The sequence below is a fragment of the Amphiura filiformis genome, chromosome 13 (genome assembly GCF_039555335.1).
Source record: "Amphiura filiformis chromosome 13, Afil_fr2py, whole genome shotgun sequence".
Taxonomy (NCBI): domain Eukaryota; kingdom Metazoa; phylum Echinodermata; class Ophiuroidea; order Amphilepidida; family Amphiuridae; genus Amphiura; species Amphiura filiformis.
The window spans coordinates 60,090,877-60,151,824 of NC_092640.1; the positions used below are offsets into that span (position 1 = coordinate 60,090,877).

Consider the following 60,948-nt stretch of genomic DNA (forward strand, 5'->3'; position numbering starts at 1 on the left):
ATATCTGATGACAAAATACACAACTTTTAAAACACGCCACAAACATATTTTGGGGGCAAATAACAGCATACTAAATGCATTATTCAGTATACACCTCTTGTAAAGTGGAATGCGTATGTGGAAAATTGTAAGTTTAAGCATAACAAATGCTAAGGAAACAAACAGGTATGCCTATTAATATTAATCAAAATCAAGAACAATATCAAACAAATCCTCCAACTCGCACATTAAGTTGATTCAGCAATTCCTCCTACTCGCACATTAAGGTTACACAAAGAGACGTATAAAAAACGTATAAAAGACGTATAAAGTTGTTCTCTAAAACAGAGTTTTCTCAGTAATCAAATATCGCAGCGAGTGAAATGTTGGTGCATTGGATGTAGCTTAACATTTTTGTGTGTGTTATATACAAATTATTAGAATAAATTTTAAAATCCTTCGTTTAAAGCATTTTTACCCACCATGTTCACAAGATCAAAAACACGTTCCATGAGGTTTTTTTTCAAATGTGCGCTCCGTATAAATCCACACCGAGCGATTGTTTTCTTCTTTTTCGTATTGTATTACAAATCGATCAAAGAAATAATGTTGCCATGGGGAAGAACCAAATACAGTACCGATTAAATTTTAAAAGCCCGTTTTGGGGAAAAATTTTGGAGAATTTGCTTGAGAAAAAGCTGGTTTGTGAAATTATCGATATCTTGCTTACGAGACGTTAATTTAGACATCTGAATACCTACATTATTTCTCAACATTCTGCCAATTGCTATTCCATTTGATTTTCACTCCAAATTGAAGCTAGTTTTGCAAAAAACGAGGTTTTCCTCCATCAGTTCGTTCAAAATTTCAGCGCCGACATGCATGCGTGTTTATTCTAAGAGCCATAATGCGGACGCGATTGTAATCATATGTAATTGCATCCAATTATAGTTATATCATCCGCTTTGAGAACAGTCAATTTGTGTAAGTTGATCTGTGGTCTAGTGGATAGAGCGCTGGACTGGGAATCTAATATGAACTATTTTTGTGGGTTCGAGTCTCCGTGTGGCTGAATTTTCTTTTTTTTTTCTCTTTTCTCATTTTTACTTCCTTTCTTTCCTCTTTTCTTTCTCCCTTTCTTTTATCATTTTTTTTTTTTCATTTCATTCATTTCTTTCTTTCTTTCTTTTTCGTTCATTTTCTTTCTCTCTCTTTCTTTCTCTTTTTCTCTATTTCTTTATTCTTTCTTGCTCCTTTCTTTTTAGTTTCATTTGATTGATTCGCTGAGTGCAGTGAATCGTGATTGATTGTTTTTCACTTTGTAGGCCTGCTAAGTCTGTCTTGTTGATTTTCATCCCAAATTCGATACAAATAATCGCTTTTTGATATTGTTGTTGTTGCCTACCCTTACATTGTAATCAGGGGAATAGCAGCATTGATTTCATCAAAGATATCAAGGCTATAAATTCAAAATCAACACATTTTCCAGGGCGTAGCTTGACGAAGTGCCCCCAATCAATTTTAAAATTTATAAAATCCTTGTGAAAATTGCCGAAAATGGCTTGTGCCACCCCCCCCGGCATCCGAGCTCCGGGCACGAGCTAAGCCAAGTTTCATAGCCTTTTCATGTCTTGACCGTGGATCGATATTCTATTGTAAGTAGGTCTACGTCCCGGTACGCTTGTTCATTTTCTGCATGGCTGTTTCTGTTATGAACTTACGCCCCTCTGAAATCAAGCGCATGAAAAACTCTCGGCTAACCTTAAGTTGATTCAGGCCTGATGATTATAGGCTTACAGTAAAATTATTTGAAGAGAATATAAATGCTAGTTGCGCTAAACAAGAAACGTTTCGTGTTTGGCTGATCCTTGCAGGATGAAGATCATATTGATTTATGGTTTACAGAAATGCCTCCTCTCCAGACCAATGGTACGTTTATATCGATATGTTGGACGTCCAGTTCATATCGATCTGTTGGACGTTCAAAGGTCCCGTATGGCTAAGCTTCTTATAGTATCTAATCACCGCATCTGATAATACCTAACCCCAAGAGGGATTATCTTGGGTATAATGAATTATTTGAATTAATTAACTTCGATTTGCTAAAACACTAGTTCATTGGGTAAAATTCCATCACACGTCGGTAAACTACTTGAACTGGACCTGACATCAAACGATATAAGAACCCAGTTATTCGACCATGTCACTTATTACAGTACTACGGTCTTGTTGTAGCTATACAAAATGGAACCAGTTCTTTACCTGAGGATAGTGAAAAGCATCATTGGATTTTTTGGTATGATTGGTAACACTCTGGTCTGTTTGGTCATACACCAAAACCAAGAAATGCACACTCTTACCAATGCTTTGATATTCAATCAAGCTGTTATAGATTTCTTATCTTGTATCTTCATATTTCTTCATTCTAACATACCAGACTCTGGACCACCATCGTCAGGGATAGCCGGACACCTATTTTGCCAACTGTGGAACACGCCGATGGCTTTATTCGCACTACTCGTGGCTTCTACATTCAGTCTTGTTGTTCTGACATTAGAAAGATATGTGGCCATAGTTTTTTTTTTTTTTTTTTTTAAACTGTTCACTCGAACGAAGAGCGTTATTCTCATTTGCTGCATTTGGATTTTGGCTTTCTCTTATAAACTTCCGGACTCGGTACGTTTCTATGTGAAAGACAATGAATGCATGATACGGCAGATAAGTTGGATAAAAGGTGTTGGAATTATTCAATTTTCCATACAATATCTTCTGCCGATTTTGGTCATGCTATTTGCTTATGGCCATATCATCTTTGTTTTATCAAAAAATCAAAGTCACCATGATACTCCTTTGGACCAGCGGAGTACCGGCACAACGCCCGAAAACAGATCGATTAATACGCATCCAGAATCTCTTCAAGAAAGTATCAAACGAGCTCGGAGAAATGTCTTCAAGACGCTAGTCCTTGTTTTTGCAGCTTTCGTGGTGTGTTGGACACCCAACCAATTCGCCTTCCTCTTCTACAATTTAGGTTATAACATCACACTCGGCTCTATAGCTTACAGAATTACGATCTTAATGGCTCAAAGTAACTCAGCGGTTAATTTCTTTGTTTATGGATTCAAATATAAACAATTCAGACGAGGATTAAGGAAACTCTTTCGATGTCCAATATCAATAGAGCCTCAAACAGGGTCAGCGTACATCAATTCGGCAACTTAAGTTTCATAAACATTTAAGCTGCATTGCTTTAAGGGTAGACGAGGTATTGTTGGTCGAAGCAACCTAAAAATCTATTGGCATTATCTAGATCAATATATTATTGAAAATTAACACCTTGATGTTTTGCAAAAGTTCATTCTACAAATCGTATACTTTGCAAACTTGCTTAATTTATTGTAGTTAATGAGTTATGTACGTTTTACAAAAGTGTTGTTGTTTCAGCCCTCTTTACAACGCAACTCAAGAACCGCAGCACCTATAAAAGTTCGCTATGAATTGAGCAATACAGTTTTTGCCAAAGCTCACTACCATTCGTAAGATGCGGTGAACTACCAAATCACAACAGTTTAAAATAATTAATAACCTTAAGGTTGCAACGTCTGGGCTTAATGGAAGAACAGAAGATACACTGATTGAGTAACCCAGGCAAAAGAAGAAATAAAACAAAATAAATGACCGTAAAATGAAATCGTCATTACCATGGTTATAAAAACCAGTGTAGGCGTTGTCATTTGAAAGTTTTCAATGCATTTGAAAGTTTTCAACGCATTCGAAGGTTTTCAATACTTTGCTTTTTGGAGATATTGAATGGTAAAAGGCAAAAAATATTAAAGGTCTTAGGCGCCATATGTAGCGTGGCAACATTTATTATTATTATTATTATTATTATTATTATTATTATTATTATTATTATTACTGTTATTGTTATTGTTATTATTATTATTATTATTATTATTATTATTATTATTATTATTATTATTATTATTATTATTATTATTATTATTATTATTCTGGTATTAGTTGCCGATGGGTAAATGTGATGATACTTGATGTAGTTTATTTTTAGTACTAGCAAAGTAAAAGTAAACGTAAAGATGTAATAAACTTCCCGATAAAGTTAAAAGATTTTGACGTATCATTGCATTGGTGATACATGTAAAGACTCCATTGAGAATGTAAGCAGCTTCGGAGGATAAACCAAAGCGGTTTGCACTTATGTTCAAGTAGTATCTAAAATTTAATTTAAAATAGATTGCTGGCTTACAGTTACGTTTGGGGCCGTTTTCATTACCATTGTGTACTATGTAAATGGGCAATTCCTCCAAATGGCGGGGCCAAAAGGCTAATGCGGACGCACTCCATCTCAAAGTGCCACAAACCGTTTGCCTTGTCGTCTAGTCTCTCGTGGCCAAAATACTATCAGTGTATTCTAGATGCGAACGTACAGCATAGCATTAATACATTTTAACGTTATTTATTAAATATGCCCTAACAATGTATGCCAACATCGTTTGCTCCCCTGTTAAATTTCTTACCAACCTCTTGTTTTGTCTAGTAGCGGTGTGGGTGTGGTCATGTATTTCAACGACGGCAAGGATGATTCTTTTGTGTATTTCGTGATCCTAGGATACTCTTTTTGTGTCATTTGTCAGTAGATATCCACGAAAAAAGCTTATTCCCAAAATTTCAGTTGATTCCGATTTTGCATTTGCGAGTTATTACACTGCTCTATAAACAATTTGTTGTAATTTCGTTCTGGTGTACCAGAACGTAATTTAAATTTCACGATATTTTTACTACATGAATTAATCTGCAAGAAATTGTTTTTACACAAACATTATGTAGCCACGGGTTTCCAGTGGTATAAAAATCTCAACTTTTTTGGAGAAAAGTGGAAAAATGCGCTTTTTCTTGCAGATTCATTTGTTTTGCAAAAATATCGTGAAATTTGAATTTCGTTCTGGTATACCATAACGAAATTATAACAGTGGCCTATGGAGCAGTGTAATACACATAATAATGCATAACTCGCAAACGCAAACCCGGAATCAACTGAAATTTTGGGAATAGGCTGTTTTCATTGATATCTACTGAAAAAGGTCATAAAAAAGAGGATGCTAAGATCACGGAATCCTCCTTTAAGATAAAGATTATCCTAAGAACTACAAATTCTTAATACCGTTTGTTCATTTTTGTCCATTTTTATTGAAATAGAATAATAATTTCCCGTCCGTTAGGAAACTTACGCAAAATACAAATCCTGGAAATATTGACTTATGCTGATTTAAGAATTGATTAGCAGCACCAAAAGTTTGATCTTTCTAAATAATGCATGTGACATGTTAGGCTAAATCCTCCAGTCTCGAATATACGCACTGCCGTTGAACTGTGTTGTATACGAGCGAGCCGCCGCGGCGCGCCGCCATGTTTGTCCGCCATTTTGCGAGTGAGAGGCCGAGGGACTCAGGCTAGCGGCATGTACACAATAATTTCATTGAATCTTATGACAAAATGAGAACGCCGATCTTGGGATATTAGTTCTTTTCGCCTCGCTTCTGACGGCTGTCATCATCACATTCATCGACGCGGTACACGTATATTGCTGTGGTAGCGGTCATTTTGCATTTAAATGCTGCTGCTGTTTGCTGCTGTTCAGCATGCTGGTCATTTGCACGGTGTATCATGTGTTGGTGTTTGGACAGTGTGATGTGGTATTTTCAGGCTAACCTGGTCTTGAGCTGGATTCCACAGGCGAATTTTAATGTGCTCGAAGAAATGTATTGAAGACGCTAATCTTCGTTTTTGCAGCCTACGTGTTGTGTTAGACACCAAACCAATTCGTCTATCTCTTCTACAATTTCGGATTTAACATCACACTTGGCTCTCCAGCACACAGCTTTACGGTTATGGCTCAAAGTAACTCTGCTGTTAATTTTATGTTGATGGATTTAAATATAAACAATTCAGACGAGGTTTAAGGAAGCTCTTTCGATGACCAATATCAATAGAGCCTCGGCCAGGATCAGCGCATATTTATTCAGTAACTTAAAGTTATTTGGTTTAAAATTATTGGTAGAGTTTAAACGCACAACTAAAATTGTTCACTTAGGTGAGCATGCGACACGACGGCTATGTTTTTCAAACTGGAAATGGGTTATTGTTCTTGGTCGAGCTGGTAATGTGACTGATGTCATGTGACAGAACAATTCTGAACAGGTTCGTAAATGCCTTAGTGGTGTTAGAGACTGGAATCAGTTAGTCTTTTCTCGTTAGCCAAAAGGCTAGAGCAAATATTGTGCCGTCCAAAAAGGACTGCCAAGATGCAAGTCTAACGAAATCGCATTTCCTGACAGACGTAAAGAGCTGTACAAGTTTGTATAAATTGGCCTAGTTGGGCCAGCTTGGCGTAGCCCGGGGGTGGTAGTGCGAGCCGTAACCCTCTTCTATTATGGGTCATTGTCGAGTTCCTACGGGAAGATCATTTAAAACAAACAAACAAATAAACCGTGACCGGGGCTTTGTCTTTGTTGAGTGAACTGGAGGGGGTGTCTTATGTTGATGGCTTCCCTTACACCTCAGTTAAACCAGTTTATGTTGCTATCTATCTATTTCACATTGAACTCAATCTACAAAGTCATTGTTTCGACCTATTTCAAACTTCTATCCATGTTCTTAGTATGCATAAAACACTTCACTTGGTGTAGTTTGGTAACATACCCTGAACCACAATAATATATTTTGTAGTATTTTATGGTTAAGGAAGCTCTTTAAGTATCAATAGAGCCTCAAACATGGTGAGGGTTTAACAATTCAGCAACTTAAAATTCTGTTAACACATGACTAAAGATGTGTTTCTGTTAATAGTTGAAACACCATGTACCACAAAATGAAGGTCGCCATTTAATAGCTTTTAATGACCAAGACCGGCGTTTTCTTTCGAAACTTTGCAGTATTTTGCCATTGAATATTTGGCAAAATAGCGTTTACTATTATTCTGGATTGGAACTCCATTAGTAAAGCAAACTAAAGAACTCAACTATGGGGGTCTCCGGCCCTGCGGCGTTGATGTTCAACAAAAAAACAAAAAACATCAAGTAACCTTAAAGGTATAAAGGGCTGTCTCTATCAGAATTGTCATTTTAAATTGCCTTAAGGGAGGTGTAATGAGCGAACCGTGGTTTGGATTCCAGAGGGAGGGTGTCTGTAAGAGGCACAGCCATCAGAAAATGAATAACTGAGATCGCGCGCCAAATAAACTTACTGCAGAAATTGTCCAAGTCTTTAAAAAAATAGGCATAGGTGGGAATCGAACCCGGCACCTTCCGGTTCTGAATCAACGGATAGTATCACTAAGCCAACTTTCTATCTGCCCTAAAACCTGTGATATTAATTCTTGATAATGCTTAACGGAAAAAATCAATACTAATGTACGATGTCATTCAAAATCAAATAGAAATCCCACAACTTAAGTAGCAATCGATAAATCTGCTCACTCAATCATCAAATAATCAATCGAAAAATAAATAAATAAATAAATAAATAAATAAATAAATAAATAAATAAATAAATAAATAAATAAATAAATAAATAAATAAATGTGTCCGTTCTCTCGAGCCCCAAAACGTCATTAAATAAATAAATAAAATGAATAAATAAATAAATAAATAAATAAATAAATAAATAAATAAATAAATAAATAAATAATACAAAAAGAAATTATGAATAAGTTTTTCTAGGCCCTAACGTTGGAAAAATAAAGCAGCATAAGAAAAGTGACAGACACACGGTTTCGAACAAGCGACGCCAAGAACAGCAACTTAGAAACCTCAACGCCTTAGACCGCTAGGCCATAGAATCACACAGTTTCTTCGAAGTCAAAGAAATGTATTAACCTTTAACGTTACGCAATATTGTCACATGACACGGGCACATGTCTGCGGGTAAAGATACTGCATGATAGAAAGGCGCATAAATAATCGAAGGGTCTATCCCTGAAGTTAATGGTCATTGACATGTAACCAATTCTTTGTATACCAGTGATATACCAGCTACAGTCAACATGTAAAAAGAAGTATATTGTTAGGCGTAGACGCAATCATCAATGCGGGAAGTATAAAACCATAGTCGCCACTCGTGCACTTGTTTGAGTCCACGGGCATTCCAAAAACAGCCGTCAACCAGAGGTCGGTTTTGGGTTGTTACATGCAAATACAAACTAAATATATCATGAAAAAACCTAGGACTACGAGACTTATTCAGAGCCAATCTACATTCTGTTATTTACAAAAGCCGACGATCAAAGTGAAATTATAAAAGAAGCAAGACCAGATATCAACGTTAAATCACGGTAAGCCTAAAATCGCATCGAAAACGCCAAAATGCAGTCACAAAATTTATAATATTACTAAATCACCAAAACGAATTGTAACGTAGGTATGCTGAAAAGAGTTGTATTAGCAATAACAAAGTATGTGCAAAAAGATTTGTCTTTGGCATGTCGCTTTTTTGAAATATCACAAAAAATATCAAATTTTGGAAAAACGCCCCAAAATTTAAAACAAACACGAACCTTCCAAAATAAATATATATTAACACTCGGCGGCCAAGTCACTATCTGTCGCTGTGATTTGGGGTAACTCGTTGCTTCCCTTCTCCAGATACCTGTACTTCAAGGTCGCTCATACCCCACGCCTTAATGTAACGACCTCGTAATTTAATGTAATTTAATGTAATGTAATGTAATGTAATGTAATGTAATGTAATGTAATGTAATGTAATGTAATGTAATGTAATGTAATTTAATGTAGTGTAATGTAATGTAATGTAATGTAGTGTAATGTAATAAACCAAATATAGTATTCTTTGTGTCAAAACGATAGCTTAAACTGCCGTATATGATCAGTTTAAGATCATTGTAAACTGACTATATACGGCAGTTTAGTTGGGAGACCAGGTTGGATGGCTCTATCTATTGTAGCTTGAACCACAGATCCCTTTTCCAGGATCTGTGCTTGAACATAATAGATTGTATCAAACCCAATAAGGAACATTAGCATAGTAATATCGTTTTTATTTAAATAAAGTACAAGCACAGAGTTTGTTCTTGTAAACTACGTGCAACTTTCATCTGTAAAGTATTTATGTGACCATTTTAAAACGAAACTACTGACTCAAATCTGGACTTGACTAACAGTAATAATGTAAATTTTGACCTTTTTGGTCAGCAGAGAAGCGGGAAACAATTTTAAATCTTAATTTAATATAGAGTACATCTGTTACGATTTAAGTTTTCATTATAACACAGTCAGGCATTGGTAGGATGGTAGAGAACTCGAACCTAGCCCCCATCACAGGAACCAAACGTGTCTCCGTACGCAGTGTTGTGGCGATTTTATATCCCGTGCCCTTCTATTTTCATTTATTATTTAATCCAAATTATGGTGTCGTTCACCCCGAGTGAGAAATCACTCTCCCGTATCATTTCGATTAGACCATCGGAAAACGTCACAATGGTCTTTTGTTAACAGAGGTCTTGTGGAAGAGGCAAGCTGAGATTTAGTTGTAGCTTGTAGCAGTCACTCAGAGAGATAACACCTCTCTATAAAATCTCCATGTGCGTCAAGATTGGGAAAGATCCTCTTAGTCTAGAGCGAGAATAATTCTCGCTAATTATTACTTTGATAATGGAGTTTGTTATACTCCCAGTTCACTTGTTAGTTTTATTATAAAGTTACGAACGGAATGAAGAAGAGGTGGTAAGGTAATAAATAACTTAAATATCAGTAAATTGTGGTTTAGATTGTCTTGTTGTTACTTGTTGTTTAGATTGTGCTTGGCTGAGTCTGAAAGCCTAAATATGACCCTGGTCGAACCTCTAGTTCTCTGGAGAGCTTTTTATTAGCGCCCATACCAATGCCAAATAATGATGAAGAGCCAGTGAACCGAATTACCAATCTGAGGGACTAGCCGAGACGAGCGGGCCAAGACGCTTCTACCAAGCCGTGTGATTTATCCTGGTACCTACCTCGCCGCCTAAAATATTTAGCGAGTCCTATTCTCCAAAGCTCTTTATTAGAGCATCTACTTAAACAAAGTCTTTCAGGCCCAGGTGTTCAAATTATGGGCAAGGATGATTTGTTCATTTCCTTACCCAAGTCAAGTACCAAACCATCGACCCTGAGAAACTGCGAATTATGGGCAAGGATGATTTGTTCATTTCCTTACCCAAGTCAAGTACCAATCCATCGACCCTGAGAAACTACGAAGTATGGGCAAGGATGACTTGTTCATTTCCTTACTCAAGTCAAGTACCAACCCATCGACCCTGAGAAACTACGAATTATGGGCAAGGATGATTTGTTCATTTCCTTACTCAAGTCAAGTACCAACCCATCGACCCTGAGAAACTACGAATTATGGGCAAGGATGATTTGTTCATTTCCTTACCCAAGTCAAGTACCAATCCATCGACCCTGAGAAACTACGAATTATGGGCAAGGATGATTTGTTCATTTCCTTACCCAAGTCAAATACCATCCCATCGACCCTGAGAAACTACGAATTATGGGCAAGGATGATTTGTTCATTTCCTTACCCAAGTCAAGTACCAATCCATCGACCCTGAGAAACTACGAATTATGGGCAAGGATGATTTGTTCATTTCCTTACCAAAGTCAAGGAAAAGAAGATATTTTAGTTACCAACCCATTGACCCTGAGAACTATTATTGTCCACCATTGTGTAGTAGGCCTATTCTTGATATCAATTTATCAAGCATTTCCCGTGAGGAAAGTTAGACAAAATACGAATCCTGCAACTGTCGACTCGTACTGATTGGAGAATTGATTAGCAAAGCCAAAACAGGAGTACGCCTCTTAAACAATAATTTCATTCAACCATGTTAAATCACGACATTCTGCGAGATCGGCGGTCTTAAATTACTATATATATAGTTCTTTTCGCGTCGCATCTGACGGTTCCGTTTGATCATCCTTAACAGCAGCCGTGCTTTAGGCCTATACATTTTTTCTACAGCTTTGTTGACGCAACACACAATGGAGCCAGTTCTTTACCTGAGGATAGCCAAGACCATCATTGGACTCTTTGGTATGATTGGAAATACGCTGGTCTGTTTGGTCATACACCACAACCACGATATGCACACTCTTACCAATGCCTTGATATTCAATCAAGCTGTTACAGATTTCTTATCTTGTATCTTCATATTTCTTCAAGCTAATATACCAGACTCGGGACCACCATCGTCACCTATAGCAGGAAACCTTTTTTGTAAATTTTGGGATTCGCCAAATTTCCTATTTGCCCTTCTCGTAACGTCTACATTCGGTCTTGTTGTTGTAACATTAGAAAGATACGTGGCTATAGTATTCCCTTTTCACTACATTACACTGTTCACTAGGAAGAAGACTGTCATTCTTATTTGCTGTATTTGGATTTTGGCTTTCACTTATAAACTTACGGACTCGATGCGTTTTTATATGGAAGGTAACGAATGCATGACACGAAAAATACAATGGATAGTAGGTAAGGGAATTATCAGTTTTTGTGTGCAGTATTTTCTGCCAATTTTGGTCATGCTATTTGCTTATGGGCATATAATCTTTGTTCTGTCAAAAAATCAAAGTGGCCATGACACTCATTTTGACCAGCACAGCAACAGCGCAACAAACGGAAATAGATCGACCAATACGCATCCAGAAACACTGCAAGAAAGTCTTAAACGAGCTAGAAGAAATGTTTTGAAAACGCTACTCCTCGTTTTTGTGGCTTTCGTGGTGTGTTGGACACCAAACGCTTTATTTTATCTCTTCTACAATTTAGGAGTTAACATCACATTCGGCTCTACAGCACACAGAATTACGATCGTAATGGCTCAAAGCAACTCAGCTGTTAATTTCTTTGTTTATGGATTCAAATATAAGCAGTTCAGACGAGGATTAAGGAAGCTCTTTCGATGTCCGCAGATGTCAATAGAGCCAGCTCAGCCAGGATCAGCGCATATTTATTCAGTAACTTAACTTAACATTATTAAAGTTGTATCTATTTGACATTGCACTCAATCACATTTGCACTCATCATCATTTCGACTTACTTCAAAATGCTGAAATGTTCATATTTTACGTACGTACTCACCTCGAATACATGGAACACCTCGTAAAACTTTATGACACAATCACCAAAAATGGTATATTCTGCCCTACCACGACAAACAGAGCACAATTGAAATGTTTGCTTTGCCTTGCCGAAATTTCGTATTCACCTTACACCTTAATTCCAAACCTTTTCAAAATGTGTGTTTGTGTCATTAGAAGTTGAATTAACAGTCTTTGACCGCTCCCTCAAAATAAGCAGCCGTGGTTGGGCAGCGTGTGTGGTCAATAATGGTATCGAGAGCTTATTTGCAACACTGTCTCATATCAAGTTGGCCATTGGCACTGGCATTTTATGCCTGTTGGAGATACTGTTTCACTGGTCCGGGGCTGAAGTTGGGATTAGTGGACCTAAGTCTCTGTTATCTGCCTGGATTTATTCATGCATCCGTCTATTGTAGTAACTTATGCGATTAACTCGTATAATAATAATTGTGTGGGATGTGTGTTTGGGTAAACCATATAAACATTGTTTTGGTAAATGATTTGTACAGCAGGTTACAGAATAAAGCTACATAATCCCTTAATAGAAGATTTCTGTGCTAGACTAATTCTGTGTAGATTTACCCCAAATATGAAAGTTTTGAACCTATGTCCAAGTAGTGTGTGCATTTAAAATAAACATCTCAAAAAAAGTAACTACCCCCTTAAATAATAGCCATTTTTCAAAAACGGGCTATTGTATTACAAATCTGAAAATGCGTTGGAAGCAGAATTTATTTCTGCACATTTACCTCAATAAAGCACAGAAAACAATAAACACCAGGCAATTTAATGTAGTGAGGTACAGATTTGAAAGTTGCACTTACCACGTTGCTTACAACAATACAAAAACACTCAGATATCATTACACAGATTTCCTCCCATTATACTGAATACATATCAATAGAATTTACTGCAACTTTCAAATCTTAGGTTACATTGATTCAAATGTACGCAGTGACGTCAGTATTTAGTCAATTACTACAAATGAGGTGTCAAAATGTGCAGAAATAAAGTCTGCTTCCAACGCATTTTACAGATTTGTAATACAATCACCCGTTTTTGAATAAGCCTATTATTTATGGGGGTTTAGTTACTTTTTTTGAGATGTTTAGATTGCTTGCTTACAGTTATGTTTTCATTTATCACTGTTTGCTATGTAAATGGATAATCTCTCCAGATGGCGTGCTTAAAAAGCATACTCTATTCATCCATGTCTAAATGTCACAAATCGCGTGTTTTGTTATCTATATAGTCTCTCATGACCAAAATACTACTGCAGTGTATTCTAGATGCAAATGTACAGCATAACATTAATATATTTGAACGTTTTACTCTGTATTTAGTACGCCTTAATAATTATCATTTCCCGTGAGGAATGTTACACAAAATGCAAATGATCTTTTTAAATAATGAATGAATGAGCCCTCTACACAACAACTTCATTCAATCTCATGGCAATCTGAGAACGCCGATCTTAAATTATTAGTTGTCATCATCAATGACGAGCTGTCTTGCTTCAGCTGCAATACAATGGAGCCAGTTCTTTACCTGAGAATAGTCAAGACCATCATTGGACTCTTTGGTATGATTGGAAATACTCTGGTCTGTTTGGTCATACACCACAACCAAGATATGCACACTCTTACCAATGCATTGATATTTAATCAGGCTGTCACAGACTTTTTCTCTTGTATCTTCATATTTCTTCAATCCAATATACCAGACTCGGGACCACCATCGTCACGAGTAGCGGGAAATCTTTTTTGTAAATTTTGGGATTCGCCAAATTTGCTATTTGCCCTACTCGTAACGTCTACATTCGGTCTTGTTGTTGTAACATTAGAAAGATACGTGGCTATAGTATTCCCTTTCGCTACATTGCACTGTTCACTCGGAAGAAGACTATAATTCTTATTTGTTGTATTTGGGTTTTAGGTTTCGCTTATGCACTTACGGACTCGATGCGTTTTTATATGGAAGATAACGCATGCATGACACGAAAAATACAGTGGATAATAGGCAAGGGAATTATCAGTTTCTGTGTGCAATATTTTCTGCCAATTTCGGTCATGCTTTTTGCTTATGGGCATATAATCTTTGTTCTGTCCAAAAATCAAAGTGGCCATGACACTCAATTGGACCAGCACAGCAGTGGCACAACAAACGGAAACAGATCGACCAATACGCATCCAGAAACACTGCAAGAAAGTCTTAAACGAGCCCGACGAAATGTGTTGAAGACGCTACTCTTGGTTTTCGTAGCTTTCATGGTGTGTTGGACACCCAACCAATTAGCTTATCTCTTCTACAATTTGGGGTATAACATCACATACGGCTCTACAGCTTACAGAATTACGATCTTAATGGCTCAAAGTAACTCAGCTGTTAATTTCTTTGTTTATGGATTCAAATATAAGCAGTTCAGACGAGGATTAAGGAAGCTCTTTCGATGTCCGCAGATGTCAATAGAGCCAGCTCAGCCAGGATCAGCGAATATTTATTCAGTAACTTAACTTAACATTATTAAAGTTGTATCTATTTGACATTGCACTCATCATCATTTCGACTTACTTCAAAATGTTGAAATGTTCATAATCACGTTCGTACTCAACTTGAATGCATGGAACACCTCGTTTGCTGAATACTGGTAACAAACGCCGGATAAACATTATTCTGATATCCGTCCAAGTTCAAACTGCGCAAAAATTGATGACACAATCACCAAAAAATGGCATATGCTGCTCTACCACGACAAACAGAGTACAATTGAAATTTTTTGCCTTGACGAAATTTAATTTTCAACTTAGAGGACTTCAGGCAGTTGTTGTCTACCTATATAACATCTGTTACACCTTAATTCCAAACCATTTCAAAAATGTGTGTTTGTGTCATTGGAAGTTGATTTAACAGTCTTTGACCTCTCGCTCAAAATAAGCAACCGTGGTAGTGCAGCGTATGTGGTTAATACGTCGTCATGGTATCTAGAGCTTATTTGCAACACTGTCTCATGTCCATTTGACCATTGGCCTCATGTTCCAACCTAGTCTGCACTAGCAGCTTATGCCTGTTGGAGATAAGGCTATTTTTTAATGGTCTGGGGTTTAAGTTGGGATTAATGGACCCCGGTAGTGGACCTAAGTCTCTGCTATCGCCGGAAAGTACATTTGTTAAAACATTTTTGTCACCAAAATTTCATTTTCACCCTAAACGGGACAGTATTGCACAGAGCCCTTGATATGTCCGCCTGCATGAATCAATAAATTTATTATGAGCAACAAAAATAAAAGTACCGTATCTGTTATTATGAAAGTACTTTTTGCGCTCAAACGAGTGGACTTGCGCTCAAATTGGGGTCATTGCATAAATTGACCCCCCCTACCAAAGTGTGTTAATTTTTTTAAACATAATAATTATTACATTTTATGACCCCAAAGGACCTCAACACCAGTGATAACTCAATTTGGCCAAAAGTGGACTTAAATACTCTTTGCGCTCAGGAAACACCTATAACTTGAAATAGAAACACTTAATTAAAAAAAAAGCTGGTGACAGAATTGTCTAAATTTGATTACCTTTCATATGACACCTTGTTTGTTGAAATTGGGCCTATAGTATAGTGTTTCTAGAAAAATTAAAAAAAGTAAGTACTAACATTACCATTAAATATCTTCTTTGATAAGACTAATATCTTTGAAAAAAATCATTGTCATTATTAAGTAGCATTTTTGCAATAACATAAAATCAAAAAATAGATTTATGCAGTGGGTATAAAGGAGAAACAAAATCACATTTAAACAAATGATCTGTTTTCATACATTAAGTTGATTTGTGAACTTGGCAACATGCCAAAAACACTCCATGTACAAAGTCTATGGAGTTTTCTCACCATCTACACATTCTGTATTATTTTCAAGCAAATCTGTGCATGACACCACGCCGTAGCCGTAAAAACCAAAAGACAATAATTATGAAAGACAATAAGAAAACACCAATTATTATTTATCTTGGATCAAGCAGACAAACAAACCTTGACTTATATGGGATTAGCTGTGTTAAGACTCTTATCTCATGTTGCAATCTCAACACTAGCAGAAATATATTCCCAATTCTCCGTCATTTGCATCTTGAAAAATGCAAATAATGCCAGATTCGGAACTTATAGTTTTTAACTACTACATGGTGAAAGTTGTTTTAACTTACAGGCAAGTGCAGCTGAATTTTTCTAATCCTAAATTCATCGTAGCAAGGTCACCACAGACTCAATCTTACGACGTTTCAATGGGTTCGCCACAAAAAATTACGTACGTCAAAAACGCTCTTTTGGAAAAAATTAAAAAAATTCAGGTGAGTTTTTCTCACCATCTACACATTCTGTATTATTTTCAAGTAAATCTGTAAATGACACCGCGCCGTAGCCGTTAAAACCAAAAGACAATAATTGTGAAAGACAATAATAAAACAAACCTTGACTTATATGGGATTAGCTGTGTTAAGACTCTTATCTCATGTTGCAATCTCAACACTAGCAGAAATATATTCCCAATTCTCCGTCATTTGCATCTTGAAAAATGCAAATAATGCCAGATTCGGAACTTATAGTTTCTAACTACTCCCTATTCCAGGAAAATACAGCACTAATATTTTGGGATTTAAAAATATTATCAAGTTCTGCCAAATGAAACACAGCTCAATCCTAATCATTAATTTAGTCCTAACTGGAGATAAAAGAAAAAGTTCACTATTTTATTAATTTCTTGAAAAAAGAGCCAAAAACATGCATTTTCGGCATGTTTTCTGACAATCGAGTCACAAAAATCACAGAGTTGTACTAAGACTAATTTCAGTTTAAGCATTCAAAATCTTGAGTATATGCCGAAATTTTGCTCTAATTTTCACTTTTTTTGTTACTTTAATTAAATGGTTGGTTATAAGAATGAAACATGTCTTTTCCAAAAATTAGAAAGCATAAACTGAAATTAGTCTTAGTACAAGTCTTTGGGCTTGATTGTCACAGCATACGAAAAACACCCTAAAAACGCATGTTTTTGGCCCTTATTTCCAAAAATTGGCCAAATATTAAAATTTGACTTTTATTGCTAGTTAGGACTCACTAAAGGATTAGGATTTAGCTATGTTTTATTTGGCAAAACGATCCCAAAAATCCCAAAAAAAATTTAATCCCAAAAAATTTGTTCTGTATTTTTCTGGAATAGGGAGTACTACAAGGTGAAAGTTGTCTTAACTTACAGGCAAGTGCAGCTGAATTTTTCTAATCCCAAATTCATCGTAGCAAGGTCACCACAGACTCAATCTTATGACGTTTCAATGGGTTCACCACGACGCGTCGTGGAGGACAAGTACGTTAAATGACAACCTTCCGTCAAGATAAGCTCTGACTTCTTTAGCTTCGGAAACTGCTGCAGAAAAGATGATGGTGCGTCTGTCGATTTGTATCTCAGCCGTTTGCCCTTTGTATTGCGGACTGCTAATTGGTTTATTTCTCTCTCATCTACTGAAGAAATGATGGTCACATGAAAAGAGTCATTTAAGGGTGACCTTATTTCTGGAATTATAGAACATACTGCAGTTACTGTTCATTTTCCTATACATAATACACAGTACTCTCACCATTGACGCGTGACATCTACAAACAGTGTATGTTATAGGTATATGGGCATTGCCGTCACTGTGTGAAAAATAACCGGCCAATATTTAAAGTACTTTCTGAAATTCTAGAAAATATAGTTTTGTAACATGTCCTAAATTTTTAGCTAATTTAGGTGTTTGGAAATATTCGCACTTTGGTGTTTTAGTGTATGTTATAGGTATTAGGGCATTGCCTAGTTAACGTCACCGTGTGAAAAATAACCGGCCAATATTTAAAGTTCTCTCTGAAATTCTAGAAAATATAGTTTTGTAACATGTCCTAAATTTTTAGCTAATTTAGGTGTTTGAAATATGCGCACTTCGGTGTTTTAGGAAGGATATGTAAACGACAGATAACACCAAAAATAAATGATGAAATTATTTCAGTCTACAACCATTATGTTTCTCATTTTCAAGAATGCTGGTTAACAATATGCAGACTATTGTCTCATTTCAACATTGTTACCTTGCGTTTGCTTTATAATCGTTCACCCAACTGAATCTATAATACCAGCTCATTGCAATATCGCACAGGTAAAACAGACACATGTGTTGTGAGGATTTAACCAGAGAAGATCTGATTTAATATAGTTGAGCTGTTTTCAATGAGTGTTATCCTGGTTTAATAGCTTTTAATTGGGTTTAAGTCCTGCAAAGGTGGTGGTGAATTCTACTGCAGACAAAACTGCATCATGAACTTTCGGGCCTCATAACTGCTATATTGTTCCTCTAAAGTAAAAAGTATACATATTTAGAATGGCATAGACTTGATCATGTTGATGGGAGGACAAATTTGGACCAAAATGCTAATTTTTGGAGAAAATCCCCCCAAACGGTCTTTTGTTTTAAATTTTAGATAATTTTTTTAAATTAATTTTTAAAAACTAGATAAAAATATCTAGGAACCATTTATATTTTTTTTAATACACACACATCAAATGATCGTACCGCAATACGACCGATGAAGTAACACGCATTGGCGCTGGTAGTAAATTCCAATTTTCTTTGCTTGACCTCAGTTGTTCGGCTCAAAATTAAAAGGGGACATATCTGACAGTAAAAGCTAACATTTTATGGAATAGAAATATTAATCTATTTTTATGAAAATGTTACAATATGGCTTTGATTAATCTACATAAAACCGTACAAAATGGGCGACTACGTTATGTATGAAAGGTTTACGTACCCATTTGAGAAATAGATGGAACTGAAATCAAGTCCGTGTCATAATTACTGTAACCTATATTAAGTTATTGTACTTGTACTTGTATAAGTAACGTAATCTGGATATTTTGGAGGTGCTAATATCAATTGACCACACTTAGAAAAATGTACCATCAGCAACTCTCGCGAAAGGGAAAGTATTCAAATATTTTAAAAATAGTTTCCATTTGATTTTATTTTTCAATGGGAAATAGATAAAAAGGGACAAAATAATAGTGCGTACAAAATTCGAAGCTCAAATCAATTACGTACAGCTGCAAAGGTGGCTGTACGGACAGCAACCGCCGATATTGATTAAATTGTCAAATATCTTTTATCAAGTCTTTATTACTAGTCGTTTTTGGTCATATCTCTTGCAGAGTATTGTGGCACATCTATGCTTGTCACAAAAAATCTGATTTTTGATGATTTTTATATTGCCTTTAGAGTGCCTTTAAATGGTTCTATGAAGAACCCAAAATGTTCTGTAACATCAGAAAGAACCACTTTAGACACGTAAAAGGTTCACGTAAAGAGGTAGAAAGAATCATTTGTGGGAGTTGCCCATTTTGGAGAGTCAACAACTCTACAACGTACAGTAGCCCAGTTTTGCATTTAGGAGAGATCCCCGGTCTACGCTGGACAAAAAACAGAACAAAACAAAACAAAATCGCTCTCCCGATTAGATGACCAAGGCGAGGTTAATTATGTTCCCTATTTGGGACATTGAGCGATGTCTAATGCCATCTGATACCTTTTCCATGAACTTTTACACCTTTGCAACTTTCAATTCGCATAGGAATTGTCATCTCTCCCAATATTATTGGGAATTGTTATCTTTACCGTATATTGTATAATATACCCAATTGAATTACGACAGAATTTGTACCGCTTCTGAGATATTCCTCTTGATACGAAGGACAGTAAACAACTTAATCCTATTAGATAATGTATTTATTATAATAGAACCGAGTATTGTCAGTGACAGTTATATTGAATTAAAAGAGAACTACATGTACAAGTCAATATTAATTCAGTTTCTGATTTTAATTTGTGTCTTTTGTGTGACATCCAAGCCAGTGGAGCCAGGTTGATGCGCGTTTTTCAATCAAGTTGTGTGAAGCTGGGCCTGAAAAATGTTTTGGAAACCCCGATACATTAAATTTGTGGCAGTTGTAGACCCGGGTCTGTCAAGGCCGTTTCAAACCCGGGTCTGCCACGGCTATTAATGTTGTACACTTCGTCTTCGGACCTGCAGATGTTTTGCAACTTTTATTAACATGATTAAATATCAAAGACTTGATATATGACATGGTCCGATATGTAAGTTTATGCAATGTTTTCCACGTGGTTCTGCAGATGTTACGCCCCCTGCGATAATTTACGGTTCAGAGACAGACCTGGTTCCGTCACAATTCTGATCATGACAGACTCGGATCTGGCACAGACCCGCATATTTCTCGTAGCAACCTGATCACGGAGGACCTTTCAGAAGCTCCCGAATTCAAATATATCCCAACTTGGCTTTGAATTAACTAAAATGCTGATGGTGAGTAATTTGTCACAGATGAGGATAGCCGGGCTAAATAGTGGTCTGACAACCAAATAATGATAATAATAATAATAATAATAATAATAATAATAATAATAATAATAATAATAATAATAATAATAATAATAATAATAATAATAATAATAATAATAATAATAATAATAATAATAATAATAATAATAATAATAATAATAATAATAATAATAATAATAATAATAATAATAATAGTAATAATAATAATAATAATAATAATAATGGAGCGTATTTATACCGCGCAAAAATCATCAAACAGGGCGCGAAAAAAAGGGCAAAGGACACACATTGAAACACAAAATACCTTAAGATTCAGGGAAAGCAAGTTGGAAAAAATGAGTTTTAAGACTACATTTGAATTGAGCTAGAGAAGTGATATTATTGTGGATGGTGGTGGGAAGGGAATTCCAGGCTACAGGGGCAGCATAACGAAAGGAACGCAGATGATAAATTAACACGCGGGGTCCTGAGAAGTTTTTCAGATTATAAACGGAGGGAGCGCTGATGAACATAAGTACAGAGAACCGAGAAGAGGTAAGAAGGAAGGGTACCCTCAAAGTTAATATCGTTATGAATTTCGTGACGAATCGAGAATTTTGTTTTAGGTGATCTTTCATTTCCACCAAGAGTATAAATGGAAAATATTAAAAAAGAACAAAAACCAAAAAAAAAAAAAACCAAAACAAAACCCGCGATTACTGAATTTAGAAAGAGACGAATCATATACTTAGCTGTACCAAATAGGTAGATCCAGTGTAAAGTACAGCTGGAGCCTCCGAATTTTCTATATTAAATGTCCCATACATGTACTGCTATATTTTACACCAATAGGACTTCTCTATCCAGTGATACGAAAATAAGTACAAACATTTCCCACATAATGTCGCACACAGAAAAAAATGGGGTTTCTGCTTTAAAATCTCAGACACATTTGGTTTCTAAATATGACAGAAAATAGATATTTATGCCAAGTTTATAGTTCAGCAATATCTGCATTAAACCCTAAATCAACAATTAGTGCTATGGTTTATACGTATTTGAATGCGTTGGAAGCGGCAGGTTCGTTTTGCATACCTGCATACTGCATATTTCTAGAGTTTCTTAGTGGCGAGTTGTAAGGATCAAATGTTGCAAGATTGGGCATATATCGTAAACAAAATATAAACACATAGGCCCTATGATATAAACACTTTTGTTTGGCCCTAGTGTGGGCAGACATCTCAAAATTTGCAAGAGATGCTATAAATTACATTGGATGACTGTGCAATGATCGAGCTCTGTGTTATGAGTGTGAATTAATTTTCTAGGTGTCTGCATCTCAATTTGGAAACACATTCAGTCTTAAATGATTCAGTCAGCATCACCTTAACAATTAATTATTTCATTTAGCACATGGCTTGGCAAAATATTCTCCAAAACAAAATACACATTGTTTATTTCAATTATGAGTGTAGATTTGTGACATCATATCCCATAATGCCTATCTTCTATGCTTTATGTACCCCGGTACTACAGTAAGGTGGAATGTCCCAATGAATGATGGGACATAATATGAAATCCAGATTTTTGAGCTATGACTTGACACCATAAAGACATCTAAACATGCCAATATTGGAAATAGTTTGAGTTCAAAATATATAACCTGAACCCTATAACATTTGATGAAGTGGTATTGGGGGAGGGGACGGGGTATAATTTAAACTTAGTATCATAGGCCTATTATATTAATAGGGGACACAGGGTCGAGGTATGGTAATCTTATACATGGATGAGTATTCATTAACTGATGAGGTAGGGTTTTTTTTTTTCAATGTAAATTTGCATTGTTAGTAGTTTGAATCTTTTCCTAATCTTTAGGAAAGTCCTTTATTAGGAAGGTCCCTTTTCTTTTCTCTTCTCAAACATGTGATTATGAGGGATAAACCCCTTAGAAAAGACTTGGAAGTGATTCTTGTTACTTTAATATTAATAAACTTATTTAGGTCTATGAATGAAGTTTTCCTATAAGCATTCCAAATTATTTGAAAAATCTAGAAACTAAAAACAATCTGACAAATCTCAGAAATTGAGGAGGGAGTGCACGAGAACCAAAACATTGATTTTTTCGGCCCAAAATGGTGCCACAGTAAATTTACTTCCTGTTTTATAGATGAGAACAAATGATACAATTGTTTGCAATGATACATTTTAATACAAAAACGAAATGGTAGATAAACCATACACATGTGGTTTGTACAGGAAAGTGTTTGTAAGTTTGATTAATGATCATAAGTAGCCTTGGTGAGGTCCGTTGAAACTATTAAGGTGACAGTGCATCTACTACATATCTTGGGTTCTTTTTTCTCCAATTTATATTATCGAAGTTAAACCATAACACTCATTAACCTATCAAAATGAAAAATATCAAGAAATTAAACGGAAGTGCATACACACCCATCCACCCCCGGGCATCCACCCCTCTCCATAAACGCCACCACCACAAAGTTCGCACCAACATCACCAAAACATGCTCTCCAAATAATGTAGCTTTAATATACTCACCATTAAGAAACTCTAAAAATATGCAGTATGCAGGTATGCAAAACGAACCTGCCGCGTTGGAAGGCTAATGGCGTATCCCTGATCTGTTAAAGAATGCAGGTTAATCGCTGCTTCATTAAGCAATCACCAAACTGTGAGAACGAGACTACCAAGTCACACAGTGAAAAGTGCATCTGTGATCAAGATGACATAACCTGTTATTGAAAGCTCAGAAAGGTGAGTAAAAAATATCGGATTTGACAAATTAATCAAAATTTTATAAACCACCATATGACAAAACAGCAGTGTATTTGTTAAAATTGCATCGCTCGTCGCTATAGCAAGCCTGTCCTTGGGAAGCAAGTTTTCGTGAATCAGCAACACTGTCCTTGGTATGCTTGGGAGCGTTAAGCAGGTGTTCTTGAATCGGCTTACTCGCGAAGTACACAATAATACAGTATCTAAAGTAAATAACATAATAAAATAAACATAGCAGACACAGAGTTTCTACCTGGGAGGTATATATTTAAATTGTTACCAAAGTCAATTACCAATTTAGCCAAACAGATTTCACTTGACTAGGCAGAACTTGACATTTGCAAACCATCACACTTCATGATAGTATTCGATTGGCGTATCAGCTTCCGCATTTAGTTCTACGGTCTTGTTGAAGGTACACACAATGGAACCGGTTCTTTACCTGAGGATAGCCAAGACCATCATTGGACTCTTTGGTATGATTGGAAATACCCTGGTCTGTTTGGTCATACACCACAACCGCGATATGCACACTTTTACTAACGCTTTGATATTTAATCAAGCTGTTACAGATTTCTTATCTTGTATCTTCATATTTCTTCAATCTAATATACCAAACACCGGACCACCATCGTCAAAAATAGCGGGAAATGTGTTTTGTAAATTTTGGGATTCGCCGAATGCCTTATTTGCGTTACTCGTGACTTCTACATTCAGTCTTGTTGTTCTAACATTAGAAAGATACGTGGCTATAGTATTCCCATTTCACTACATTAAACTGTTTACTCTGAAGAAGACTGTAATTCTTATTTGTTGTATTTGGATTTTGGGTTTTGCGCATAAACTTACGGACTCGAGGCGTTTTTATATGGAAGATAGCGCGTGCATGATGCGACAAATACCGTGGATAAAAGGGACTGGAATTATCATTTTTTGTGTGCAATATTTTTTGCCAATTTTGGTCATGCTATTTGCTTATGGACATATAATATTTGTTCTGTCAAAAAATCAACGTGGCCGGAGCACCAGCCTAACATCCGAAAATAGACCGGTAAATACGCATCCAGAAACTTTAGAAGAAAGCCTCAAACGAGCACGACGAAATGTGTTGAAGACGCTAATCTTAGTGTTTGTAGCTTTCGTGGTGTGTTGGACACCAAACCAATTAGCTTATCTCTTCTACAATTTAGGGTATAACGTCACATACGGCTCTACAGCTTTCAGAATTACAATCTTAATGGCTCAGAGTAATTCAGCTGTTAATTTCATTGTTTATGGATTCAAATATAAACAATTTCGACGTGGATTAAGGAAGCTCTTTCGATGTCCGATGTCAATCGAGCCAGCTCAGCCAGGATCAGCGAATATTTATACAGTAACTTAAATGAACATTATTAAAGCTGTATCTAATTAACATTGAACACTGATGCATGGAACACCTCTCTTGCTGAATTGTGGTAACCTACCCCGGAAATATCATTCTGATCTAAGTTGAGACTGCGCAAAAACCCCGGGGCAAAAAGTGATTACAAAACAACTAACAATGAGGAGCAGCGTGGCACCCTGGTAAGGTCTTTGCCTTTTGTGCGAGAGGTCCCGGGTTCAATTTCTCGCAGGACCAAAAACAAAATCTCCGCTCTCCCTGTGGTTCATCTGGTAATGGCGGGACAGATGATCCATGATAAAAAACTTCGTTACAGTCGGTTCCGATCAGGGTAACGTCCGATTGTCGGCTACACTTGCCTGTCCTGTAAAAATATTCCGACCAGCTATCTACGGCGACCACCTCCATCAGGTCACCTGTGCCTGGCCGAAGTTTCGTCATAGTTATCTCCTAGATTTTAGCTGTTAATGCCTAGATATGCTCGACATAAAAAATGATCTATGATGCGCGCGCCCTAACACTACAAACATAATACTATTGAACTTTTTTGCAGGACAGGCAAGTGTTTTCACCTCAAGTGGCTTCAGGCAGTTGGTATCTACGGGTATACGGGTACGGGTATCTATATATAAAACGTAATTCCAAACACCCTCTCAAAATAATCAATCTTGGTAGGACAACGTGTACTGCTTCATCTCCATTTGGTCACTGGTCTCATCTTAACCTGTTTGAGATAAAGGTTATGTTTCACTGGTCAGTGACTTTATTGGGATTAGTGGACCTAAGTATTTGTTATCAGTGGAAGGCCCATTTTTCTTAACATTTTGGCACCAAAATCTTATTTTCGCCCCTGAACAGTGGTATATCACAGATCAAGTACAAATTTCCAAGTGTTGTGGTGTGCATCATTTTGGCTGTACCGTCGTGTGCTAAATGGCGTACATACATATCACTCTTTAACGGTGTGTAATATATTTATTGTTACTAACCTTTTTAACGGCTTGTTAAAATTTTTTTTGTTACTAACCTGCTTTTAAAAAGCGTAAAAAATATTTCGCCCCTAATGTCTAAATGAACAGTGGTGCATCACAGATCAAGTACAAATTTCCAAGTGTTGTGGAGTGCATCATTTTGGCCTGGGTTCTGTACCGTCGTGTGCTAAATGGCGTACATACATATCACTCTTTAACGGTGTGTAATATATTTATTGTTACTAACCTGCTTAAAAAAACGTCTATAATCAAGTTGAAATTGTTTTTTAAACGAGCCAAAAAGAGGACGCACTAGACAATTCACGCTACTGTGTTTGAACCATGTAACCGACGATGATGTGTCAGTGTAACACAATGTTAATCTACGAACTATGATATAATGTCAGTCTTCTTTGAAAAGAGTATACAATCATTCTGACAGTGAGTGTTGTAAAATTTTTATTTTGCCATTCAAAACTACTCTTAATTCAAAATTGAGGTGGTTTCAGTATAGAATTATCCATAACATCCTTCCAACAAACGCCTGGCTTTTTAAGATTAATTTGAAGGACATTGATGTATGTACGTTCTGTCATAAAGAAAGGGAAACCATTACACACATTTTTGCATATTGTGAAGTTGTTAATTTATTGTGGCAAACAGTTAAGGAATATTTTGATGTGATACCTGACCTTACAGCTTTTATTAAATTATATGGTATTATTGATACAGATTCGGAGGATTCTTTAATAATCAACCAAATCATTCTCATTGTGAAATATTATGTTTATAAATGTAAATGGAATGAGTCTAGATTGTCTTTTAATGCTGTTAAAAATATGATTGCTGATGTAGAAAAACTTGAGAATTATTGTGCTAAAAGAAACTGTAAAGAAGAATTTCACTTGATTAAGTGGAGCCCTATCATACATTTGATTTGATTATTGAATTCGTCGCTGGGTGGACGTGGTGGCGTGATACAGCTTTAATGGTCGTTGAAGGGACACAGTGAGGTATCGGCTTATATCTTTTTCCTGATGCGTCACTGTGTAAATTCAGCGACTGGATCGCTTTTACGTCGCTGCGTCTTTTTGGCGATGAATTATACCAGACAAGTCTTATTGTTATCTCATTAATTGATTTTTAAATTTCGGTAACGTATATTTGTAATGTATTTGTAATATCATTTCCCATGTTTTAATGTGCCATTTTGTTGCAAGAGGAAAATAAAAGCCCTGTTTGGGGCATGAGAAACAAAAAAATATAATGTATCATGATCCAGATGATGGAGCGAGCTGCATAGCAAATTTATCTTAAGCAGTGGGCTGATCTTGAATTACCAGCTCTTTTCGCGCCGCATCTGACGGTTCGGTTCGTGCTTTATTAATTTAGTTCTACAGCTTTGTTTAAGAAACACACAATGGAACCAGTTCTTTACCTGAGGATAGTCAAGACCACCATTGGACTCTTTGGTATGCTTGGAAATACCCTGCTCTGTTTGGTCATACACCACAACCACAATATTTCATATCATATTTCATATCATTTTATTTGCCAGCAAAAAGACACATATACATATAAAATATTGCACAATATCAAAATTACACATAAATATATAAATTACACATGCAAAGATATAAAAATGTAAGCCATGGAAGGTCATAAAGCAAGAAATTGAAATTGAATTGACCCATGTTGGAGAAAATAGAGAGATGGCATGCCTTAACCAGGAACAATTTAAACAAAGGACAAGAGAACCCCTGGCAGGGATAGCCAGATAGTGACAAAGTCACTTTCAAAGTGGCTAAACCTAATTGATTCCCACAAGAACACAGACAATCAGCACAGGGGAACAGGGCAAAGGATGAATCTACCTACATTCTCCAACATAAGATAATTCGTGATAATACAATGTAAGCACAACCTTTAGATAAAAAATAAGCCTAAGCCCAACTAAAAACTATTTTGAATTCCAGCTAATTGTTTTGAAATGTTTTTTGAGATTGTCCAGGAAATTAAATATACTAAACAAAAATTGGTCTTTGAGAGATGGAGGAAGTTGATCAAAATAAACTGGAAAACGATTGAAGACAGTGTATTTAAAACTATCGGTTCTAGCATAAGAATGGGAGAACTTAAGAGAATTACTATGACGAGTATTGATGGAAATATACTCCAAAGGATCAATATCATGCTTGCAGTAAAAACACTTGGCAATAAAAAGAAATAGCAAGATAATTGTATCTATTGCACACAGACATCAGACCTAGTTTTTCAAGGCGTACACCATATTAAAGCTTTCCCCTTGGTGCTGGAATACAGGCACGTGCCAGACGTCCCTGTATTTTTTCCAAGGATTTTAAGTGTCCACTTTGATGTGGAAGCCAGGCTGGGATACCATATTCAAGAATTGGACGGCAGAGGGAGGTATATAATTTGACCAAAATATCTGGATCATTGCAGCGGACCAGTCGCCTAATAAATCCCAAAAGACGCGAGGTTCTTGAAGTGACTGATTTAACATGGTCCCCCCATTTCAGATTTGAAGAAATCATAATGCCGAGATATTTATAACTATGAACTACACCTAAGGGTTTGTTAAGTAAGGTGTACTGTGGAGTGGATCTATTAACACCAACTCTCCTGGACAATCTCATAACCTTGCACTTGTCTGGATTTAAAGACATTTTGTTAATATTGCACCAGTTAACGATACTGTCAAGATCATTTTGGACAGTGTTGATGTCATCTTCCGCCTGGATGGGTCTGTACAGGAGCGTGTCATCAGCATATTGGGGGAGCGATGAGCTAACAAAATTTGGCAAGTCCAAAACAAAGAGATTAAACAACAAAGGCCCCAGGACAGAACCCTGAGGGACCCCGGACTCAACAGAAACCCAATTTGACGATGCCCCTCGGAATTTAACACACTGTGCCAGTGCCAGAGAGGACCACAAATACCATAACGATGAAGCTTGGCTAAGAGCAAATGAGCACTCTTACCAATGCTTTGATATTCAATCAATCTGTTACAGATTTCCTATCTTGTATCTTCATATTTCTTCAATCTAATATACCAGACTCAGGACCACCATCGTCACCGATAGTGGGAAACCTTTTTTGTCAATTTTGGGATTCAGACGCATTTTTGCCCTACTTGTGGCTTCTACATTCAGTCTTGTTGTTCTGACATTAGAGCGATACATGGCTATAATATTCCCTTTCCACTACATTACACTATTCACACGGAAGAAGACTGTAATTTTTGTTTGTTGTATTTGGGTTTTAGCTTTCGCTTATGCACTTACGGACTCGATGCGTTTTTATATGGAAGATAACGCATGCATGACACGAAAAATACAGTGGATAATAGGCAAGGGAATTATCAGTTTTTGTGTGCAATATTGTATGCCAATTTCGGTCATGCTATTTGCATATGGGCATAATAATATAATGTTTGTTCTGTCAAAAAAACAAAGTGGCATTGACACTCCTTTGGACCAGCGGAGTAGCAACGCAAGAAACATAAACAGATCGACCAATACGCATCCAGAAACACTGCAAGAAAGTCTTAAACGTGCTAGAAGAAATGTTTTGAAAACGCTACTCCTCGTTTTTGTGGCTTTTGTTGTGTGTTGGACACCAAACCAATTCTTCTTTCTCTTCTATAATTTAGGATTTAACCTCACACTCGGCTCGCCAGCTAATACAGTTACGGTCATAATGGCTCAAAGCAATTCAGCTGTTAATTTCTTTGTTTATGGCTTCAAATATAAGCAATTCAGACGAGGCATAAGAAAGCTCTTTCGATGTCCGATGTCAATAGAGCATCTCAACTAAATTATACATAACTAATTTTGTACTGCATGAAGAAATGAAGAGCTTTGTTTCAAAACCCCTTACATCCACTTGCTCAATTTGGAGAAAACAAAAAAAAAACATCAAAATAATCACTGATATAAGGTGTTTTTCAACAAAAGCAGTTTTTGGCAGGATGCTCATCCTACCCAAGCATCCCGCCAAGAACTGGTTTTGTTGCAAACGCCCATATATCAGTGATTTTTTGATGATTTGTTGATGTGTTCTCAAAAAGGGCAAGTGGATGTAAGGGGTTTTGAAACAAAGCTCTTCAAATATAATATAATATATATAATCTTGACTGTTCTTGACGTATTTTCGTTTATAATTTACTGCTCACTATTAGAAGTGATGTAATTAATCGGACTGACTACCATAGCAATAGATGAATACAATTTTGAATATATTTCCCTGCACTACAACGTTCACGCGGTACCAATGCATTGAACCATAGATGTCAAAGAACAGTGATAAAGACCTGGATCGTAATTCTATAGATTAGTATCTTTGAAAAGAGTGGTATTGTATTCAATCTATGATTGCAGACAGACACAGGTGATGATTGCAACCTGCTTGTAGTGCAGGCCGATATATTCAAAAATTGTGTGCATTTATTGCTAGGGTAGTTAATCCAATTATTACGGCACTTCTATGGCAAATAAATTTGAATAGATAATCATCTATAATCATCTAAAATTTGTGCTTCTATATGGCGGGCTTTGCGTACTACAATAACCAAGGGCAATAACCATTGATCGAACTGCAACTTGGGGCAACTGTAAAAATGGGGTATTAAAATGCTCGTAAATACGCCATCATTTTTTCTATGTCAAAATATTGTGAATACAATCTGCAGTTATAGGTGTATTATAACGGCTGCGTTAAGGTCTTTAGTTAAGACAAATGGTCTATGGACCATTTAGAAAAAAATAGCCCCATATCCCTCGCGCGAAAATCCCGGCATTTTTCGCTACAGGCCAAAACCCAAATTGGCCGCCGACACCATTTTGAAAAGTTTTGAACCACAGCACCTATAATCATGTACAAAGACACTTTTTCGGGTATATCGAGCACAAGGATACCGATTCTGACATTAGTTTGACATTACGGCATCATTTTCACCAAGAAATCCAAGATAGTGGCCGGCACCATTATTGAAAAATTTAGTTTTGAACCAGAGGACCTAAAATCGTGTACAAAGACACTTTTTTTTTGGATAAGTCGACCACAAGGATTTCAATTCTGATATTACTTTGACATTACGACCTCATTTGTATCCAGAAATCCAAGATGGCGGCCACCGGCGCCATCTTGAAAAAAATAAGTTTTGAACCAGAGTACCTAAAATTGTGTACAAAGACACTTTTTTGGGTAAGTCGACCCCAAGAAATCCGAATCTGTCGTTATAACATAATTGTTGCCCATAATTCCAAGATGGCCCCATTTGGTAGAGTGTAAATGCAATTTTTGAATGGGAGCATATAGGATCATGAATTAACTCCTTTTTTTGGCTAATTATAAAATAGTAATGGATATGGAAGCATAGATATGTCATTTCAGCTTTATTTGGGGTTTACGTCCCTTATCTGGGGTTTAGATTGCTCTATCTGCGGTTTACGTCCCTTATCTATGGATAAGGCACCTTATCTGGGGTTAGATGCCTTATCTGGGGTTTATGCTCCTTATCTGATGGAAGGCGCCTTATCTGGGGGTTATACTGCCTTATCTGGGCTTACGTTTCTTAGCTGGGGTTAAGGCGCCTTGTATGGGGTTTAGATGCCTTATCTGGGGTTTAGACTGTGTTATCCTAGGTTTACGCCCGTCATCTGAAGTTAAGGCTTCAAATATAAGCAATTATAATTATAATGCCTTATCTGGGGTTTATGTTCCTTCTGGGGTTAAGGCGCCTTATCTGGGGTTTAGACTGCCTTATCTGGGGTTTACTTCTCTTATCTTAGGTTTATGTTCCTTATTTAGGGTTAAGGCGCCTTATTTGGGGTTGGGACTGCTTTATCTGAGGTCTACGTCCCTTATCTGGGGTTACGGCGCCTTATCTGGGGTTTAGACCGCCATATCTGAGTCTACATCTCTTATCTGGGGTTAAGGCGCCTTATCTTGGGTTTAGATGCCTTATCTGAGGTTTACGACCCTTATCTGGGGTTTACGACAATATCTAAAGTTAAGGCACCTTATGTGGGGTTTATATGCCTTATCTGGGGTTTATGTTCCTTATTTAGGGTTAAGGCGCCTTATTTGGGGTTTGGACTGCTTTATCTGGGGTCTACGTCCCTTATCTGGGGTTACGGTGCATTATCTGGGGTTTAGATGCCTTATCTGGATTTAGACTGTTAAGGTTAAGGTTAAGGTTAAGGCATTTTAGCCACAGGTAAGGAACGTAAATCCCGGATAAGGCCGTCTAAACCACAGATAAGGCGCCTTATCCCTAGATAAGGGATGTAAACCCAAGATAAGGCGGAAATGACACACTTATGCTTCTGCTCCCATTCAAAAGTTACGTTTTCGCTCTACCGAATGGGGGTGAGCTTGGATTTCTGGGCAAAAATATGTCATAACGTCAAACTAACGTCAGACTCAGAATCCTTGGGGTGGACTTGCCCAAAAAAAGTTTCTTTGTACACAATTTTAGGTGCTCTGGCCCAAAATGTATTATTATTTGGACTTCTGGCTACAATTGGTGTGGTAATGTCAAAGTAATGTCAGATTTGAAATCCTTGTTGTTGACTTATCCGAAAATGTGTCTTTGTACACGATTTTAGGTGCTCTGGTTCAAAACTAAATTTTTCAAGATGTCGCCGGCGGTCATCTTAAATTTCTGGGTGAAAATGATGCCGTAATGTCAAACTGATGTCAAAATCGGAATCCTTGTGCTCGATATATCCGAAAAAGTGTCTTTGTACATGATTATAGGTGCTCTGGTTCCAAATTTAATTTTTGAAACTGGCGGCGGCGGCCATTTTGGATTTTGGCCTCTAGCAAAAAATGCCGGGATTTTGCGAGGGACATGGGGCTAATTTTTCTTCTAAATAGTTCATAGAAGTCAAATCAATCGTCAAACCTTACTAGCCAGAGAATGGTCACGGAATTGAGGTTTTTGACCTAACTATTAGCATAAGAGCATATGTGACGTGTCATGTCAAAAGGAGACACTTTTGGGCAGGATCGTAAATGGAGAAATAGCCAAAAATTTGCACGGGGGTGATTTTTTCACAATTTGGGTTTGTTGCAAATTTGTGATGTTATTAATGTTAAATATAACTGGCATCTTGTATTTTTTGAGAAATTTTTGAAGAGAATTCCTACTCTCAACATTGTTAATAATATTTTAAAGGCTGATATCTCAATTTCCAATTTTATAATACCATAACTTGCGAGCTCAATATCTTCGCTTAGGAATGTCCGATTTCATTGGGGAAAACGGTGTTGTGGAGCAAAATATCTCTACATTTAAGATATGTAAAAAACTCAAAATTGATAACCTGCCCAAAAGTGTCTCCTTTTGACATGACACGTCACATATAACCTTGACAATAATCATGATAATAGTGGTATCTGATGTGGAATGATATGTACTAGTATTAGGGAACGGTTGGTAAATTTGAATGCAAAAGATTATTTGCAAAAGCAGCTAACTGTTACTTAATTGCCCATCCAGTCAATGATTCTTATTTACCTCCCTGTAATAAACCAAGGTCTAATTGTTTGATGGAAGGAGTAATGATACTGACATTTTTCACATTTGCGAGATTTGAAGCTGCTTGAAGTTGTTACTTTAGTTGCAAGCTGCAAAGATTTGAGTTTATTTTGCCTATATTTTGTAGGTTGTATATATCTTTATTGTTACGTGTTGTTATCTCTATGTTTTTTGGTAAAGATGTTGCCTTTTCAGACATATGTTACACATATCCTTATTCGCTAAATGCGCTTCGCTTAAAAAACACGAATAAAATATTTTCATACGCGCTGCCGCTGTTGCCCTAAACATATTATTAAGTACACACAAAAACAACATTCAGATGGGAGATGACGCCTTGCCGCAGCAGCTCCTCCGTGAAGTGAAGCTAAGTGACGACAGCTTTCATCATTATGAAACGCCTGAATAACCAATCAACCTTTGTCCACCAGCTGATAGCTTCGTAATAAAAAACATTAATTTGTTAAGGTGGTACTACACCCCTGGCCGATTTTGTGCCTATTTTTGCATTTTTCTCAAAAATTATAGGGCATTGGTGACAAGTTAGATATGTATATCATAGGGGCAAGGACCACAACTACTGCACTGAAACAGGCGATTCTTTAAACAGTACGCATTAGCCAATATGTACTGGAAAAAAATAGTAAGCATTAGGCAATGTGCGAAATTATAATGTCTATATAGATGAGGTGACCTATGATGTCACATGTTTACATTTAGACCGCCCTCTGTTGTTTCAAAGCAGGCAAAATAACACAGAAGTGTCTATGACAGACCACATAAATCTCTTTAAAACTCAACTTTTAAAAACCTTTGAAGTTTTGTGTGATATTATGTATATAGCTTGATGCATTTATAAACAAGATTGATACCATTTTTTGTATTATTTGCTTTGAAACCAAAGTTAATGAATAAAAATCAACTTCTTCCATGTAAACTATAGTGTTTTGTGCCTGACAGTTTTGATCACAGACCAACAGAGGGCGTATCAAATGTAAACACATGTCACCTCATCTATACTGGCATATGGATAGTAGCATTCTTTAATGCTACTACCGTACAATTCTCGTCAGCATAGAGTTCCGTTAAAATATGATGTGGAAATGTTTCGGGAACCAGCCAGTTTTACCAGTGATAACCAAGATGGCGATCTCCATGCACTGACGATCGAACACGAAATCGGGTAGGACCCTGTGCGGAGAGGTACGTAGTAGCAGCTTTTCCATGTAATTTATCTTTTCTGTACGTTTGTCGTGGATATACCTAAGGTATAATTATAATTGTCATTTTGCGCGGTTTTGATCAGGCACAACCACACAATGATGTGAATGCGTAGCCTCGGGAATGATTGAGGGTGCCGAATTCTGCGTACTTGTGTACGTACTGCATTGTAGGGAATAGGCTTTTTTAATACCCAATAGAGGCCGTCAGCCTTTCGCCATCTTGTTGGTACAAATGATACGCGGTTGCATGCGTCGGACACTACGCGCAGGGCGCAGCTTGCCACGCAACTGTTATCGCGCATTGGCATGGTGATTTTGCTGTTCACCCATGGTTGGAGATCGAACGACCATCGCACCGTGGACCCTCCAGATGGCGGCCTCTGGCGTCACGCTGACGGCCTCTATTCTCTCGGTCGGGCTCGCCCTAGGACTCTGGCCATAGTATCCGCTTTTACTTCCACTAGGGCCAGAGGCACTTACATTGAAAAATTTGTTGGAGATGCTTGAACGATCCAGTACAAAAAATCAATGCTTGATCGATCGAGCGAAATTATACAAATGTGTGTCAGGTCACTAATTAACATGATAAAACCCACTTCAGAACACACAATCACCAGTCATTTCTAAAGATGCATTTATACTCAATCGCTTTTGCAGAAATCTGAATCGCACACATGATCAGTGTACTAAATCGCCGTCGTATTTGCCTGCTGAGCATGCGCATGAATCGCTGTTTTTCAAAAGCGACACGTAGGCCTATATTGACTCCCTCTGTCGGTCAACGTTCTCTAGAATTGCACACATAACTTGTGCAGTTAACGACAATGATTCAGTGTGATGATGAGTAGGCCTAACCTATGGGTATAAACTATAAACACAGCTTTACACAGTGACTAATTTACATAGGCACAAAAGACATGAAAGACCATGTTCATGTACTGTTACTCAGCCAAACAGGGCAGAGTACATTGTAGGTCCCGGATGTTCGGTACATGTTCCTATCTCGTCAACGTTATACCTTTCCAACAAGGAAAGAGATACGTAAAAGCTTAACGTCTAGTCGGGGCCACGTCACATCCATTTATGCATTGGAGTGAAAACAACTTACCTGGTACAATTCTCTTGGTCGGGCTGACGGCACAAAGGGGAAATAGCCTTGTAAAACCAGTGTGCGCATGTGCAGCGCATGTGCAGTTCCCCTTTCTCGAGCTGGTTGCTATGCACGCGCTTGTGCAAAGGGGACGAAGGGGACAATGTTCCCGGATGTCCGACCGAGTGAATACTCAATCATGTCAATAGTGTACAGGCCAGGGCAAAGTCAAAGTGGCAGAGCAGAGTTCAGCGAATGTTGTTTTCACTCCAGTGCAGTGCTATTGTCCGCCGGTTCATGCCCGGATGTCCGACCGACAGAATACGCATCATACACTAGAACATGGAAACATTCAAACATTAAAAGCTAGCACACGAGATCAAATTCAAGGAGTACCGGTACTTCTACTTCTACTTCTCTGAAAATACTCGCCAACGCCTGCTCGGCAACTAAACAAGGGTAGTATTTCGTGATCCTATCATCTTCTTTTTATGACATTTTTCAGTAGATATCCATGAAAAAAGCTTATTCCCAAAATTTAAGTTGATTCCGATTTTGTGTTTGTGAGTTATTTTTTGCATGATTATGTGTACTGCTCCATACTCCATAGACAATGTTACATGGGTCAAATCAACAGTGGTCGAATCCATGGGTTCCTACACTTCTACTTCTACTTCTGTACTCGGTAGGTTCCACATGTGGATATATAGCCCAGGGACTTTGTCCATGAGTGGTGCAAGAGTGAGTGTGTGTATTAATACAAATACAGTGTGCGAGTAAAAAACCAATAGCTGCAGACTAGATTGATGCCGCCACAGCTCCCCTGAAAGTCTCAACAGACGGTGAGAATAGGATGGTGCCGGGAAGTGAGTTCCACCACAGTCTGAGGGCCAATGACCAAATTTCACGATATCTTTGCTAAGCGAATTAATCTGCAAGAAATATTTTGTACATAAACATTATGTAGCCAGAGGTTTCCAGTGCTATAAAAATCTCAACTTTTTTTTTTTTTTTTGGGAGATGATGATGTATGGCTCAAAATTTGGACTGCTCGCCATTCAGTTTACTGTCATTAGGTATTTTGAAACGGTTGATGTTTAATGATCCCCGATTTCTGGTCGATTATTTTAGCTGTGTCACGTGCATGATGTCGATGCGGGTGGGTACCAGCCTAATTCACTAAAAATTCAGTTTAAAAAACATGATCGCCGATATTGATGTGATGCGGAATCCTATGCAAGCGATTATATTTGGCAAAATTTGACCTTTCTAGGCAAGTTGACAAAACTGATAAAATATGATAAAAGACAGTCTTAATTAAGTATGTGCATCGCTTTTGGTGTTTTGATGTTTTGAGAGACTGTGAGGGATCCCAAACAACAGGTGACGTAGCCTATTCTTGACGGTCTTAGCCTTATACGTTGGACACAGGGTTATAGCTAGCTAAATCTTAGTGCCGGGTGAAATTTATATGAAATTGTAAAAAAATTGAAATTTGATAAGAATTTCAAATTTTGTACTGATTGTTCATTAAATTTGAAACATTTGAGACTGGAGTGCCGGGTAATTGGGCTCAAAATTAACTTGAGTGCCGGGTAGAAATTAAGAGTGCTGGGCGGGTTCGCCCGCCACCGCCTGGCGTAGCTACAACCCTGGTTGGGCATGTCAGATAGTATCAGTTTGTGAATGAGGACAGTTCCTTGTACTAGATGCATCTTATAAATTCTTAATTTATCAATAAGAAGAATGCACAATTGCTATCAGTAAAAGAATGCATTGCTAGTCATGCTAGTTAATAAACATAAATTTAGTTACACATGACAATTGACAAACATTATGTTTTAGGGTATTTCGTGATCCAGCCTCATGGCCGTCATGGGAGCCTCATTCCCCATTTTTCTTTTTTTTGTTGAGATTTTTATACCACTGGAAACCTCTGGCTACATAATAATTATGTCCCGGGTTTATGTATTGCAGATTAATTTGTTTAGCAATAATATCATCAAATTTGAATTTCGTTCTGGTATACCAGAGACGAATTTCCTGATGCCGCCACTGGGATATACCAGAGAGTAAAAAACTCCGGACATTTTTAGACTTGTTTAGACTGCGGAACTCAGTCTCCAATGATAGTCATTTATCTATTGGCCGTTTATGACCAGCATTTGGACTGGGGAGTTCTTATGCTACATTTTCCGAAGAGCAGTTTCTGACCATTGATAGCTTAGCCTTGCTTTGGGATTATTGGGGCAAAGGACCGTTATCTACAATATATATGAATCCTTTCATGACCACTGAAGCATAGTCAAGTCTGGGAATGAGACTCAGTATGGGGGGTGGCCGTAGGGGCAAAATAAGGAACTACGTCACGCTATTTTTTGACCTAGGCTACATCATTTTTAACGCATGCGTGTTCTTCAATACAGCTTTAGTCTCCTCCACCTTACAGCACGGGACGGCGGAGGAGAATGCTAGCTGGTCAGACAGTTTAATTCTATCAAGCATAATACCTGAACCAACACCGTCATTTGATTGATTCACTACAGAATATATTGTATACCGGTACTCAAAATATAATTTTACAATTGTAAACCTATCAACTTCTATATTTGTGTACTAAAATAAAAGGACACATGAATAACATCATGTAGAAACAAAATGGCCGCTAATCCGCCTATTGTCTAGACCTAGGCTACATCTTCCGGTTTCGTTACATCATTTCAGATGCCTATCCCGACTATATCCCTGGGACACTCAGCATAAATTGCGGAATAAATTGAAAGACCATGTCACTCTCGACAAAAGAATGTCAATGTATGCATGCATGTCAAAGGTCATAAAACGCCAATTTGGTGTTTGTTATACACCCAGAATATACCGTACATGTACCTTTTAAAGGCCTATGTCTGGACTCACTCATCAGTCACCAGTCCTACATGTACGCCATACCTTACACCATACACTTAACGATTTGTGCAGGTCAGTACAGACAAATCCAACTAGCCAAGTCATGGTCAGGATTTGGTCGACCATTATTGGGTCCACGCATGCACCAAACAGGGTGGATTAAACCAGCTTGAAATTCGATGTTAGATTCTTTTGTGTTGTAAACTGTCATCATTCTTTTGTTTACGTGTAACACAGGTGATAGAATGCAGTTTAAAATACCCTCCAAGGCCGCATCATTTCACATTTTAGGTGAGATAGAGCGGCGGGGACCCAGGTAATGGCTGCCATTGAGGTGTAGGAATGCGTGAAATTGGATTCGTCTATATGAAAAATTTCATCAAAATTTGGTCAACAGTATATAAAATTGGTACCCACCTTATTGTGCTTGCTATTTTAAGACTCATTTGAAACAAAATCAAGGACCTAATGGGAGTGTCCAAAGTATTAAAAGTCACTAAGTTTACCCGAAGTCACACACAAAGATAAAAACACACATAAAGGCTCAAATTAAGTTAAACTTCCAAGACCTGGCGCAAGCAAGCAGTGAGCAAATAAATACTAAGAGAAGAAAAGAACACCACTGTTTCTATGTTTTTCTTACAAAAAATATCTCTTGTGATTTTTAAATACTTTTTAATCTGCCGGTTGAACAGGGGTCATAAGTATTCTTGAATATTAAAAAATAGGGTCTATGATTTGTGTGTGGCAGTGGATGGGGGTGTGTGTTGAAGAAACCCACTGTAAATTACCATTGCAGGATTTTCATTTCAAGACACAGATAAAAAACGCATATATCTCATTGGACTTTTAGGCCTCACCTGCTACAGGAAACAAACATGTTTTTTTTATTTTTATATTCAAAGTTCTAACTTAAAATAAATTAAAATCTAAATTTTAAAATATATATCTATGGTTGACCAAAATGACCAAATATTTTTTGCGGAAGACCAGATTTCATGACCTGGTCATCCGCTGGATGACCTGATTTTTTCCAAATTTGCACACTGGTATCTTTAGAAATGTGGGATTTATTAGTGACACTTTTGTACTGGTTCAGTAAGCATTGAAATGCTTTCAACTTTTGTACTGGATTGTCAAGCATGTTCTACAAGTGTTTCAATGTAAAGTGCCCTGGCCCTAAGTAAAAATGGTTAATATGTTCTAGGGCTAATTGTATTCCTGACTGTTCACTAAAATGTTAAACTTTGCCCATGTCAAAGGTCAGGTCAAATTTAAAGATGCTGCGATGGAACTGTAATTTAGGAAAAACAATCTCATAACTTGGGGAGTATAAAACCACAAAGGTCATCTGAGGTCAAAGATCAGGTCAATTTCAAAGTTGCTCCAATTGGTTTGTAAGTCGGGGGAAAATGATCCCTGACACTTAACTGCAAAAACCATATCAGCGGCCACCTGATATTTGTGTTTCTTGAAGTAATTTTGAGTTCTTAATATTAAACAGTTGAAATCTTTTTAAATCAAGCTTTAAAATGATATATAACTTGTCATAGTTGCTTGAGAAATAGGTGCTCAAAAAGCCAATTTCTCTAAAATGTCTTTCTTTTGCTGTTAAAATATTATTGCAAAAAAAATAATAAAATAAGTTTTCAAAAATGTTTTCTGAAAGCTTTTTATACCTTACATTTTTTTTTTTTTTTTTTTTGTTTGCTGGGATGTAATTACAGAGTTGTATCTTTATTTCTTGTTTTTACAGGGCTAACATAAAAAACATGACTTACAACGGCATGGAGGTTGCATATTATGCCACAATCGTGATGCCCATTGCAGGAGGTAATTAAATGATATTAATGTCATCATGATCATTTAGACATGAAAGTGTCAGCCACAATACATCAGGACTGGGCTCCACCATGATTGTTGACACACACTATTTTAGCTGGCCTGATATCACTTATGGAGCGCTGCCTGTTCGTGGATAACATTTTGACCGTCGGTTGCTTTGGTGTTTTAGAGGAAAAAGAGGGGGGGAAAAGGAAAAACAAAACAAAACAAAAACTCATTAGTCTGAGGAACCATTTGATTCACATGCAATACAACACATATGGTCGCATGTCATGAACTGGCCATCTTTCGTGTAGCATAATGTAAAATGAGAAAAAATCACCAATTTTGATTCACTTACACACCACCTTTAATGAAAACATTTTAGACCATTAAAAGTATATGTTTCTGGAAAGCTTATATTACAAGGATGCCGAATCAACAAAGTATAACATAATACAGGTGGGTAAGAAATATACAAGGTGAAACAACAACAAAATTGCATCTTTCTTGTCATGATGAACCCCTTATTTTTCTTTTCTGAAAGCTATGTACATGTAGCTCAAAATAAATATGGATTCACAAAGACATTGCATGGGCCCTTCAAGCAAATTAGGATAAAAGAGTTTGCTATCCCTTGTGTTAAACATACATAGTGGTCAAAAATTGTAAAATAATTGTACAATTTTAATGACATTATCAAATCAAAACTTTTTCCCTCCATTTCTGGCACTAAAACTAATAGCATAATTGAATTTCTCTTCAAATGTCCTTTCAAATATGTGTACTTTTGAATAAGCAGGGTGACTCTGGCAAGAGATAAGCCACTTAGAAATGTCGGAGTGTTACGTGCACACTTTGTACAGTAACATATAGGGAAAACTGTCTTAGCATTTAATTAGGCAATTTATTAGTTTGTTATATTTGATCTACTATGAGGTAGATCTACAATCCAGGATGATATATGTTTATTCCCATTTCTCAAAAATTATAGCGCATTGGTGACAAGTAAGATATGTAGGGGCAAGGACTACAACTACTGCACTGAAAATTCAGCAATTCATTTCAAATAGTTATTGATTTATTGTTCAAATATTGGCTTTCCCTCATTTTTGACTGTAACACCACAACTGTTGTCTGTGCTGAAATAAAATTTCTAGTGCAGTAGTTGTAGTCCTTGCCTCTATAATATACATGTACAATTGTACATATCTTATTTGTCACCAATGCGCTATAATTTTTGAGAAAAATGCAAAAAGTGGCACAAAATTCGGCAGGGGTGTAGTACCCCCTTAAGATACAAAGGTTTAATGTTGGCCATATTTTCTCAATTTTGTGTACAATCCTATGGGGCTCTCCCACCCCGGATCCTCCATTGACACATCTTACATACAGTCAATGGCACACATACAATATAATGATTGGCTACAAAAACAAGCACCAAAGTAAATCAATATCTGAAGCAAACAGTTTGCATGAAATGATTAGATCAATATCAGCTATGGAAGATACTTTTGGCCGAGATTTTCATTGATTTATCATCATTAGTGGCATGTGGGGGGGGGGGGCTGCTTTGGGGTGCTCAGGTGTATTTTTGGGATTTTATCCTTAAAGGAGTATTTCGTGATCCTAGCATCCTCTTTTTATGACATTTTTCAGTACATATCCAAAAAAAGCATATCCCCAAAATTTCAGTTGATTCCGATATTGCGCTTTGCGAGTTGTGCATGATTATGTGTATTACACTGCTCCATAGACAATACGTTGTAATTTCGTTCTGGTGCACCAGAACGAAATTCAAATTTCACGATATCTTTGTTTAACGAATTAATCTGCAAGAAATATTTTGTACATAAACATTATGTAGCCAGAGGTTTCCAGTGATATAAAAATCTCAACTTTTTTTGAGAAAAGTGGGGGATGAGGCTGTGGATCATGAAATGCCCCTTTTAGCTCCCTACATAACTCTGAAAGGCTGTCCGAACCCCTCACAAGAAAAGATGCTGGACACGCCGGTGATCATGCAATATTATTCAGAATCATTGATTCTAATTCTAAGTTTAGGGAACTGTATAAGGCCAAAAAAACCAAGTTTGTTTCCTGTAGCGCGCACAAATTTAGTTTTTGACAGCTTATTTTGCGAATTTCAATTTTTTTCCGCAATAAACCGAAAAAAATTCCCAAAATAATATTAATATATATAACACTACTGGAGTAAAGACATTAAATCGATTAATTAGATCAATAAATGAGCGTATTGAAAAACTACCAGAGATCAATTCTTGAATATGAAGAAATATTATTTTTTTTGGTGTGTGTTGGAGAAACCCACTGTAAATTTCCATTCCAATTTGCAGCAGAAATGGTATTTAAATTGTTGTTTATTTTTCATTTCAAGACATAGCTTTAAAAAAAAAAAGCTTTTTAAATGCATTTTGCATTTGACTTTTTAGATCTGCTACAGGAAACTGTTTTTTTTTTGTCATAATAAAGTTAATGTTTCATATCAAATGTTAAGATATAATTCAAAGTGGGGAAAATGTATCAAGTTTCTGTTTTCACCTTTCCTTTTTGTTCCTTTTCTCTACAGAAAGCATACTAATAATGCATCGTAGTAACGGAGAAGATGGTTAGTAAAATGATGAATACAGAGAATGTGAAGAAGCAGTGGGGCAATTTAAGAGTAAGTGCAATCGGATGTAATGATACTTTAGAAGCAAAAGAAATATGAATCTCAGAACATAGAAATTAGACGATATAGGTTCCAGTGTATAGGCTTTTGATCAATTTTTTTATTTTTTTATTCTTTGTCAAAATGTATGAAACAATATTAGCAGAAAGTCTTTTTGTCATTTTATGGCAAGTAGTTGCAGTGCATGAGCTAGAGCATTTGTGCTCATATATTGAAAAAAAAAAAGCCAGGGAAAAGTGTGGGTGGTATGTGAGATCCCATGCCTCATTGTAGTTTATTAATTAAATGAGATTCTGGTTATAGATAAAAAAAATTGAAGTACTCACTGAAATATTTCAGTTCCAATCAGGAACCTTGTGAAATTTTTGGCACTTATTTTTTCAGGCAACCTACAAAAGTGGCGACGTCATCACAGCCACCTAGGACTGCCGACATCTAGAAACACCACTTACAGTCATTGCAGAGTGAACAAGGTTCCTGATTGGAACTGAAATATTTCGAGTGAGTACTTCAATTTTTTTTTTGATCTGTAACCAGAATCTAATTTAATTAATTGACTTTTGAACGATCCTGATGAATCTCATCAATAATCTCATTGTAGTTTGTTTTATGTGCATGATTTTTCAGTGGGGGGCTGGGGGTGAAATATTTTGTTTTTTGCCTAAAATAATGTCTAGGTTAAAATATAACTAAATAAATGCAGCACGTATGGAAATATCAATGTGCCCATTTCATATAAGATCGATGTATCAGCATGCAGAACTAAACTGTATTTGCCAATAAGCCCTTTGGATGGTATATGGTTAAGCAAAAATTACCAAAGCTTGAAAAATATGGTACATTTCTTGGTAGATTGTACACTGATGGCCTAGTAGCTGTGACCCCAGATCTAAGTTCATAGGTAATAAAAAGCAAAATATGTACATCATTGTTTAGTATAGTCCAATTATCACTAATGTGGTAGCTAGCTATAATTTGCAATGATACTGGCTTTAGACACAAGTCTTCACAATGCACATACAATCAGTTCAGGTGGGTTAAGGGTTGTCAGAGTGAGTAAATGAGTGTTGGAGGATTAAGAGGTGCTATCATAATGTGAAGTGTGTTGTATTATGTTAAGGGGTATCAAGTAATAATGTGTGATTTGCATAAAGATATTGATTCATATGTTAGTTTTCACTGATTACATTGTCCCCATTTAATTTTGAGCCTAACAAACGAGGTAAAATGAAGAAAATTGTTATTTCATTCCAGCGCATACAGTGCGTGTATTAGCTCGCTGATTGTATTAATTACTGGGGAGCTTTTACGCAGCTGGGATGTATAATATCAGACGTACAGTATGAAGATAGTGATATGTACACAATTTATACATCACTGATTCATTGATACATCAGGCTCATCACTCTGCATTACAATCATGCAAGTAGAAATTCAAGAAAAATTGAGGGTGTTGCTGTGGAGCAAATCACACATTATGGCTCTAACCCTAACCGCCTTTGGCGACGGGAAGGGAAAGAAGGAAGGAATAAAGAGAGAAAAGAAGGAAAGAAGTTGTTTGCTCTGGGTGGGATTCGAACCCGAGACCCCTCGCATGCCAGGCACTGGGTCGGCGACACTTTGCCACAGGTCTTGGGCTTCGCTGGCCAGCGAAACCGTGCCTTTATATCACTTAGGGTGATTGCGTCATCACACCACATGGGATGCTTGCACGAACAGCGCATATATCAAGTAGCATTTTGTAGTATACCGTCCTGTTAGGGTTAAGGGGTGTATATGATATTACAATTGGCTAAGGAGTGTTATGGTGTTTTAAGAGGTGGCACGTTTAAGGGGTGTCACAGTGGGATAAGGGTCTGTTATGGCGGGTTACAGTTCAGTGTTGGCAAATATGTGTGTTGCTCAAACACAGAGTGCCATCTAGTTGTGTAGTAAAGTAAATCATAATTCATAATAATGCATGTTTTTTAGTGATTTTGGTCATTTTAGCCAAAAATGGACCCTTTTAACCATTTTTTTGCAATTTCTTACATTCCAAAAGTTTGAATTACACTTAAGGTGGTACTACACCCCTGGCCATTTTTTTGCCTATATTTGTATTTTTCTCAAAAATTATAGTGCGTTGGTGACAAGTAAGATATGTATATTATAGGCGCAAGGACTACAACTACTGCACTGAAAATTCAGCAACTCATGGCAAGTAGTTATTTATTTATTGATCAAATATTGATTTTCCCTTATTTTTTACTGTAACTCCACAATTGTTGTCTGTGCTGTGTAGTAGTTGTAGTCCTTGCCCCTATAATATACATATCTTACTTGTCACCAATACGCTATCATTTTTGAGAAAAATGCAAAAATAGGCACAAAATTTGCCAGGGGTGTAGTACCACCTTAACTTTATTAATAAACAAGGCTTCTTTAATTTTAGGGTATTGAGAGCATTCAAAGAGAATGCAATTTCCATGGCAATGGCCATTAATGCTCACTTTAAGCAGTGTAAAATTTCCCAGTAAAATTCACAAAATGGGTGTAAATGGCTGTTTCCATGGGAATTTTCTTCTCTTTGAATGCTCCAAATAGCTTAAAATTCAAGACATGAATAGCAATAATATAGAGTGTAATTCAAAGTTTTATAATGCAAGAAATTGGAAAAGGCAACATTTTAGCCAAAATTAACAGAAAATATGCAGCAATTTAATATAGTGACTTTGACTGATTTTGTTTCCATCAGTGAGTTAAACCTACATGTACATGTAGGGCCAGTCAAACCTCAGCAGGAATTTTCCAAGGGCAGACAATACAAGTCAAAATGTCCACTTGATACACTGGGGTGGTGGTTTTTTTTTCCATTTTAGTTTAAAAATGACACTGTTTCTTGGAAATACGTTTCTTATATATTTCTTGTTTGCAATTAATAGAAGCCAAAGCAATACACAGGGCGTGTGTGCAGCCAATGGTGGAGCCAGTGGAGGTAAGTATTTATGTAGATATGAACTGTATTTTAAATGGAAATACATACTATATTAGCTTATATTCAATCATAGCTTATTGCAGTCAGAATAGAAATTGATAAAGAATCATTTGACCCCACAAACACTATTCATCTGCATTTATGCAAGAAAATTGAGTTTAATGTGCTCGAAGTCCATCTGGGCAAGGAACAAGCAAGTCTAGTGCCACTTGAAACTTGTTAGGAAACTGACTTTCCTTTTACTGGAGGGCAGGCAGTCTGAATCTTGTTACTTTGGGTGGCATCTAGTTTAATTTAAATCTCTCACAGTTTCTTGGAAATATTATTTGAATGTATTTCTTGTTTGCAATTAATAGAACACAGAGCAGTGGCGCATATTGGTTATGTAGTATCAGGCGAGAAAGAAGGAGCCAGTGGAGGTAACTATTCCGGGGGATTTACATTTCCGGTGTAAACTCCCATTTATATTGAATTACTAACCTTTTAGGTAAGTCATCAACCCATTGACTCAACGGGCGAATTTCTCGATAGGCTTAAGGTGGCCTTGAGGCTAAAGCCTAGCCTGCAACCGTGTCCTTTCTTACCAGGTGATTTAATTGTAGGTTGCAGTCGATGAGGCTTAGATGTCATAAGCTAGCCTGCTCTCAGCCCGAGTCTTAACTGTAGCCGGATTTCTTGAATAAATTCAACCTGGTCTTAGAGGCCTTGCAGGCTTAATGCTTGACAACCGTGTCCCTTTCTACCAGCGACTTAATTGTATTGGCAGTTGGAGGTAGATGTGCATAAGCTGTTTTCCGTCACGGTTTACCGTACAAACAAGGTTACCGTTTTATTATCGCAATGATATCAGCACAAAGACTAGCCTAAACCGGCGGTATTATGTTTGGGCTTACACCGTACACAACTTGATGCAAGACTATTTTTTCTCACTTACTTTTTTGTGTCCTTTATGTATTATTTTATTTTCACTTTACTTAATTATTATGAGTCCTGCTTGCATGAATGATATTTCTATGATTATTTTTTTTTTACTTGACTCATTAATTTTTCTTTGCATTTCAAAAGGGTCAAACTGCAAGCCTACAGAAAAGGAAACTCTGATTCCCTAAAAGTAGGCCTAAAGTAAAAATTGTTTCACAATCATACACATGTTTGTCAATCTGTTTCTGATTCAATGATATTTTAAAATGAAAAGTAAAAAAATAACATAATTTAAGGATAATTTTAAAAAAAAAACAAAAACATAACCAAGCATTTGACAACCATCTTGCGTGCTATCTACTGAAAACTGATATTTTCATGTTCTATTTGCGAATTTAGCATGAGTTTATAGCTTATTGCCATCAAAAAATGATGATGATGATGATGATGATGATGATGATGATGATGATGATGATGATGATGATGATGATGAGGATGAGGATGAGGATGAGGATGAGGTTGAGGATGAGGAGGATGAGGATGAGGAGGAGGAGGAGGAGGAGGAGGAGGAAAAAAAAAAAAAAGAATGTTTTGTTTCTTGATCATTCAAATGTTTCAAGAACTGTTCCTTCGGGTATGTTAGCGAAACGTGTCCGTTCACAAATATAGCCATTATTATCATTGAAAGCAAGCAAATCTCAGGCAAAAAAGAGAAAAGCATGGGAGCAAGTTCATGTGGAACGTCAAGGTTTTTGGACATGTCAAATATGGGGGGGGGCAGGAACAGGAAGGAGAGGGTTGCTCCTATTTGTTGACCGTTACAAGTTAGGTTCAAGCCAAGCAGATCAGTAGGCCTTAATACATTGTCTTTACTGAATCGGCAGCGCAATTTAAATTTGGTATCCGAATACTTCAGAAAAGGATCATTCCTCTCCTGAAGATGCTCACGACATTTATTATTATATTTAAAATGTTGAAATGTTCAACTAAATCGAACAATAATTATTACTTACTCTATGTTGAATGAAAGACAGCATCTGTTTCGATTTCTCAAAAATATGAAAGAAAAACTTTGCATTACAATTAAGCAATTTGTCAATTGAAATAGACCACAGCTTACGACCCAAGACCTGCTCTGAGGCAGAGCCAAGAAAAAGCCGCTGTAAGCCTGATCTAACAGGCTTTGCGTGAGACTACTGACTACAGAAGACTGATTTCGAGAAATGCAAATTTTACCGAAGCCTGGGGCTAATCCTACAAGCCTGGCCCACAGGCTAACGAAGCCTCGAGGCTATGGTAGCCATGCTTCGGGGAACATGTTTTCAGTTAAGCCTGATCTTACGACCTCTTAAACCTTGAGGCTAGACTAGCCAACTGCTAAGCCACCCGTCGAGAAATTCGCCCTACATGTACAATTATAAAAATAACCATTTTAGTATTGTTTTGGCCTGTGTAGTAGATCAATGGGTATAGATTTTCAAGGCATGTGATGGTTAATCACTCATTCATTACATTTCATTTGATTAAAAAAGCAATGTGGCCCTAAGGCCAAATTAAGCAATGTTTACAGAGAAACATCAAATATTTATCAAGAAATTGATGAAACTGTAATGATACCATCTAAAATAGGAAACGTAATTAACCTATGAAGCGCTCTGTTGCAAATCCACTTTTGGCTGAAATTGAGTTATTGGTATAATGTTATAAAGATACACTTTTTTGTGGTTGTTTGACTTTCATACCACCTTCCTTCTGCAGATATCGTATTTTTCCCGTTTGGAAAATCTATGGGACATACATACATACATACATACAAGGCATTTATAGGGCCATTTCATAAAGACCATGGCGCCAAGATGGAACACAAAACATTTGAAAGGCAAAATAAAACAGCAAACTGAAACAAAGCCACCAGATTATTGAGGGAACAGGAATGTTTTGAGACCTTTCTTGAAAATTGGCAGAGAAACAGCAGGACGGAGTTCAAATGGAAGTGAGTTCCAGAGTGCAGGTGCGGTGAGAGAAAAACTCTTGTCGAAAGCTGATTGCAGGCCTTTATGGTTGACTTTTAGTATAGAGAGACGTTTAGTGTCCATTGCAGAATGCGAGCCAGGACAAGTTTGGTTGTACAATGAAATTGATTCAATGAGATAATTTGGTCCATATCCATGCAGACATTTTAACATGTAAAGCATGATCTTATATAATTTTGATTTGATTTAATTGTTCGGGTTTGGACGAGCCTGGATAACCCAAGAAAGCCTACATTGAAGCTTATTTCCATTGGGGTCCATTTGAATACCGGGACGGGTTGGGAACAGTCAGGGGTTAAAACCCTACTCTTTTCGAAACTGGCTGCGAGATACATGTACAGTAATGTCTCTCTGCACACGGGACCGACGGCTTAACATCCAATCCGAAGGACAGGGTACTATCATGATTCATTTACACAATTCTAAATGAACCACGGGGAGAGCGGAAGTCTGAATTTAATCTACAAATGCTGCCAATTAATTTCAGATCTTTTTTCCAAGTCCGTATCCCAGTAAATCACCACCACCGGGAATTGAACCCGGGACCTCATGCACTAAAGGCAAGTACCCTAACCATTGCGCCACGCTCTCCCACCAGTACTTGGCTGGTACTGTACAGTACAAGGGGAGTACCAATGTAGTACCAGTACAGTACCACTGCTGGTGGGTAATGTGCAGAAGCATCATTGGTGCTGTGTAGGTATACTCTCCATGTACCAGCCCGCTACCTTGGTGACGGCGTACCTGTGCAGGCAGCCGCAATGGGAATCTTGTAGTCTCAGGCCTTCTAACTAGTTTTGAATAACCCTTGTACATTCAAAGGTGGTGAAGAAAATATGGATGGATGAAGTGGTGAAGCTGTATTTTCCAAGGGCATTGCCCTGGAAGCTTAGATTTTAAAAAAGATGGGTATTTTTCACCCCATTTTGTTTAGATGATGAAGGCATTAATTAAAATTACTGATCACTTCATGTGCCACTTCGACTGACTTCAAGTCTGCCTCTGCCAGTTGAGAGGGCCTGCCCTTATATCATAACTGTGGAAAATATGAACTGCTTTTTTCAGATATGAGGGTTCTCTTTTATAACTCTTCTCTTCATGGTGAAGAAGATATGGATGGATGAAGTTGAAGGTGTTTTTGTCTGTTGAAAAAAAAATGAGTAGATTGAAGGCATTGTTTCTATCTATATGCCTCTCAGTCTTGATCTCTTTACTTCTTTTTTGTCTTCTCTATTTATCTCTCTCGTCATCTATATAGAGAATCTGTTTTTTGGAGTTTTTTTGGAGGGAAGTCAATTTCAGGGAGGGTAACGTACTTTTGCGCAAGCAAACACTGGACATTTTCATAATTATGTTTTTTTTTTTTTCTGGGGTGGGCAACTGGGGAGAAAGAGTTCTGACTGGAGGCATATGCCCCTGGCAATGCCACTTGTTCCTATCTCTCTTTCTCTCATTCTCTCTCTGTCTGTCCCTCTCTTAGTTCTCCAGCTCTCCCCCTCCTTGTGTGCCTAGTGTATTGTTATTTCACTCCAGAAAATTGATTTCAATTCTATTCAAATTCAATTCTTTCTACACCCGGAGTCTTGCTATTCAATTCCAATTCAATCCACCTTGCTTTAGAATTAATTCAATTAGATTCCAATTCAATTTTTCAATTCCAAAATCATTTCATTTCAATTCCAATCCAATGCAGTGAAATTAACAGCTAATCAATTTCAATTCAATTCTGAGCATTCATTTCAATTCCAATTCAATTCCAATTCCAATACAGTTGCAGTTTGCGTTAATTGACTAAAGGCACACTGCAAAAGTTGTGTCTAGAGATTGAACATTTTTTTGTCCTCGATTTGTAAACACGTGTAAAATCTAAACACAAATGTCAAACTTCAAAACATCAAGTGTTTAATATCTAAACACAAGGCATCAAATTACTAAACATGTTTAGCATTTAGACATGTTTACAAATCGAGGACAAGATGGTCTCTAGAATGGTGTTTAATATCTAGACACTGTTTTTGCAGTGCATGTTTTAAATTTTACTATCAATTTTATAACACTTGAGTCAGCAACACAAAGTCAAAATCAAGTACACTACTTGTCACAAAAGCATTTCAACAGAAGATACTTATTGTTATGTTAACTCACTTTTCACATTCAAACAATGCGAGTGATCCTTGACCTCTGGGTCCTATTTTATGAAACTTTGGAACTTAGTTCTTAGGTAACTGACTTCCTAATATTTGTCTTAACTTCTTGTCCACCATGCACATTATTTTCTAAACTTAAGGTGTGTGGTACAATCGATAATGAGACCCTGTCCCCACACTGACCTCAAAGATGTCAAAAATCAAGGTTTTGATACTATTAGATAGCCCCTACTTGTCTCCTGCTCCTCCTAAGATTTTACACCCAAAATCCTTGTACTTTTGAAAAGTGTGAAAAAAGCTGTCAAAGATAAGCATTTTCTTTTATGGTTTTCTCACAATTTGTTCAAATGTACAATGACTCTTGAGCATAAAAATTAAGAGCTTGAGAAAAATAGGGGCTTTATATATGATCAGTGCCAAAAGTTTGAGATCTTTGGCAAGTGGGCGGGGGGGGGGGGGTCTCATACTCACATTATCGATCATATCAAGCAATTTAAAACATTGGAAATGCTAAGAATCAATTTGCATCATATTAGAAGATATTAGTGTCTTTATGAACATAGAACCTATAATTTTTCCACATGACAAGAGAGACAGTATATATTTTTCTAAAGACAGATTAAGAAGAACAAGTTTAACTATACCTGTGTATGAGAAATGATATCATACTTTTAATTTTCTTCAATATGTACAGTGTATTTTTAAATAAAAGCTTTCCAGAATACTTAGTTAAAATATGTTTTGTAACACTTTATGTTTATGTTTTGTACCAGTTTATGGTGACTGCTGTTTCTTTTTTATTTATCATGTTTAGTTTGTTTAAATGGAAGGGCACTTTTTACAGAAATGATCTTGTGAATTGAAATGCTGAATTGAAATCAAAGCTGAATTTCATTTCAATTCCACTTCATTCTTCATCACTCAACATGATTTCAATTCCAATCCAATTCAATTCTTCATTGCTCACGATGATTTCAATTCCAATCCAATTCAATTCATGCCCAAGCCCACTCATTTCGATTCCAATTCAATTCCAATGCATTGCCATGACAATCGCCCTAAATTCATTTCCAGTCAATTCGATTTCAATGCATTGAATTAACATTAGCCCCCTAGTGTTGTGTGTCGGTGAGTTGCATACCCACAGTGTACAAATATAAGGTGCAAGTAGTACAATTATTTTCCTCTTTTCATATTTTTTCCAGGTGACACCTCTTGCAGCCCTAAGATCGTGCCATGCACCGTGATGTTAACAAAGCATTGTGCCATACATGCACCGTATTAAGCTGTAACTATAATATAGGTATTTATGTTGATCTGTGACAGTATTTGGCTTATTTTGTGTTTGCAATGTTTTGTTACTATAATAACATTATAATGCTCTTATGCCAAACAGAATTGCATACTAAATCACATGGTGACAAATTCCAAATAAAGGTTAAGGTACATTTTTCATTTATCATCCCAGATGGGGTAATTTTAAAAGCCAGTTTACTAAAATATCTATGTACCATGCTAAAAAGTGTCTGCAAATATGCTCAGACTGAAAATCACGAAATGTCCTTTCAAAGTTTTATTTTTGTTGTTGGTCATCAGGTGACACCGCATAAAGGTCTTTATTTCAAAGTGAAACTCATTTCTATGTACAATAATAAAATTACGCTATGATCAGCTCGTAATAGGCAGGACTTGTAACATCATGGATTGATATAGAATGGCGTACGCATGCATAGCTGGCTGGCGCAGCTCCACATACATGAACTGCACTTTTCATACTAATTTAACATGCTTTTTAAAATTAATTTGGCACTCTATGGTCCCATATCATGCAGTATTAAAAATAAACAAGTCTTGCCTATTTCAAGTCGACTATAGAATGGAGATAGCTATACATATTTGCTGTACCCATCATGATACTATATCTGACCGTATATTTGAGATCAAATCATACAGTTAACTTTTTAAACTTGCCATGGCAAAAGTTTGTCTATTTTTGTCATCAATTGCAATGAACAGTAGTTTTGAAAACACCAAAACTGAATATAGTAATGGGCCAAATAGTGACATGCTTTACACAGGATTGAATAAGGATTATCACAGCTCAACAGTTACTTATTGATTAAATAAACCTCTTTTTGATTAGTACTTTCAAGGATTTGAAAGTCCACTTAGTCCCACAGTCAAATACCATGAAATCAAGAATTCCAAAATTTGATATATTTTTTATGGGAATGTCATCTTAAAGGTGATACTACACCTCTTGATAAATTTGTGACTATATTTTTGCATTTTTCTCAAAAAATAATAACACAATGGTAACAAAGGTTATGTATATTTAGGGCCAAGGAATCCAGTTATATACTGGAATTTCAGAGACTCAAGACAAGCAGCAAGTCAGTGGCATGGGTCATCACATGGGGGAGCACCGACCATGATGGGGGCACCGTATCTGATTGGGGAAGGGGGGGGGGGACAAGCCATTTTTTGGCAATTTTCATATGGGATTTTTTTAATTTCATGACGCTACGCCCCTGCAACAAGTTATTTATGATAAGAAGAGAGGTACTGCTAGAATGTACCTCATTTCTTAACATATATAATGAACAACTTGTCTTGAATCATTGAAATTTCAGTGAATTGGATTCCTTGCCCCTATAATATACATAACAAGAAGAGTGGTACCGCTAGAACGTACCTAATTTCTTAACATATATAATGAACAACTTGTCTTGAATCATTGAAATTTCAGTGAAGTAATTGGATTCCTTGCCCCTATAATGTACATAACTTTTGTTACCAGTGTGTAGTTATTTTTTGTAAAAAAATGTCAAATTAGCCACAAATTTATCAGGGGGTGCAGTACCAGCTTAAAGGCCTACAACTCAAAAGACGTGTCTGGCAACTTGTTCCGGATGTTGTTGGAGCTGGTCACATATACTTCCATACATAGGTGGAATTTCACCGTGAATGCACGTTCATGGTTTTTAAGCATTCATTCCCTATTAGGCTAAAAGATTTGTCTGTTAATTTTTTATTCCAATGTGGTATGCCATATTTTAATAAACAATGTGCAACAAAACACAATTTTAAGGGTAAAAAAATTAATAGTTTGTCTATTATTAAAATTTTAATCCAATGTAGTATGCCATATTTTAACAAACAACATTATAAGAAAATACAATTGTTAAGGGAATTTGAGTCACTATGTGTGCAACAGACAGATTATTGTGTCACACAATGCAAAACATTAGAAAGCAATTCATGGTTAAGGAGTATTTCGTCATCCTAGCATTTTCAGTATCCATGAAAAAGCGTATTCTTAAAATTTCAGTTTATTCTGATTTTGCATTTGCGAGTTATGCATGATTATGTGTATTACACTGCTCCATATACGCCACTGTGTTGTAATTTCATTCTGGTATACCAGAACGTAAGGCCTAAAACAAAAACAATTGTTTGATTGGCACAACACGACTGACCTTAAAAGTAGGCCTGACCCAAGCTTTTTGGTTGTTTTTTTTGCAAAAAAAGAATAATAAGTAATACAAATAAATAAATAGATAAAGTTAAAAGTAAAAGAAATAAAAAAGGTTCCCAAGGCCCCAAATTTACACAATTAACAGCTTTAAAAGTTTAAAAAAATCCCTGCCTACCTACCCCTTTTTTAGGTTACGCCAATCAAACAATTTTTTTAATACTTGTGATATTTCTGCTTAACGAATTGATCAGGAAGAAATATTTGGTACATAAACATGATGTATAGAGACAAAGCTTTCTAGTGGTTTTAAAAAAGTTTTTATTAGAAAAGTGTGTATATGAGAGGATGGGGGGTAGGGGGCTATGGATTACAAAATCCCCCATGTTTTCCTTGTTAGCTGTTGTGGATTGGTCAAATCATTGTATCATGTAAATAGTAATGACCACTGGCATTTGTTGCAGCTACTTGAAAACAGGCATGATGAAGAATAAAAATACCACAGTTGCACTTTTGTATGTCTTATGGTTCTTGAGTTCTGATGTAATGATTGTCAAAAAGAAACAGCTTCATAAAACAACCTATATCTCAAGAACCACAATACCTTAAGCAATTTTTGAAAGTGCATGTTTTGCATTCCATACCCATTAAAGTCTTAAGGTGTCATTTTTCATTAACCACTAATCTAAACAATGAAAATTTATTTTGGGGGGAGTTGAACATGTTGAATGACCATGAATACCCCGACATGCTTTAAGACTATTTAGAGTTGTCATAATCTTTCAACTTACATGAATTGTCATTGTCTAGATTAATTCATGTACTGTGGTTCTTGAGATATGTGTTGTTTTATGAACCCGCTGCACATCAGAACTCCAGAAACCACTCCTTCAAAATTAAGTGTAACTGTGATATTTTAATTCTTCATCAAGCCCGCTTTAAAATAACTGTGTAACAAATGATGCCAATAAATTTTCACAGGATACAATAATTCTACCAATTCAAAACAGCTCTCTCGCAGGTTTTCTCCGGGATCTCCAGTTTCCTCCTGTAACGCAAAAATCGGTGATTAGTTGTTTGGTTATCAAAAACTTCCTTCACCCAATGAAATTTGGGGAGCTGCACAGATAATTGGTGAATGTTACAATCTAAATGCGGATTGGTGCGCGCCGTTCGGCAGCAACCTAGTTGATGCGATCTGATTGTGATGATTCACCATTGCAGCGAAATTACAGCGCTTTGAGTCCTCTAAGATCTGGAGAAAGGCGCTTTATAAATCCAAAATTTATAAAATTTATAGCTATCTAATCCAACTCGCATTTCTTTATTTGTCTCAAATTAAAAATAAAAATGAACTTCAAGGATTTCAAACAATTAAAAAGGTGTGGGCTTTAAATCAATATATGTGTATCAGAAAAGAGACAAACTATTAGTTTCTGTTACTACATTTGTAGTCAAAATGTTACTAGTCAAAATGATCTTGGTATCATGGTCACTAATAATTTGAATTGGAAAATGCATATTAATCATATGATTTGCAAAGCTAACCGTATTTTGGGCTTGATCCGTCACACTTGCAATGAGATAAAAGACCCCCTTACTCGTAAAATTCTTTATTTGGCTCATGTCAGACCTATTTTGGAATACGGGTCAGAAATTTGGAATCCATCTACTAAGGGTCTCATTACTGCCATTGAAATAGTTCAAAGGCGTGCTACCAGATTCATCCTTCAAAGTTCTGCCCCCTATGAAGAGCGTCTTTCTGAACTCAACCTTTCTAGTCTTGAGGACCGTCGCAAGTTTAAAGATAACATCCTGCTCTTCAAGGGTTTACATGGCATGTCTTTTATCTCATTGCAAGATAGAGTGAATTTCGGTGGCACTGAATCCATTTCTTTAAGATCCTCTGACTCACCTACAATTATCCCAAATAAGTGCAATACCAATATTTTCAAGCAGACATTTTTTAACCGTGTGTACAACTCCTGGAACAACCTCCCTGCTGACGTCAGGAACGTTCAAATTTTCAAATATTTTAAATCCGAGCTCCTTAATTACTACATCTCCAATTCACCTGTCAGTATCCATAAATAATTTCATCGGGATTGTTCATTATTCACAATTTGCAAATGTTTCTTCTGTACATGTCCAGAAATGCTTCGGTATGGAGGTCCTAGGCATGCCTCAGTGGCGTTTCGTACTGTACTGTGGTGCTTTCTCAAATTGATGCCACCAACGTCAAGTTCCAGCAGGAATCAGACGAGGAGTGTGAGAGTTAATCAGTCAGTTTGATATAGTGCTACGGTGTGGTGCGGGGCGTCGTTGGGGTGTGTAGGGGATCTTTGTGCCGAGGTGTTCTTGGATTTGTGCAGGGGAACATTTGCAGATTGTGAACTTATCAGTTTTCCTACCTTGTGCAATTTCACTAATGTTTATTGAATTACGCGATGTCTTTTGGCAACTCAATTTTAGTATTATATTGTATTTTTAATGTATTTTATAGTGTTTTTTAAACATGTTTATAATTATGTTCTGTGTAATTTTAGTTCTTTCTTTTTGGTGTGTGTATAAGGGCCCCCATCCAGTGGGCCTGCGTGCCTGTTCGGGGTTGCCCTTTTGCACCACACACCGCTTTTTGATATATATTTGTGCAATAAAGGTATTAAACTAAACTAAAGTACCTTTACCTTGCTGACCCACACTGGTGTTGGTAACTCTTCGATGTACCAATGAACATGTGAACATGTTCAGTTGTGTGAGATCAACATTGTGCCCACGCTGACAAAAAGTACTTAGTGAGAGGAAACCTACCATAATAGCTAATGTATGGAAATAATCCAATATTGGAGAATATCTAGAAGCAAAGATTCTTAGCTGCTCAAGCAATTGCTATAAATGTCATTCTGTTTCTTTCTACATCACTGATAAGATTTTAACTCTTTGTTTCTGTTCATTTGTGACATTATCAATATTATTGTAAACAAATATTGAATATTTTTATTAGTTCAATAGGAAGAATATTTTCATTCAGTGAAATATTGTTCCATTCAACTTGGCAAAGCCTCATTCAATGGAACCGTGCATGTAATCATAAAAATTCAATATTGCACAAAATATTGGCTAAATATACATGTAGCTGATTGCTCACATTTAGTCTCATGTATATTGTGCCTTTGCAGTATGACCTCCCTGTTTAAAGCATTTATATTAAAAGTACTTTAAGATGCTCAATTAAATATTCTTAAAGTAGGTTATCAGGGGAACAAGATAGACCTTGCAGTGTTTGGATTCGAGTTTTGAGTCTGAAATACAGCTGACACATATTCGTTGGTGAAGGTTTACACTGGGAGAATTAAAGGGGCATTTCGTGATCCACAGCCTCATCCCCCCACAAAAAAGAGATTTTTATACCACTGGGGTACCTTCTGGATACAGAATGTTTATGTAGAAACTAATCTTGGAAATGAATTTGTTAGACAAATTTGAAAGTTACAACACAGTGGCCCATGGAACGGTATAATACACATAATCATGTGTAACTCGCAAATGCAAAATCGGAATCAACTGAAATTTGGGGAACAAGTTTTTTGTGTGGATATCTGCTGAAAAGTGTCATAAAAAGAGGATGCCTGGATCACAAAATAAACCTTTAAAGCACCTGTTCTCTTATTATTAAGTTCTCAAAACTGCCAAAATGTGAATTTGGCACTTTAGTTATGAGGGTTATGCTATATGGAAAAGTTATATGTATCACAGAAAGAATCAAAGAATAAAATTGCTTCATTGAAATGTAAGTTGATAGTTTTATTTGTACTTTATACTTGTCTTGTTGTAGATTTAGCTAAACATTTTAATTTTCATTATTCTCAACATTATTATTCCAATAATGACAACGTAATGAAACAATGTATTGGTCTATTCAAACTAGGACAACCATTGAGTGACACCCTTTTCCTAAACTGTATTGTGCAGACATTGGGAACTTTCTTGAAAACAAGTCACAATTAACTATTTGGAGCCTGTTGCAGTGAAAAAGACCCTCTAGCCCTGTTAGCAATGAAATAACCTCATTTAGTTACCTAGCTCTGTCCGTACCCAGGCAGTCAGCAGAGCTTCTATTTTTGTTCTTCTTAGCAAATGTTATATGGCTTTAAGCAAGTAGAGCAAAGTGCACTGATCAATACTATAATTATGCTGTGTGAAGCAAATTGGACATATGGTTTTCTTCATAAATCAATTTATATTTTTGTATCTTATTGTTATTATATTGTCTAGCCATCATTAAACCTGCATAATTCTATATTATGCAAATTAGAGGACAACTTGATTATGTAATATATAAGAAACCCTTTGACCAAGTTTCAAGGCAATTGTATGCACGATAAAAATACCATGCACATTATTGCATGGAATTTAGCCAAATATTGGCAAAAATACAATTATGAACCTTTCCAGTCAGTTAGCTCATTAACTTCATTGATTATTGATAAAAACAATAAGATACATGGAAAATATAAATTGATGTATTATGAAAACAGCTAAGGCAATAAAAACAAATTAGTTTGATCTTTCAATTGACTATCAATGTTTGGCTGATCGATATCATTTATGAAATCAATAAATTGACTATTGTTAATTGTGATAACATATGAACCTCTTTGCATGTTATTAATACTGTCCATGTTATTCATATTGACCAATACAAATGTAACATTAATTCTCATTATTGTTAGTTCAAGCATTGAAGTATCATTGACGTTTGATTCAGAGATCAAATAAATTTGGTTCTGAAGCCTTTAAACAAACTGGCATAGTGATCAGTTTACGTTATGGTACTCAATTATTCAATTATACCTAATTTCCAGAAACATCCACATACCACTTTAACTGTCTATGAGTGTCATGGTCAAAATGAAATCACGAGATGAAAGAAGGATTGTTCAGCTCTGAATAGAACTACAAATCTTGCACGGAGTGATTATATTTTGACAATTACACAAGTTTAAGACAGTTTGTTTCATCACTCATACTCATACATTAATTCTATTACAGCAAAATATGTTAGGAAATACATTTTTTCACCAACCATTCATTTATGAGTTAAAAAATATCAATTAGTAAATGCGAGGATCACAAAGGATACACGCCTAAGAAAATGTGTTTGTCAGGGTAATGATGAGTGTAATGATAACGCCTCGATTTAGTAAATGTGTGGAGGATGTACATACACCCTCTATGAATTTCATATATAAGAGCATTTAATTACATGTATATATATTGATCCCAGGGAATTGAACATTTTCATATTAAACACAACAGGATATCACACAATAATGGTTTACTTCGCGAGGGCAGCTTTAGCAGCCCGAACGAAGTAAACCATGCAGATGCGAGTTGTTAAACGGTGATGAAAATGGCAAAACATGATTGAATCCTTTCCAACAAAGATCGTCTAATTCACAAGATTGTATTGGTCATTGCTACTCAACCTTACAAGAAGATTGTTGATTTCTCTGTTGCATGATATCAGCAATAAAACTACAAAATAAAACAGCAATGTTTAGCCACTTTCTCCAACTGAATTCAACATGTAAACCAAGCTCCGGCCATGACAAATTTTATGCGCTCAGAGCGTAACGCGTATGCGCACTTCCGTTGTGTTCAGTCACGCTACATGAAAAGTGTGGATTCATCGCGGATTAACAACATTTGGCTCAGGGTACAAAGGCATAGGAAGAGTTGTTAAATACATTATCAACAATATATGGATAAAAAATCATGATTATATCAATTTCATATTCTTGATTTCAGATGTACAATTCAAATCTGTCTTGGCAAGGCACTGGCATCATCAACATGATGAGGCATCTATTTTGGCATGATCTACAAATGTATAACTGTGTGTGTAATTATGTCTGCCCTTGGAACAAACACTCGCAAATCGCAATTCAAAGCTGCACATCCCATGGCAAGCACACTGATGTAATTGCCTTGCCAATGAGATGGAAAACATACACAATACAATTGCATGTATCAATTGGGGTGGTTGTACATGAGCTTACATGCATTGCAATAAAATCTTTTTATCTTTAAATCATCATAATTATGCATTGCTTCTATAATTATGCTCATTCTGTTGTTGCTCACTGAGAATGACATTATAAACAGTTTAAAAAAGTAAGGCCCCCCCCCCCGACATTTTAGTATAATTCAAAAACGGCTTGATAAATTATCTTGTTATAAAGTTTGGAACATAGATGAATTAGTTTTGCATCAAGTTAGCGGTTTTTGTTGCTACTTTTGATCATAATCATTGCAAAATGCAGCCATTTATGAACTTTTTGGCCCCCAAAAAAATTGCATATTTCTGCATAGGCTTGAATGCTTC

General features: G+C 36.6%; 3 protein-coding genes and 1 long non-coding RNA gene across 5 annotated transcripts; all 4 read left to right on the forward strand.

The window, feature by feature from the left end:
• The first annotated feature begins 2,223 nt into the window (after nucleotides 1–2,223).
• Nucleotides 2,224–3,201, forward strand: LOC140167796 (galanin receptor 2b-like). Its single transcript, XM_072191089.1, has 2 exons — nucleotides 2,224–2,432; nucleotides 2,814–3,201. The coding sequence occupies exons 1-2, from the start codon at nucleotides 2,224–2,226 to the stop codon at nucleotides 3,199–3,201; spliced, it is 597 nt and encodes a 198-aa protein (XP_072047190.1).
• A 20,572-nt stretch (nucleotides 3,202–23,773) lies between these two features.
• LOC140167797 (allatostatin-A receptor-like) lies at nucleotides 23,774–24,846 on the forward strand. The gene has a single exon (XM_072191090.1). The coding sequence runs from the start codon at nucleotides 23,774–23,776 to the stop codon at nucleotides 24,731–24,733; it is 960 nt and encodes a 319-aa protein (XP_072047191.1). The 3' UTR covers nucleotides 24,734–24,846.
• Nucleotides 24,847–27,124: 2,278 nt separating this feature from the next.
• On the forward strand, nucleotides 27,125–29,544 carry LOC140167798 (allatostatin-A receptor-like). The gene is made up of 4 exons (XM_072191091.1): nucleotides 27,125–27,205; nucleotides 27,681–27,689; nucleotides 27,962–28,131; nucleotides 28,785–29,544. Exons 1-4 carry the CDS (start codon nucleotides 27,125–27,127, stop codon nucleotides 29,542–29,544), a joined length of 1,020 nt encoding a protein of 339 aa, XP_072047192.1.
• A 4,755-nt stretch (nucleotides 29,545–34,299) lies between these two features.
• LOC140168595 (uncharacterized) lies at nucleotides 34,300–58,354 on the forward strand. Of its 2 annotated transcripts, XR_011861239.1 has the most exons (7): nucleotides 34,302–34,477; nucleotides 40,251–40,327; nucleotides 42,909–43,001; nucleotides 43,395–43,511; nucleotides 45,932–45,984; nucleotides 46,341–46,403; nucleotides 52,291–58,354. It is a non-coding gene; the product is annotated as an uncharacterized lncRNA (long non-coding RNA). The 2 variants fall into 2 exon arrangements; XR_011861240.1 differs by lacking the exon at nucleotides 43,395–43,511 and having other exon boundaries at nucleotides 34,300–34,477.
• Nucleotides 58,355–60,948: the final 2,594 nt, after the last annotated feature.

Excerpts from the sequence above, each read along its gene's own strand:
- LOC140167797 (XM_072191090.1), top strand. The coding sequence starts at position 23,774 with ATGGAACCGGTTCTTTACCTGAGGATAGCCAAGACCATCATTGGACTC.
- LOC140167798 (XM_072191091.1), top strand. The coding sequence starts at position 27,125 with ATGGAACCAGTTCTTTACCTGAGGATAGTCAAGACCACCATTGGACTC. Across the intron at positions 28,132-28,784 it reads GAATTGGACGGCAGAGGGAG|ACTCAGGACCACCATCGTCA; the intron begins GTATATAATTTG and ends CTAATATACCAG.
- LOC140167796 (XM_072191089.1), top strand. The coding sequence starts at position 2,224 with ATGGAACCAGTTCTTTACCTGAGGATAGTGAAAAGCATCATTGGATTT. Across the intron at positions 2,433-2,813 it reads CCAGACTCTGGACCACCATC|TCACCATGATACTCCTTTGG; the intron begins GTCAGGGATAGC and ends AAAAAATCAAAG.